Source organism: Phytophthora infestans, genomic scaffold, assembly GCF_000142945.1.
Source record: "Phytophthora infestans T30-4 supercont1.32 genomic scaffold, whole genome shotgun sequence".
In the NCBI taxonomy this organism is placed as follows: domain Eukaryota; phylum Oomycota; class Peronosporomycetes; order Peronosporales; family Peronosporaceae; genus Phytophthora; species Phytophthora infestans.
The window spans coordinates 582663-643610 of record NW_003303727.1 but is presented as its reverse complement, the minus strand read 5'-3'; the positions used below and the strand labels follow the sequence as shown (position 1 = coordinate 643610).

Sequence of the window (60948 nt, the reverse complement as noted above, 5' to 3'; positions counted from 1 at the left end):
TACCTTGTACCAAATATCCCGGAGTATGACATGTCATACTCCTGAAGTGTGAAGTGTCACACTTCATGTAACCAGGGTACACTTAGTGCTACGTACCCCGTTACACTCCTTGTGTCGATGTGGTCTGTTGCGTTGCTATAAGAGCTGTTGTCTTGTCGTTGACGAGTTGCAGTAACGCCGTTCGTCGCGGAGTCGGACGTGGAAACGCCAGCGACAAAAACAACAACAATCTTTCGTATGATCTCGAGGAAACCTGAGTAACACGATATATTGTTATATCTGATACCCACCGGTCATATCAGGTAGGAGAGGTTTTACTGTACGTACTTCCCTCAAAGTGTACTTCGAAGTACATGTATTCAAATTTCCGAATAAGGATCGTATTTACAAGCACCGCGGTCCGCAATGCCAATTATTTACATGAATCGACCAGCTTCAGGCAGTGTCTCCAGCCAGCGCAATACGTGAAACTGATTTTCCTCACGCGCGGTTTCCACAGCAGCCTCAAAGCCAAAACGTCTCCGATCGTGATCGTAAAGCCATTGCAGTAGCTGCAGGTCTCCTTTTGCTGAAGCGTCCACTGTCCTGGGCAGTCTAGAGCGAAGCCGCTTGTGGTCTTTCAAGAACTGCAGCACCTTGACGCAGCGCGATTCCCCCGCCATCGCTGTACAGTACTCACTCCTGTTCTTGTAGAGGAACTTAACCACTTCGACGTGGCCATTTCGCGCAGCCTCGTCCATTGCTGCAGTCGTGCAGCCTTCTTTGCGGTTCACGTGAAGGAACTCCACGACACCCAAAAAGCCGTTAGCTGCCGCACGATCCATCGCAGCAGCAGTGCACTCCGAGTTCTCCACGTGTCCGTGTAGCCAACACACAATAGACAGAGACCCCCCTGCAGCTGCGTCATCTATCGCGTGGGCCGTGAACCGATATCCCTGAAAATGTAGCCATTGGACGAGCTGGAGATCTCCAAACGCTGCAGCTCCGTCCACTCGAATCCGATGACGTTGACGTGTCAGCGATTCAAAGGTCTGTTCCATCCACTCGACAATTTCCTTGTGTCCTCCTGCAGCAGCTCCACGCACAACATGAGCGCGTCGACAATGAACAGGGTATTTGTGATCGTGGAGCCACTGCAGCACATCTAGATGGCCCTGTCTTGCTACTTTGTACAGCTGGTTGGTGTAAATCTCAAATCTAAAGCGTCGGTTATGCATCGCTGCCTCGGCCGCCGCTCGATCGTGTAGCCATTGCAGAATCTGTCGCCGTCCGTGGGTCACGGCAGCTGTCAACGCCGCTTGCATCCACGACGTGTAGGCCACTTCTACCGTCTGCATCACGTACTGGACAATAGCCAAGTGGCCACCTGCAATGGCGTTCTCCAGTGACTGGAACGTCCTGATCTCGTAGTACCGAGATTCATTCAGCCACTTGACGACGTTCAGATGGCCATTCAACGCGGCTCGGTCGAGTCCACGTCTCGTGCATCGATTTCCTACGACACTGTCCAGATACTGGACGACGTCCATGTGATTCTGGGCGACTGCCGCGTCCATGACGTTCCATCCGAAGGCGTATGGGCCTTTCATCTCGCAATACCAGTGCACCAGGTCCAGACGTCCATTGGCTGCGGCGTGGGCGATCGCGTCTTGGCTATCGACGGCTGCGTCGTCCACCATCTTGTTGCTGAATTCGTCGTGGAGATAGTGCAACATTTGCAGATTGCCACTGTACAGCGCCGCTCTCTCGGCGCCGTGGAAATTTCCTTGGGGTAGTATTTGGAGCGTAGCCATCTCACGCCTGTGAAGAAGCCTCGCGCTGCTGCGTTGTTTAGCGCTGTTTCGAACTGGTATTGTTTGTAGCTGCGCTTCAGCTCTGAGGACCAATGGAGCAGCTTCTTCTTCTCCCGCGACGCGGCATGTTCGAACAGCGTTAAGGATTGGCTGTTTAGAGGCTGGTTCTGCGCGGCCACCGCGACGGACAAGACCCTGGACACGTCCAAGAGTGCCTTGATCTGGATGGCTACATGATCAAGGCCTTCGACTTGAGGGTACTCGCGCACTACGACGTCTACGCAGAGGAACATCGGGCGGTAAGAGGAAGTACCATTTGTCATGGGTTTTGGCAGGGTTCCCAGTGGTTTTTTTGTGGGTTGGACTACCCCGGGGTTACCCACCCACCCACCCACCCCTTGACTCCGATGTCTGGTTATGGGTTATTAACTGTGCGGAGTATGATTTATCTCAGGAAAGTAACTATGTATTATTAAAGGCTATTAATTTTTACCAGTAAAACTATTAGATGCTATAGGTTAAAGCGGTAAGGGTAAGAAAAACCCTTTGCCCAACCACCCCACAGCACTCTTCTACCGTCCACTTTTCCGGGTTTCCAGAACCCTGGGTTTTGGTGATGTCTGGCAGAATGAGTGATGATGTTGACATTAAACCTAATTCGCTGTAAACCTGTGATAATCATAAGACCTATCCCTCGGACACTCATTTGAGTACGTAGAGTTTGGGGTTGAGATAGAACGTTTTTATGCAATATCAAAACTGGTATTTTAACCCCTTTGGTTCCCGGAATTTGGCCCCAGTTACGGTACTACTATGTCGTAACTTACGACGTACGTAGTCACTTATTTATTGTAAATTATCCATAGACATGCGCGGGAAGCACTATCAGGTCTCAGCAGGTTTTCTTTTTAATGTCGTAAGCTATACGCCTTTTCAGCACCTTCCAGACATACAATGTCGTCACTGACACCTTCGCCAGATGAAAAAGACACGTACCGTGACACAAAGAATCCAGTCAATGGAAAAAGACGAAGCAAAAATCAACAAAACGTGCATTACGATTTAACAAAAGCCACCACTCATTAAAGATGTCACCTAGTACCTCATCCTACGGCGTGCACAGACAAAATTAGCTCCTGATCGCTTTCATTTCAGTTTTCCTCTCCCTTGTCATCTGCACCCCCATCGTGAAGCTGCAACTCTTGTCAGTTCTTCTACCGCTGCCCAACTGCCTGCCCCGGACGCCGTAGCACAACTTTCTTTCCTAGTGTAGCAGAGATCGGCTGACCACAGTCAAATTCTTCATGCCAGATCGCAAAACAGGTTTTTGCTTTGCCCCCGTAGGTATGCCTAATTTTGTTGCAGACCTAACACTTTGCGTTGTCCACCGAGCACCGCTGGCAGAAGGAAATAGCGAATGACTTCTTTTTCTTGTTTGTCCTTAGAAGCGCGCATACTTTGCACGATCTCTGGCGACGCTTCTGCACACCGTTAACCGTCACCCAATCCTCCGACTGCTCAACTTTATGGGCGAGGCGCACTGGAGCTCGTTTGCGCTTTTGACAATGGGATGGAGGCGTCACCAAAACACTAGCAAAATCTTCAGCCTTCAGCTAAAGCTATTCGATCCGGAGAACATAATACCACTCACCACGTTTCTTCTCATCAGTCCCCGCAAGCCGTACTGTCTCCATGTAAGCGTTTACCAGTACCTGATCCACTAGGCCCAGGAACAGACTCATGAAATACTTCTGGAACTTTGTCGACGCTTGCAATGAGAACTTCTGAAGGCGGAGCTGATCGTGAACCGTCCATCCAGGCTGATAGTCAGTTACCACAGCCGATTATGGCACAGCTATAGGCCGCACACGCTTCACATTTCTCTTGAAGGTAGACATCGACATCACATCACCGACCCCGTGCACAAGTAGTGCAAAGGTTTGCTGTCCCACCAGTGGTACGCTACCGTGGTTGGTACAGCAATACGACGGGAGCAGGTGAATGTGCCACGAGGGGTGCCAACAGACCGTGTCTTGCGAGTCGATGTGACGTTCTTGTCAACGTCAAGCCTGTCCGTCATGATAGTACCCAGCACGTACACACCCGTTCAGAGAATCTCGATAACGAGGAGGACAGAGGCATAAAGGCGATCAATTACGACCAAGTGCCACGCATGGCGACAGTCCGCGTTGAGAACGATCTTCAGGTTCCGGACGACGGCAGCAGCACCCATCTTATGATCAAATGAAACGTCTCCGATGTCACCTGCATTTCGTTTTCCTGTGTGCATTTCGACTCTAGCAGGTTACAACGTAGGATATTAGTAAAGCGTCTCCTCTTCAGTTTGGTCGTCAGCCAACAATCCATACTCTAGTGCATTCGCGACGACCGCATCCTCCCCGACGAACACATCAGAGCCACCTGGAGTCACGTACCTCCACTCAAGTCTTATCCCGACGAGGCGCTTTGCCGTCCAGCCGACACCTCGTAGTTGCCTCCACAGGAGCCAAAAATTGATATCCCTTGCGGCATCATCGACAGCGGCCGTCTTCCCGTGCTTGGTCGATCGGGTGCGCGCCATCCGTCAAACTCGAATGAAACACAAACAGCTCCCAATGTATCCTGTCCTACATGTCACATTCACCGTACCTCCTTCCCGCATCCTACCCCTGCTGGGGTTTTGTGTATTGTTCATTTGGTCTATCACATCTTATACAGCTGCAAACATCTCGAATAAAGTATTTAAAATAGAGTTTTCTAGTGTCGCACCCGCAATGTCGTAACTTACGGCATAGATGATTTTGCTAGGGCGTAAGTTACGACGTCCGGTACCAGGGTATTAAATCGTTTCGAAGCTCTTTTTGCTTTCAATTTCACTTTCAGAAAGCTATCTAGATAGTCCAACCGATAGTTGGTGTCCAACAGAAGCTTCAATTAGAAGCATGGCGACCTTCCTGCCCCGCTCGAGAGGTTATAGCACAATGGGAAGGAGTGGATCTCTAAGGAATACTTCTCAATTATTAGGGTGCCAGGGAAGTAAACCATCAGTCACCAATAGGCAGGCATCTCTAAATTTGGTATTTGCGGGTAGTTCTGGCACTCGCGCCAAATCCAATCTTTCAAAAATGCCAAAAATAGATGGCCCCGGTAAGGGGATCTGAAACTCCTTCTTCCGCCCATTCGCTATTATTGCGCTTCATTTTAGCTCATAGCAGTCGTGGCAAGAGGTTACAGTACCTCGAGCTTGTCTCATGGGCACGAAAAAGTGGGGACAAGTGTCTCCACGCCATATACCGCGATCCAACAAAGTGGATCAAGCTCCAAGCTATCACGTTCCACGCCGTTTTAAGACCGTCACTTATTAGAGTTTGGCCTGAAGATTTCTGAGCGCAATTTTGAAAGTGGGGTTGTTCTTGCTGTCGCTTGCCGGTTCTGTATTTCATTTGGGCGCGAGGAGAAAGTTGGCTCGAAATGTAAACAAACTGCAAGCACGAAGTACTTCAAGCTGCCATTTCGACCAGAACAATACCGGCCGCACCTTACCGGTCAACATTTAAGTAGATGGGAGCACTACCAGCAGCTTTCTACCGATGCCCAGAAAGTTTACTTCGACGAAGTGCAGTCTTTTTGTTCCAGTATTCACTCTTTTGTAAATGAAAACCAAGCACCGATAGTCGTTTGTATCGACCGTGATATTGTGGACAATTTTGTGGGACAGAGTTTACTCGATAAGGAGGAGGACGACTCAGCCTGGATGCGAGCTAAGCGGTCTAACATGGATCTGGATGAATCGGGCTCTCACTACGTGCTGACAATTAAGAATTCCGCTCGATTTCATTTGATTGTTGACTACCTCAGCTTCGGTATGTCATTTCGAATGGCAATTTCGGTCTTGGCAAAACCTAAAACCCACAGGATTGGCATCATTAGGCTCCTGCTCAACCGAACTCCCTTCAAAGTATGCCTGCTTTGTTTGTATAATGAATTTGGACAAAATAAAGCAGATCATTACAAGCTCGTGGACTTTCTCAATCGCTTTGGACATGTCGACACATTTGTCGATATCGTACTTGTATACACGTATTCGAGTCTACTACAACGACAATATCGAACAAAGGACTGGCTACTCGATTTCAAAAGGTGTGCAGAAGTGGCTTCACGCGTGTTTGGTGCGGCGCGCATCAGATAGATTTGGCTCTCCAGAATGCCTTCAAGGCCGCGATGAATGGCCCGTTTTTCGGCTACATGGCGCAAACAATTGCGTATCTACGACGCCAAGGAACTCTGATACGTCAGATGGATCCCACCACTCCTCTTCTTCAGGACAAACGCTGGGAGTCTATGCAACGATGCTGTACTTGGTTTAAGAAACACCGAGTGCCATTGACGGCACATTTGAATGCATAAACACCACCGCCACTTCAGTGGTGGTTGATATTGAGTTTGATTGAGATGTTACCAACCTGGGCAGTAATCACTTTTAGAAGCCTAGAAGGAAGCACAACCCTTGTGACGGAGCAAATGGCTCAGATGAAGAGGTTGTCTAGTGACATGTAGATCATGTTTGGTGTTCGAGCTGTGACGGATGAAGACCACTGTGACCTAGACACCCGACCTACTACATTATCACTGGCTGAGAACGATACATTTGTTTGTGACCAAGCGAAAATATTGGATCTGCTTCAAGACAACGTTTCTTTTGCAATTTAAAATCCTGGATACTATTGGAACGGATACTGCAACTCTATTAGCTTCGGATGTCGCACGTGTAATTGCAAAATCTGGTTGAACGAGTGAATTCAATCGTGCCCGAACGCAACGAGAAAAATGAACCTTTGGAAGGAGCGCTTCCACCAGCTCTTCCTCGGGAGTTTATAAAGTTACAAGGCCGGGATTTATCCGCTTTGATAGTAAAACATCGCGATCGAATGGCTTCGCACTGGACTGACGAAGAAATGGATGTCATTGAGCAAAGCATTTAGCCTTATGCGACCCGTACCGCAGTCATGAACAGTTCCGCCGCAGTATTGACAATGAAGTTGCATTTCATGAGAAAATATGCTCCTTTGAAGGCCTGGAATAATGTCGACGGGAAATTCGCAACGCTAAAACGTTTTGCAGGTGGATTTGGTACAGCGTTTCCTGGTACACCGACCGTAGAAAGTGATTTCTCGATTTTAAAATGGGAGAAGCCACCGTCGAAAAGCAAACTTACAAACGTTTCCTTTGAAGGAGTGTTGCACGCGAAGCAATTCAATCTTCTCAACAGCATTAATGTCTCCTCAGATGGCAAGCCGGGCGTTCAACACACTAAGGGGCTGTTTCATTTGAGATTAAAAATAATAAAAATAAAAAAGATAATCTAACCTAGCTTTTTATGACAAATGCTTTAATTTCATTGGGTTAGAAGCTATTCTCGGATTATCTTTATTCTGACTTTCAAAGTCAGAATAGCTTTAATCCCGGGAATAAAATTGTACAAGCTTATACGTATTAGTGGCTAGCCATGGACCATGGCTATAGGCGTACGCTGGCATCAATCGCTCGAGTAGACGTGCGAGGCGACGTTTGGTCTAGGTAGGGATGCGTGGAATGCTTAAACAACAGACAAACGAAGCAAACATGACCTAAATTTCCTCGGGTGGCGATGCGCCCAAGGCACTCGAATTTGTACCGCCTTGTCCGCGGAATTTTCGTAGATGGCGACACGTTCTTAATCAATTTACACCCGTAGGAAAGCGATGGATGCAGTGTGGTGCGCAACGATATCCCAGATGAGGCTGAAGTGAGCGCGCAGCACGCTCCATTGGCGGCACGTAGTAGATGTAGATCTTCGGTAGGGAATCGTATACCTTCAAAAGTTGATATCACTTTTCCAGGAGATCAAATTATTCCAAATCTGTTTCGTTTGATTCGCTATTCCTGCGAAGTTATTCCGCTACTTATTCTCAAATGAAACAGAGCCTAACTGGCACTTCCATGATCCTCTTATCTCATAGTTGAATGATGCCAAATCAATACCAAATCCTATTTCTTTAAAATGCCAAATACTATCTATTTTGGTACAAATTGATATATGCCAAGTTTGCAGATGCCTGCCAATAGGCCATTTGGATTACTATCGATGCACTAGAGGACGACCGACGTATTTGATTGTTCACGCGCTACTATGAGCACTAATTAGTGCAAGCCAAATATGCAGGCTAATTTCAAGGTCGGCTGCACAACACGCTACTCCTTCTGGCACTCCGCTCACAAAGGTTGGTGGTGCTAGCAAAAATGGGTACGCATGATCGTGTGCTAGCATGCCGAACTTGATATCCAGCGCGACAAACTCGACGTGGCGTCGACGACGTCCGTGACCTTATTCTGACGAGCTCAGTCTGAAATCGGAGCTCTGTTTGTAGTAACAGCCCCCATGGCGGAATATCTAGTCATCAAACGGCCATCACGATGCCGCGCTTGGCTCAGCGTCTACGAAGCCTGCAGGAACATATCGTAGCTAGACGCTCAAAACAGACTGAAAGTGAAATCGTCGGCGGTTAAGCTTGAGCTAACAGCCATGATAGCTGAAACCTACCCGCAATTGAGTTGAGGTAGGCGCAGACCTCGAAAAAAATAATTGCGGAACTGCAATTATTGTGTTTTGTTTATTAGAATAGGTATTATTGCCATCAACAGAATCCAGTATAATAATATATTCCAGAAATTATTGCAATACAATAATGGGTCAGAAGAAAAATCACTCCAACCAACTCTCGGTTCAACGGCTCAAGCAAACCCGGAACTGCACGACGGTTCAAAGACGGTTTATATACAGCAGACACTTACTACTCACTTTAAAACTTGAACCACGGTGGCGAGCCATGACCTCAGCGCCTTCTTCTTCGAGCCTCAAAGCGAAGGGCTTCATCGGTGCAAGCTCTGCGGCACGAATCGAAAGCATCTTCCCGGCACAGGGTACGCTAGCCTCTCTCACACCTGAGGAGCCGCCACGAGGACTTTCGTGCTCAGTACGACACCCACCATCGCAATCCTGAGCGCCCGTTTGAAGCTTTCGGCTTCGTGTCCGAGGAGACATCCCACCGCTACCACTGGTTGCGGTGGGTTGTCGAGAGGAGCATGCCGCTGAGCGAGGTGGACGACGAGCAAATCAGGGCCATGGCCAAGTGGAGTGCAACCAACTCCAAGGCGGTCAAGGCCGACATGATTACGGTGGCGTCAAAACTGGGCTCTGTAATCGAGGAAGAGATGGAAAACGAGATCGGTATAATGTACGACGGCTGGACGCATGGCACCTTGCACTACGTTGCGGTTTTCGGGCTATATGTCGTCGGCGATCGGCTTCGGCGCTCGCTACTGGCGATTTCGCCGCTCGACGAGGGGAGTCAAGATGCAAACGCTCACATTGATCTTTTCCGGAACGTGCTGGCCGTTTATAACAATCCGTTGATATGATCGTGTTCATGGTTGCTGATAACTGCAACACCAACCGCAGTATCGCTACCAAACTCGGCGTCCCATTGGTCGGCTGTGCATCCCATCAATTTAACCTGGCGGTTAAAAGTTCTTAACAGAACACGGATCACTGTCTTGCAAAAGGTTAACAACCTCATGCAACAGTTACGTTACCCAAATAACGCCGCGCAACTTCCCAAGCTCACCCCCCTTCTCGCCAAGACGCGCAATGTGACGCGCTGGCCTTCTACCTACGACATGCTGAAGCGCCACGTCAAGCTCAGAGCGCACGTCCGCCAGATTGAAGCTGTCGAAGACTACCAGCGAGCACAAGAAATTGTGCGCTTTGTTGGTGCACTTGACCAAGCTGGACAGTGTGTGCAAGCGTCTGCAGAGCGACACGACCAGTATGGGCGAGGTACGTCTTCTTTTTGATACGGTTCTTTTGGACTACCCTATTATGGGATAATACCTAAAAACCAACTAAAAAAATTGTCCATTCGTCCATTCGCCCATTTTTGAAAATGGTCTGGTGAAGGTCGGCGCTGGGGAGAAGCTGTCGGCTGCCGAAACCGCGGCACTCAAGCGGTTCGAGGACCAGCAATCGACGCAGCGTCCATCCGAGACTGGACGCAAGCGCAAGCAGTGCGAGGAAAACTACGCTGCGCAAATCATACAGCAAAACGGCCCGAAGAGACGCGCAGGTGGTGCAGTGTACACTGCTCTAGCTGCGCAGGTACCGCCGACATCGAATGCGTGTGAGCGCTTGTTTTCCGAGACCAAGTACGTCCTTACGCCGCAGCGCAGAAGCGCGCTTCCAGCCCACTTCGAAATGCTCGCCTTTCTACGTGCCAACAAGGACATGTGGAGTGTCACACGTCTTCTTTAGGTAAGTTGAAATGGTGTCTTCATTAATGCCTGTAATGAAGATATTGCCAATAATTGCACCGTACTTATTATTGTTTTCTTGTGTATTGCCGTGATTATTATGGTAACGCCGGAGCGCCAATTTAATATGTTACTGTATTGTCCGAGGTCTGGTTAGGCGCCCTAAACCACGCGTAGCTGAAACAAAAATGTGGGCTCTCTTTTGAGAAAACTGGCCAGCTAGCTCAAATGCGTTTCAGTTTCACAGAGCCTATCAGATACCTAGGAACCTGATCACGTATTTAGAAATACTTAAGCTCCGTCTCCCTTACCACAAGAGTCGTGATTTTGATGCACTGACAATGAGAACGTTGTAAGTTATGCTAACGTTTTCTTTATGTGTAGTAATCAATATAGTAGCGCTAGAACCTCACGATATACAAGATGCATTAGTCTCCATGGGCGCTCTATCATTACGACTTTTGAGGTAGATGACAAGCTGGTTAACAAAGCAAAACTCGCCATCATACTTTTTCTTTTCTCGATTTTGAAGGTTTTTACAGTGTTGCAGTGAGCTCGCGTTGAGACCGTAAATTACGGTACCGCGTCAGCTTGATGGTACTGTATCGATGCAGTCAGGTTGATGCTGAAGGCAAAGGAAATCTTTCACGAAGTCGGGCTTTTCTCTACGGCCCCCTAGTTAATTTAAATGGGTGCTGTCGAGAAAAATCGGTCACGCAGGCCATGCATATTTTCAGGACAGACACAAAAATCTGACAGACAAAGCTGTGCTAATTACACCGCAAAAGAGATGGTAATCAATATCTACCTTCAGACTTAAAAAAGGCCGATGCTCCTGTCCATGCGCCGAGTGTATGTTTTGAGCATGCGGCCACTCCAAGTATTGTCCATAAATTACCTACTGCGTAATTTATTTTTATAATGAAATCAACTCATTACCGCTGCTCAGTCCTCTTCTGCACAAAGTTGTGCTGAATAGCGATGCTACTTTTGTAGTCCATGTATTGAGTACATGTATAATCCATAAATCGCCCGTGCATTAGGCATGAGCACATGTAACGTTGGTGTTATAGTCCATATATCGAGTCCATGTATTGACCAAACACCATCCGTGGATTGACTCATATCAGATGTGCTAGTTAGAACTGCCGTGGAGAACTAACTGAAGGATGCGAAAGCGCAATATCGTGAGTCCGTTTGGAGTTACATCCAGACCAATGCTGCTGTCCACCATTCGCCATAATCGTAGCATTACGTAGAAACCACAATTGTGGCCGTTCGTCGGAATTGGCGCGTTGATACATACAACTTCGAATTTGTCGCTCAAGGCTTCTGCCAGATCCCAGGACAGTCGATCCAGCACAGTCTTGTAAATCTTCAGGTTCATGGAGTCGTAATAAAGGACTCGAGTTCGCTTCACATCTACCGCAATCCCGCACCAGTGCGAATTTCCAAAGTTAACCGGGATCAAAAAGAGGTCTGTGTCCCCCACCAGCTCTTGCGCCTTTGTCTTGAGATATTCTTTCATGCTCTTCGTATGTCGTCCCGTCACCGCGTTCTCGATGCCAGCAACACGAGCGGAAGTATTTCCACATTTTGTCCATGGTTCTCCAGGTTTTGTGCAGGCAATTGCGTATCAGCTTTATCGTCTTGTGTGGGCTGACTCTGGGTAAAGACCTCGATTGCGATCTCTCTCGTGTTCATCGCAGGAAGGACGGCGACGCACTTGTTCAGTAGCTTCGTCGGCAGAAGATAAAACGCGTTGTCGCTCAGCACAGGACCACGTTACCATCCACTGCTGCGAATTCGGTAAGTGCTTGTGCGCAGGCATCGTCGTCGTTTAGTCCGCCTCGAAATTCGCTCTTGAAGCGCTGGACAATGTTATCCACGTCTTTCTTAACAAGACATTCCCCTCTATCGATCAGGTATTCGTAAATACGAGCACGCTTGCGGCCGTGTTTTACCATTTCGTGCATGGTGGACCTGGTCTCCAAATCCTTCACCTTTCGGTTCTCGGCGTATGGTGTGAAGTGATCGGTACCAACAACGTGGTTGTGGTGGTAAATACTGTTCTTAACACGGAGGAGCCACTGGCCTTCCTCATCGACAACTTGAGCCACGAACCGAAAAGGACAACCAGTGCCACGAACAAACTGCTTCGGCCGCACACCTGTACTCCGATCCTTCGGCCTCCATCCGTGGGTACAAATGTAGGTGCGCTGGTACGTTGACCATTCTGTCGGCACATATGGTACGTCAAGACCTTCTCGTGCGGCCACAGTTTTTGCCAAACGCTTGTTCCGCAAGGCGCAGCTTAAAGTCATGGAAGCTTGAATGATCTGTCGTGTTGAAGACGCGTACTTCTTCAAATACATCGCCCAATCATTCCAACTTGAGTGAATGGCTTCCGGGGAACAGGACGCTCTGAAAGCTGGACGTTGCACGGACGTTCCTCATTGTCCATACCTGAGTCGTCGGAGTCCTCAGAGCTTCCTGCAGAGCTCGTAGGAGCGGGAGGAGCAGCATTTGACGCCTCTTCGCTTGAGCTAGCCTGTTCAAGACACGTAGTTAGCAACACGGACATACGGAAAGACAGTTGCTTACGCGACGCACCTCTGGCTGACTAATAGCGGTTTGTGAGGCCGGCGAGGGCGGCATCGGCAGTGAATCGGGCGCTGGAGGGTCCGGTGCGGGTGCTTCAGACTTGTTATCCGACATGTCGGAGCGGAAGGGGGGGGGCGTAAGGCGGCAAAGGTGTCAGATGGTCCGCGTCTGATCAAAAGTAAAGTGAGTGGCTGCGATAGCATTAAAAATACCGGTAAATCGGTTAAAATAAGTACAGAGTGGAACATGGACATTAAATGTATAATAATGGATATTACTCGATCCGTAATTTATAAATTACGGATCGGTTATTTTACAACCTGGACAATACCTGGATGGCCGCCTGGATAGACGACCGCTTAAAAAAAGTCCATAATTTGCAGCATTTTATAACTGTTTACAGGAGGAAGGCCGTAAATCACGGTACTCGATACATTTCTGGCACAACGTTTTGTTTTGTTATTGCAACCAAAAGACCTGAGTTTAAGTGACCTGATCTCCCTGTGAAATAATGAGTGGCATCCTCTCCATTGCACACAAAGCAACCGAGGCACGCGAATTTGTTGACATCAATATATGACCAAACCACATTCATACTTCCTGCTTTAACCGCTCCCCCATTTTAGATTAAGGCTTATACTAATCAAATAGTGCTACGAAAAGAATGGAAACTGCTACGACATTTGTGTTTTTTAAGCCCAATTCAAGTTACAGCCACAGCGCTAAAAATCACATATTCTTGGCGTTGGCAGCGTTTTCCACAATCAATTTCAGAACCTTTTTACGGTCACCAGTAGAAAGCGTAACAAGGTGCTGGATGGCCTCACGCTTCTCCCAAGACAGGTGCGTCGCCTGCAAGTGCTGGATGGTTTGCGTCAGGGTTTTGTTTTGCACTTTCTTGAGAGTCGATAACACGTCGTCAAGCTTGGCAGCGAGGTCAGCAGCGCTCCTTTCTTCATTGACAGTGTCGATCTCGTGGCCTCTCAGCTTTCTTTTCGCTTCAGAACGTTCAATTGCGTGCTCACCGTCTACCGAGAGCTTCTGGGACGGGATCACATCCGAGGTTGCTGAAGTCCCACTAATGATGGCAAGAGCAACAAAGAGGATCACGCTAGTCCGGAGCATCTTTGATATCTTGGTATGGCAAACGTTGGCTAGGGTGAGAAGCTGGGGAGCCTGGAGCAGATTGCAATATGAGGTGAAAAGGATCCAGCCTTCTGAAATGCAAAGCGGAAGTACTGTACGAAAAATCAAATCCCATGATATCTCGGGGAGTGTGCCACTGATAGTACAGTACCACTGTACCACTCTGGTACGGGGGCATTGAACTTCTGGCTGCCAGGGGCCATACAGCGGGGAAGATACACTCGCCGCCTGTAAACTTGCATAAGACACATGTAAGTTTACCTCTCCAGTCTCTCATTGACAGACCGGAGTAAGTTTTGCTGGTGCTCGACCCTGTGATTCAGCTCTGTTTCATAATCAATTTCTCGAAGGAGTAGGACGATAACTCTTACCAATATTCGTGGCTCAGGCTACGTGTATTAATACTTACTTCGCTGCCAGTCAATGGATGTTTCGAGTGTCGGAAGTCCCTTAAAAACGCTGATTTTCAAATCAATCTGCGTTTTTGAAGTTGGACGATGCAATCCAGAATAATTGTTGTATAGACTCTTATTATAACAGATAAGAATCTAAACTTTGAAGTTTCCGCCTTAAAAACAATCGATCCCGTAGCTCGAGGTTTTTAGCTCTAAGGACAAGCTCATCTCTTCAACAATACCTGCAATAATATTGTTTAAACGTGTGGACCTCATATATATCAAGCTGCACATGTCCATCACTAATTCATGTATATAAATATCCGAAGAATGACACGTCGTACATATGTAGTATTAATACTGTATAAGTACTTGCTCATGTACATTACAAGTATTAGCACATATACACCATTTCCAGATCAAATTGAAAATCTCTCCGCTCAAAATGAGAAAAGCTCAGTTCAAATTTGGAAAACACGCAATCACTTTGGAGATCTGTATCATCACATCACCTTCGGTCATTATTTCAAATAATTTATTTGTCTGTGCGACCTGTCGACTCTCCCGTTCTTCACATCCTCCCCCAGACGGGGCATTTCGTCCGTCTCTTGGATTTTCTTGCTGTTTTTAAGTTCAAAATTTGAGCCTCAATTCGATATGGAAATGGTGTACAGTACTGCACCTCGTTTTCGCGGGGATGGACCATAAAGGCTTTGCAAATAAATCAGACTTTAGCTTACAAATCATTGGTAATTTGAATTTAGAGTCATTACATCCGGAAGTTTATCAAAAGACCAAGGGCGTGAAAACGGGGTTCAGTACTGATATGTACTTCGAAACTGTACAGTATCAACGTATTCGTAAATTTAATATTCCAATAGCACATGGAAAAGCAAATCTCGATGCATTGATCACGCCTGTTTTGAGATATTATCAGTGATGTCATGACATCACTGAAGTCTAAGAGCACTGGCGATCGTCTTTCAAATTTTGCCGGTTGTTGAGTTTTTTCTACATATTTGACGCTAGTTCTTACCGATATTCGACTTTACTCAATTCGTTAGGTAGTAACCGAAATTTGGTAAGGTTCATTCTTAAAGCCTGAATGGCATGTGTAACTATTGACAGAATTTAAATTGTCTACCTAAAATATTCGCTACGTGGAATCCCGGTCAACGGTTTGCTCAGTCATTTTAGCGCCGATTCGTCGGTAAACAATCCAATTTTACGAAGCTTCAACAAAGATACAATAGCTTATAAAACAAGTCTTGTTCCGTGTTCAGAGACCGACCAGCTACGGCCTCTTTGATGGACCTTCGCCTCGATCGTAAAATTTGCTAGCGCCTGCAGGTCGGCCATCAGCAGATTATAGTAGAAACACACGCTCACCGCTGGGATAACACACACGAGGCTGGGCGACGTGGTTGCCATAGCCGCGGCGCCAGCTAAGGTGAGCGGGTGCGAGGCGGGCCCAGCGCTGAGCTCACCAGCGAGCCGAGCACTACACTTTCCAGTACATTCTACAGTATCTCCATATTGCGAGCGACAGCGAACCGCGGGGGCGCCGAACGGGCGCCCAGCCAAGCGAAGCGCGGCTGGTCTCTTTTATGCTGTGAGCTCTAATCGTCGATTATGTCTTATTGCGACATTCAGAAGGTCAAAACAATACAGAAGTCAGGTCAAATGATTTGCTGTGTGTTGAAGCCGTAAATGCATGTGTTTAGCATGTTCTGTCGGTCATCAAAGCATCTCCAGCGGTAACTCCTAATAGGATAGGAGCCTACTATCCAAGTCGGCATTTTTAAGACCCACGTTTCCCAACAGATCAGAGTGTTAAATCGTCAGCAGCGAGAATCAAGCTTTAATGGGATAGCCCGAAAGGCTGGGACAGCTTAAATCATGCTACATGTAATTTGTTGAAGCCGGCATGGTAGTCTACTTGTACCATTGGTAGCAGTATCGGTACCGGCGATATTTAGAGAGCAGGTTTTGATGAAAAATTTCTTCATTAAATTTTCTAAAACCTAAAAGAAAGACCATGAATATTGACTTTCTCAAGAACCACGGTTGCTTTCACTAAACCCGTACCAGTCACGAAGACTCAAAGTCTCCTTGATCGCGCGCTGTTTAGTTCTCGTGCTTTTTGTTTGTTGCGAGTACGTACTCAATAGACAACTTTGGGGGCACCTCAAGAAGAAGTGGTGGCAATCGGAGGTGTAGGGTAATGTCGCCGGCAGCCGATGTACATCCCCAGAGATATCTTTCGCAGATTACTGGCGTGTGGCCATCAACACTGGACGTTATTCTACCGTCCTTTACACGCATACATGTATGAAGCTGATGCTGGCAGCATCGGCTGCGAAGCAGACGCAGAAAATGCTGTCTTGCGGTGTATACCAGACCAGTATATAACGAGTAAAGATTGGTCGACATTCTAAAGTACTGTACCTTCTTCAAAGAATATGTATTTCATAACGGCAAGGGCAAGAATTTGTGTGCTAATAATAAATTAAATAAATAGTCATCGCAAAGGCAAGAATCAGATTCCCTATGAGCTGGCAACCTATAAATAATGCAATAGATTACCAGTCCGTGATCAATTCTCTCCGTTTAGTGTAAGAATTGTGTTGCGGACTTTGTACAGCCACAAACTTGATTTTATTTAGTTAGTAAGTATGCTGCGTCAGTCGAAGTTACTTTATTTAAAAGTAGCTAAAATACCTAACGTACAATGAAGTGCACTTGTTATTAATACTTGTACGACAGGAAATCATGGTGCAGCCCACGAACATGACCGCGTTATGTCTCCACTTTATAATTATTTTATACAGTCAACGTGGTAGGTAGTATCGCAATATTTTATTAAAAAAAATACACACACACAGTACATGTACTACAATACAACCACACGCCCAGTATTATAATTTTTATGGACGATTGTGTTACTCTGGCTCTTTGCTCATCCCAACTACAACTTTACATGCGCTTTGCTCACGTTCGCGACGCCACCTGCCCATTCTCAGACACACCACTTGACCGTTTTTAAATGTGCGTGTGACCCTGCGGCGCAGTGCACAGCGACGAACTGATGCATTCGAATCCCATTCGACTGTTTGTCCTTAAATTGTTTGAGGAAACTACTGACTTCTTGTCGCTGTCGAGTATTAAAGCGTTCCAGTTGCCGTACAATCTGTGGCGTTGCACAGTGATACAACACCGAGTCGAGACCACGGGTGCTCCATTTGGTCACGAAAGAGCGGTCGTTTCGCTCGCGTGACAAGATCTCAGTCCATACGGTACTGGAAGTTCTCCGAACCATTCCTCGCAGCCGCGTTGAGTCCGTTGTTGCAATATGAAGCAACAGAAATCCCGACGAGATGATGAGAGCCACTGCCAAGCCACCGAAGATGGCGTATAGATGCGGATCGGAGTGTAGTTTTGTATTTCGAAGCACCAGATCGGCTCCAACTTTGCACGTAAAATGGATCGCCAGTACTGCAGCAGCGTTCAACGCCCAGAAGCGGACGAAGTCACTGCGTGCAGCATGATCCAGACGCATCGCAAGGGATCGCGTATGCAGGGTGATGCGAATGACCCAATAGCTGCTGCTCAGCGTCGTGAACACGAGCGTAAGACTCTGTAGTGGGATAGCTGGGGCGCACTGGATAACGATACTCCCCTCTGCAGTCGAGAGTTGCGCCGAGCATCCAAGCGAGAAAATATTACTGAGCGCTCCAATAGCGCCAAGGTACAGTAATACCATCGTGCCCGGATGTTGCAGTGCGCCGTCTGCTGGGTCGCACTGCAGCAGCTCGAGTAGTCCAAGTCGTATGAGGCGGGGAGCGTCTTTTTCGTAAGGTTCAGTTGCAGGTCGATAGACGCTGTTAAAGATGAAAACCCAGACGCTTTTGAGTATAAAGAGGTACTCGACAGCGTAGTAGGAGGCCCCAATTAAGTTGAGAATCAGAAGGAATGTTCGGATCTGTCGACTCGTGTTGTCCTGGATTCGTCGGTCGATTAGGGTGGTATCGACCATGAACCACTCGATCTGACGCAAGTTGTCTTGCTCTACACCTTTGCCAATCCAAACTGGTGGTAGTGTAAACCAAAACGAAGTGTCCCTTATTTAGAAATTTATTTTTTTAAAAAATTAGAAATCCCCAAAATTAATCCAGACCAATACGGATTTAGTGTAAAGCAAAATGATAAAGTATATCTTGTTCAATGGTCGCCTCGATAAGAGTATCTTGTCTTCCTGTAGAAGACAAGATACTCTTATCGAGGCGACCTTCGAACAAGAAATACTTTATCATTTTACAGTACTGCACATGCACCACGTACATTACATTAGTGCATTGGCTATAGCCACGAGCGCCCCGCACCGGACGCCGTTATCAGTGTACGAACTCCTCTTAACGCTGACCGTCCAGGCAAGGAGCCCCAACACGAGCGCTTGATGGCACGTCAATCGCTGATGCGCCGTTTTTGAGACGCAAACTCAGAGCTGCAACCCCTCTCCTTCCATTCCCCACGGCCGGTTAACATCTGCAAGCGCAGCCCAAAGCTCTCATCCTTGATGTACTCTGTCTATGTAATCGGGTTGCTGGCCGTCTTGGTCCTTCTATCGATAATTATGCAGGCTGTACAAGCTGAGAGGTCACTGTGTGCACCCACACTCTCGTGTCTGGCGCCCATACGCAGGTTCACGCCCCCTTACATCTTTGTGTGTACCCCAGTCCGCAGCGCGCCCGTAGTTCGTATTGCTGGATGTGTCGTTCTTGCCAGTTTGCACTACACTAAATCTACATTGCTCTAAAAACTAATTTTGTAAAATTATTCCTCAAATTTAGATGTTACTTCGGTTACTTCACTCCGTTTTGGTTTACACTATTGGCAAAGGTGGTAATTAAAGGTAGTAATTGGTTCTCGGGTGTACTACTGGGCGAGATCAGAGCTGCACACGCTGGAAGGTCGATAAGACTTCCGTTGAGAGTTCGGAATACCACCTCGTTGCTCGTCATGAAGAGTCGACAGAGCGTCTGAAGCTCAGTCTCCTGCGAATCTCGGAACGCGCAATTACCGAGACCGTCTCCTATGTAGGCTTGGTATTTCTGCACGTTTCGACCGCCCTGTTGCATCACTGAGTCGGCAAGACCTCGACAATCTGGCGTGTACAGGTATCCATACGGCGTCCAAACTGGCTGAGATGGCGTGGACATTCGATCTTTGGTCCACCCATTGCCATTCATTAAGAGAAGTGGCGCGTCTGTTAGCCTTTCAGGAATATCTAGCGCCACATACCCCGCAGTAGTCTCGCGACGTCGACCAAGAGTGTACACGGTGGTATTATCTAGCTTTGTATAGTCTCGATCGTCTTTCTGGAATAGAAACATCAAGTTCACAGCGAACGTAGGGACGATCACCGATACGTCACGCCCGCACTGTTTGATAGCGGCAGCATCGACGTCGTCGACTGTAATGGACTTGGCCATTGTAGTATGTTTGATGGCACAATGCCAGAACGCCGCCAAGTGCATCGTCGAGACTAGATGCATCCCAGCGGTATTGATCAGAAAATCCGACGTGAAGAACGACGCAGTGGCGTGCGTCACTTCCGCCAGAATCGCAGCCTCTCCGTTCACGTTAAGGCCCATGGTAAGTTGCTGGGTGTCCAGATAATATTCGAGAAGAGCACGAACACCCAGCACGTCCACCAAAGCCACATGCTCCGCGTCGAATGAACCGATTAGCAACTTAATCACATCCCTCAACGACATCCCTCTACTATAACGATCAACTATTGCCTCTGCAACAGAGTTAGTGTACTCTGGCAACTCCAAGCCCATGTATCCTTCTTGCACGTTTTTCATTATCTTACGGACCACAATCTCGTCGTTAAAGTGACGTAAGTAAATCTCCGACATGTTGACCACAGCAATCAAGCCAAGTGTAGCTTTTCCAACAGACGACACATTAGTATCAAGAGGAGCTTTGTTCCCGTGATTAAAGAATCGATCGAGAGGGAATTTGGCGTGGAAATCCTGACAAAATTCGTGACGAATAGCAGGAAACCATTTGCCAACAATAATTGCGGTTCGGTGTCCCACGACTCTTTGGGTCCACACAGCGGCGCCAGAACGTCAACCATGAGATCTACCGGTTGTTCCAAGGTTTCTTCCGGCAAACCAGCAAGTAGATTGTCTCTCCGGACATTGGCGCGGACCAGGAGATCTGTAAGAGAGAGGCTGGACGCAGTAGAACGCGCGAGGTTTGTCCTGGTGTTCGAGTCGACGAGAGGGAAGAGAGCTCGCTCGAACGTGTCGAAATAGTGCACGCCACTGATGACGACGCCCAGTTGGTTGAGTTCCCGTGCTGCAACTTCATTTCGGATCTCGTCGAACGGTTTATTAATAGTGACGTAGCTGCCGAGGTAGTACTCCTTGAACGGAATTAAACTAATACATAGAAACACCAGCAGGAAGATGACGCACACGTTCTGTACGAGATCTCGTAGTCGCGAAACAGACGGTGTGGCCCGGTTGTTTCTACTTTGTCGCCTTGCTTCGAGGGGATTTCCGGCTTTAAAGGCCCTACCATTGGCGTCGGCCTCACCTCGAACTTCGCCCTGTTGCCCCACCTCATTCTACGCCACAGTACGTGACACGAGCTTTCGTTATGCCAAGTGAGTGAGAGAGTTATGCTTGGCATTGAGCAAACATCAATGAACGCTTTAATTACACGAACGGATAAGAGGCCGCCTAACAGCTATTAAAAAAAAAGCGGAATGTAAATAGATTAGTTTTGTGTAAACTGGTTTACAAGCTGCTCTTTGACACTGCTATTTAATAAAATGACGCGAAGCTTTTGTAAATTTCTGTCCTTGCAAATCGAAATTGTTATTTGCTTAAGTGTTGATAATTCCTTCTCTTCGTAGATGATTACGCGATGAAGGACTCGTACTTAGCCGGGTTCCAGTCTGGGAAGAACTTGGCCACGCTCTCGTGCACCTCCTGCTCCGTGCCGGCCACACCGCGCCCTTCCTCGAAGAGGGTCGTGAGGAAGGCCGCAAAGTCCGTGTCGAACTTTTTCTTGTTCTCCTCGTAGTCGGCGTGGCGGATCTTGATCTTCTTGTTCAGTTTCTTCTCCACCAGGTCGCGGATCTGCAGAGGCGACAGACGCTCGGCCTCGAACGGGATCTTGGCGCCTTCCAGTGCGCTCTTGGGGGCCGTGGACAGCACGTGAGCCAAGAAGCGACCCACATCCGTGCGCGCCGTGATGCTGAAGGCCGTCTCGCCCTTGCCCACCACGTTCATGTAGCCTTCGTCGTAGTGGAAGTCCAGGAAGAAGGGCAGGAACTCGGCAAAGAGACCCGTGTAGAAGATAGTGAAGGGGATCTGGTGCTGTGTCAGCAGGTCCTGCACCTCCTTCTTGGTCACGTTCGGGCCCTCCGTCACCTTGACGCCGTACTCGGCAGGCACGAACAGCTGGATTGGCTGCAGGGACGATGTCCTTCTGCACTGCCATGTTGAAGGGCGACACGGTGCTGACAGCCACTTCACTGCCGCTGAGCGCCTTCTTGACGGCGTCCTCGTCCTCGTACGAAACCTGGTGCAGCGTGGCACCACGAGCCTTCAAGGCCTGCAGCTCCGGCTTGGACGCGTCACGCGTGAGGATAGCGACGGACACTGCGTCGCCCTTCCTGAGCAGCTCATCCGCGACTGTACCGCCGACGCCACCGGCTCCGATAATAGCGAACTTGGTGTAGTTTGTAGTATTGTGGTGCTGGTGAGGACTTGAGTCTTGCTGCGACTTTTGAGTTATGAGGCTGCAGACACGCGGCTACAGTCCGTCATCGTGAAGAGCGTAGCGGTCGAGGTGTGATTGCGTCTCCCCTTGACACGTGCGCAGTAGATGACACCTCGTCACTTTTGACTTGGAGTTGCTGACGTACTTGATGATGGCTTGGCCATGGTGAGTACCATAACGAAGCGGTCCGAAAATAAGAAGTGAATAATAACCTCGAAAATAGACGACGTACAGCGACGGGGTGATTTATTGCGAGATTACCATATCCTGGAAGCGCGTTCGGCTTCAACATCCGTAAGGAAGACTATACGTGGATGGTGTGCCCGTATTATAAGCTCTACTCGGAGCCCATGGATTTGTCTAGTCAGAGATTGGTGCTGATATTACGCGAGGCTAACAGCTCATTCGATACTGCCAGGCTGGCAGTGCCAGCACCATAATAACCTCTACTTATACGTTAATTGGTAGTTGGAACGTGGAAGGACAAAGAAATGTCGGAATATTGTTAATTTTTACAATAATAGCATCGGGTGCACTTCTCTCTGCACAGCCTCGCTACTTAAGGACGGGTGATCACAGCCCAGCAGTGTCAGCACTGGTGTTTTTGATACTAATACTCTTATTAATAGTAGCGGAAGTTAGAAGATCGTTTCTAACACATTGGCTAGTGGTTAGAGTCAGTGACTCTGAGTCACACATCGCAATTGTTAGAGTAGCTCAGTAACCCAGTCAGCCCTCCAGCCGGACGCGTGTGGGACTGTCTGGCCTCGAATATACGTGTATATGTGTGCTCCTTCGTTGCCTGCTGTTACTACGTAATAATAAGGCTTAAGCTAGGAGTCCGGTGGAGTACTTACTAACTAGACGGCTATCTATAAAAAAACTCTGGGATCTGGAAGGGAGGGGGGGCGACAGGGTTTCCTAATAACTATAGAGCCAAACTGAACACGGCAGGCAATAGAGTCTCCCAGACACGTAATTAGGCTTAGGACTATTCAGATTCAGGTATTATACATGTATTGCCCCATTATTTTTTAGCAATTCAACTCCAGTTCGTCCTCAAATCCCACCTTTAGCCCTACCCACCCTTGCTTAGGACCAGCCTTTAACGGTCAGATTGGCCAAAAGACACAATACAGCCTAAATCGAGCATGGTCGGAGCATAAAACCACGCGTAAAATTGAGATGGGAAGAGGCAAGCATCGATTTATTTTATCTGTGATCGAATTACCGTTTCAAAGCGGCAAAAAGGGTCGATTCACGAATATTGATGCGGAGTTGTTGGCGGATTGATCCCTATAAATAGCGGTCGATTTGGCTGTCGTAGCTCGATTTATCAGGCAGCCTAGTTACTAGTAGATTGAATTGTATTTTTTATAGACCTCGATTTAATAAAACGACCTTAATTTATTATAAATCGAGCACCAGGCTAAGTGAAAAGGACACAAGCATTGAAATACGCAATAACTTGTCCCGGCATAAATGGTATAACTGGGCCAGGCCACTAAATAAAATGATATTTGACCAATAAAACTGTTTGATTTTGCCGACTTTGATCCAATAATACTTGATTGCGGAGGCCCTACGTAAGGTATCCGACTTGGTCTAAAGGGTACCTTTTAACAAATAAGGGTTGAATGGACAGTATTTGCCGGCCATTTACCCTTACGTAAGGTATCCACAACAGATTGATTTTAAATCAAATATGGGCTACTCATCAGACATACGCTGGCGAGGCAAGAGTATGTGAACAGGCTATTGCCTTTCCAGATCAAATCGTGATTGTCGGTGAAACTTCAAAGGATGGAAGCTATTGTACAATATCATTTTTGTGACTGCTACATCTTACCTTGTTAATTTGTTGTAAGGTATTGCTATGGTTTAGGTCCTCCCTGAGAAAACACGCGTGGTCTGGCCAGATATGTCTTTGGTTGGCATTGTCTTTTTTTTCGCCAAAGCGTTCGGCTAAATTTTAGTCGGATGCACCCGATCAGATAGGAGGCCTTCCGTTAGGGCCATCCCCTTACGTAGGATCATAAAACTGAAGGCGTTTTGGCAGAAAGGCACAATAAAACGATTGAAAGTCAAAGTGACGAAAGACGTGCATTGCTGGCATTCGAGATTACTGCTAGAGAGATGTATGAAAACATTTAAAAAAGGTTTTATCCAGGTAAATACCAGGTACTATTGGCCAATCTCCAGTATACATCCTTTTCTTTAACCTCAAGCGGCGCTTAGCCTTTAAAATCGCTTGCAAAAGTTTTCAACGCAGCTTGGTTATACCAGACTTAGACACGTCCATTGGCACCTCGACCGGTATCGTCTTCCATTGCTGGAAATACACAATTAAACCGCAGCTATCGCCATACTGCCGCAGGGGTCCTTAGACTGTGATCTTGTAATACGTTTCCGGAAGTGCAGCTACATTCTCAGCCCCAATGGTCGTCGAGTGCTTCCGGTACATGGTGGAGTCCATGCTGTCATACAGATGAATCTTCTTAGACGTTCCGTTGGTCACAAAACACACCCAGAGGGTGCCACTCAAGTTGATTGGCATCAACACAAACTGGCCTAACTGTTGCGAACATGCTGTCGCTGCTGCTCCGCGAGCACCGGCTCCGCCGTGGATGGCTTCTTTAGCGATTTCTCCTTAACGGCGGTATCGTCACCGTCGAGTTGCTCTTGTACGATTTAAAAAAATGCAAAAGTTACGCATGGTGGCGTCATTTAACCACGTCGAGCCTTGGATGCAGAAGCGATCAGCGTCGCGATGTCGAATATATTCATGCATGACCAAGTTTTCAAGAAGACGTCAAATGTCACACTAACAACCACAGGTGCATCCACCAGGATCTTCACGTTGTTGCTCAGCCAAGTGTACAGCAGCACACCATGATGACGTGTATCCTGCAGATTTTACAGCCACTTCATTTGCTCCACATGCTCTTTTGTGTAAATGCTGGTCTTTTCACAACGGCACTAGCAACTAAATCCTCTTCACAATTGCTGACCAGCAGAAAGTGCTTCTTTCCGGTCACCGAGTCACGCAGCAGCTTAAGTGCGTAGTCAAACGTTTGGTCAGGCAGTCGGTTGCTACCATTGTCCAAAACGATAGCCTTTATATGGGGCGCCCACTGCGCAGGTCTAAATTGAGTCAACGTTGTTTTGGGTCGAATTGCGATCGAAATGGAATATTGACCATTTTAGTGGTCAATTTTGAGTAAAACATCATCACTTTAATCAGGTGAGTATTTATGCAGTAAAGAAACATATAAACCACCTCTTACCTCGTATCCTGGTGTCGTTTTTGTTTGTGGACCGCCTTTCGAAAGTTCTGTGCGTCATTTCGTGTTCCCATCGTACATACGCCAAGTCCTGTGCTTGCTCGCTAATACGTGTCATACTATCGTAGCTGCAGAGCCGTTAATGTAGCCGATACCTTTAGCGTGCCAAAGGCGGCACTTTGGGATAAACCAAGTTCGAAGGACATCAACAACACCCATAGTACCAAGCACCATGGACTCTTCCTACGCCTCCGACAATCCGATAACCAACCCTTTCCAGTTCGACGGATCTGACCTTTGTGACGCACCGTCGGATGACTCCGAGCCAACCATCAGACTCCGAGAATGAAGCGAATGATGGCCATCGATTTGAAGTGACATCTCAAGCCGAAGCCATACCTGACAATCGTCCCGTTGCTACTTTGGGAACGAAAAGTGTCCATTTCCGCGGCTATTCCTACGCTCGGTACCATTTCCACAATGATATTACTCATTATTGATGCAGTGCCTATCGCCGCACCAAATGCAAAGGAAAGCTGTATGTGAGTGACCTCGGTGCTGTTAAAGCTGGAGCGCACATGTCCAATTGTGTTCCTCAATTCCGTCGGGCTCCCGTTGGGCCAGCTCCAACAATCACGGATCGTATGGAAGAGATGGTGGCAACGGATTAAGTTTGTGTCCGTGGTGTCACGCTGACTCCCACCGAAGTATGGCGCATGGTCCGGGACAAATTCGACGGAGGTGACAACGAAATAGTCCGAAGTGCAACTCAAAAGTAATTGTTGGGTCGACTATATCGTTCCAGAGCGAAACAATTTGGAAGGGAGAGTTTTGGTCGGCTGGAGCAAGAATCGCTTTGTGACGTTGAAGAGAGTGGTGGATTCAAGTCTTTCCAATTTAATGTGACTTACTACGAAGACGAAGTACGGCATCGACTGGTCGGCTGGTTCCACCTCCATCTCATGGACCGTATGAAGCAGCGCCAGAGCTCAATTTTTGTCAATGCAACCTACCGATGTGTGCCAGCACCTTTTAACCAACTGGTAATTGTGATGATCGATGACTCCATCTCCGAGCTATATTTGCCAGTTTGGTATATACTAACGACTGGAAAACGTCCCAAGTGTACAATCGGTTGTTCAGCAACATTTGCGTCTCCTCAAAGCAAAAATTGACCCCGGCGCTCGTTTGTGACTTTGCAGCTGCAGTGATTAAGGCTGTACAGTATCAATTTCCAGAGGCAAGAATTGTGGAATGCCCTTTTCACTTCGAGCAAGCGCTCCGTCGCAAAATGTTGCAGTTAAGAATTACGGGAAATGAAGTGGACTTGGTGATGCGAAAAGGCTGTATTGACAGATTGACAATCATTCGCCGCAGGAACATTTCACCTCCAAGTGTCGACGAGATCCGCTCTATGATTAAGCGTGACTACAGCGAGAGGGGAATCAGCTACTCGAGAGACAACTGGAAGCAATTCTGGAAATATTTCAAGAGAATATGGATTCACAAATCTAAGCCGGAGTGGTGGAACATTAACAGCGTGCGCAAGGACGTCTTTAATCGGACCAACAACCCGCTCGAGCGCTACAACCGCACCTTAAACTCGACTTTTCCTGGCTCTTACCCCGACCTCATTCGGTTTATCAGTGTCATTGAGAAGCAAAGTCGAGCGAATGCCCGGCTATTGAGTGATATTTAAAATCGTAGAGCCCAAGTCTCGATACATGCTGACCCGCAGCGTGCTCCAGCATTCGAGTCAGACTCGGAGCTGGAAATAGACTCGGTTCTGATCTTGAGACCGATGGACTTGACTCCGACGACTCGGACAGTGACAATGATTCAATTAGGTCTATGACTCCAGTTTACTAGGATTTATGAAGCTCATATAACTGGCTATTGTAATTAGCTGTTCCCAAATGTGTTTGTGTGTTATCCATTCGCAATTTCAAATCTACAAAAAAAGAGATCTTGCTTTTTTTGTCGATATGCAAAAAAACTAACTTGGTTTTATTAAAGAACGGTAAGTATTATTTAAATGATAAAAGTAGATGCTCTAGCCAATCGAGAGCGTTTGTGGCCAGGGAATTGTCCCATTTACCATCCGCCAAACGACTTAGCGACCAAACCCCCACGGTGGATTATCATTCCGTGAACATTCAGTCAGCCTGATCCATAGGAGACTCACTCCGAAGAGCCCGACGACCCGAATCCTTGGCTATGTCTCAGATCTGACGGAGGACTTCCACACGACAGTTACCTCAAGCTGTCGAGCTCCTCTACAGGTGTGGGATTTGAGCCCACGCCACCTGGTAGACACCTGCCTATATAGGTGCACGCCCTACGGGCATATTAATGTTTTGCTGCAAAGCTAACGATACTCATACAATTTGACTGCTAAAATAAATACCTTATTATCTTGTATATTTATTATTTGTACTGTTTTTGGGTTAGCCGTTGCGCAAGTTGATCCTTGATTGGCCCAAAAACACCGCTGACAAGATCTTGACCTGCGCAGCCAAAAACAATCTTTCGGTATATATATACGTTCTTATCAGCGGTTGATTAGTTTTTAAATTGGACATCTTTGTTGAGTTTCACAATACCGGCTCTTATTTTTGGTGGCGATGGATCAGCGACCAGCCCGTTCAGTACTCGTTATTGGAGACAAAGGCGGACTGGCATATGAAACAGCTGGCGGTGACCCGGGTCACCCCCCACTCCCAGTACCAAATTTGAATTAATTATCGTTATCGGGAGTTGCATCATAAGTGTAGGACGATTTGTTCAAGACGTACAGCTCTATATCCAAAGCGCTCACCTTTGCTCAATGAGCGACCCTCACCAAAACGTAGACCGCCGTATTGGCGGTACAGGTGGCTCCAGCCAGCCAGCACCGGGTCCAACAGAGCTCTCAGCCACCACACACACAGCAAAGGCTTACACAAACGACTGCAACGCGATCAAGTAGCAGCAAGACAGCTACGAACAGCCCATTCTCAACGTGAGTTCGACAACACGTCCGAATACAACAGCGACCACTTTTGGATGAAGGACTTGGACGTTAGTGGCCGCGTGGGTGCGACAGACGTGGATTCGACCGCCTTTACCATATTAATCACTGACTTGACTATTTTACAAACACTCTAATAATACATATGCATTACGACAGTATAATTGATGTCCGGGTCGTTGTGGTAGCCCGGGTCACCGCCAACTGTTTCATATGGCGAAGTGTCTTGGTCATTCACGTGCGCGAACGAGAACTGGTAATTTGTGCGGATAGTGGTCGTGGAAATAGACCTGCGTGAAGTGGAGGCCATTCGGCAGAAGTTGCCAGAAGCCCGCGTTCTTTGTACGCCTCCATGTCATCAAATGACTGCAAGAAACTATTCGAAAGTCCAGCAAGTACGGGGTGCACGAGGCTGATGTATTGACAAAAAATAAATGAGAGGAGGTAGACAAGATCTGTGGAACTACTTTGAGAAGGACTGGGATGCCTACAAAGTCATGTGGGTGATGGTGTAACGAAAAAGTCTGCCTCACTTCATGAATCACACGAGCAACCGTTAGAAAGGCCTGTTCAACAAAGCGAAGCAGTCGGTAAAGGGCTAGCTCAGTATGAACGCTAGTTTGGAGGCTCTCCTGTCTTTTCAGAGAATCAATACTACTCCAAGGTCAAGATGCCTAGCGCATTGAGGGATACTACTAATCGGAGGAGATGACCATCGTGCTCGGTATGACGATGCGATGGATAGCTGCCATCATCAACACTCAGTAGGACATTGCCAAAGACCCCGAGATTGCAAACTCGTATACACTAGTGGACAATGAAGCGACAGTCATCCTTTACAGAGATGATCACCAGTACATAGACATTTAATTGTAATTGCGAGCTCACGTCTATTATGCAGCTTCGGTGTTGTCATGCAATGCTGTGGGGAAAGGCGAGCGGAAGTCCATTTGGTATTCCATTTGGTGCTAACGGATCCAGGTATGTCTACAATTTTCCATGTTTTCACCCGATGGACCAGTTATTGACCATTAATTTAATCTGTCATATATAGGTGGTACGGGAAGTGTCGTATATCTACGCAGGTATTTGCTGAGATTGAAATACCTTTTGTTACCAAGACCTTTAAAAGAGACGCTTATAGCATACTCGCCAAACCAAACTGAGCACGACAAATATCGCCGGGCTCAGCAAGCCTTGAATCGTATCAGTGGAGACCTCGCTACGACGAGGCCATGGATCGATTCGAGAAGCGGTAACATAACCTTCGGTAAGGCTAGACCTCAATGACACCACAGCAACAGATGAACCGCTCTGAGCATGGTGACCCCAATGATGGAGACAGTGAAAGTGGGGTCATACAGGGGGACAAGTAGCGATGGAGCTGTAGACGAGGCCAGGTTTAGCTCCGGCGGTGGATTTCACTGGTCTGCTGATGCTCCAAGGTCTGGTGAGTTGGAAGATATCTCTTTAGACCAGAAGCCTGTGGTGGCTGCGCAATAAGCGAGCCGATCCAGCGTACTTATCACTATCAAACTTATTAGCATAATTGTTCCTGTGGGGCGGTCTAAAATTATCTGTAAGGAGCAGTAAACCAAGGTAAAGGCCGATTTGATGAAATACAACCAATGAATGAAACAGCGTAGTCTACTTCGAGGTCGGGATGTGCGTGGAGCTGCTAGCGCTTTCAAAGCGATTCAGCCGGGCTTCCACGATGTGGGAATTTCTATCGACGTTTCGAGTGCTTGGCAAGGCTACAAAAAAACTTTCGATGTTATGGCAGCTCTTCGCAAACTACGTTTTGGACAATGGTAGCAACCGACTACCTGAACAAGCGTTTGACTACGCACTTAGGTTGCTGCGTGACTCGGTGACCGGAAAGAAGCACTTTCTGCTGGTCAGCAATTGTAAAGAGGATTTAGTTGCTAGTGCCGTTGTGAAAAGACCAGCATTTACACAAAAGAGCATGTGGAGCAAATGAAGTGGCTGTAAAATCTGCAGGATACACGTCATCATGGTGTGCTGCTGTACACTTGGCTGAGCAGCAACGTGAAGATCCTGGTGGATGCACCTGTGGTTGTTAGTGTGACATTTGACGTCTTCTTGAAAACTTGGCCATGCATGAATATATTCGACATCACGACGCTTATCGCTTCTGCATCCAAGGCTCGACGTGGTTAAATGACGCCACCATGCGTGACTTTTGCATTTTTTTAAATCGTACAAGAACAACTCGACGGTGACGATACCGCCGCCGTTAGGGAGAAATCGCTGAAGAAGCCATCCACGGCGGAGCCGGTGCTCGCGGGGCAGCAGCTACAACATGCTCGCAGCAGTTAGACCAGTTTGTGTTGATGCCAATCAACTTGAGTGGCACCCTCTGGGTGTGTTTTGTGGCCAACGGAACGTCTAAGAAGATTCATCTGTATGACAGGATGGACCCCACCATGTACCCGAAGCACTCGACGACCATTGGGGTTGAGAATGTAGCTGCACTTCCGGAAACGTATTACAAGATCACAGTCTAAGGAGTATGGCGATAGCTGCGGTTTAATTGTGCATTTCCAGCAATGGAAGACGATGCCGGTCGAGGCGCCAATGGACGTGTCTAAGTCTGGTATAACCAAGCTGCGCTGAAAACTTTTGCAAGCGATTTTAAAGGCTAAGCGCCGCTTGAGGTTAAAGAGAAGGATATATACTGGAGATTGGCCAATAATACCTGGTATTTACCTGGATAAAACCTTTTTTTTAAATGTTTTCATACATCTCTCTAGCAGTAATCTCGAATGTCAGCAATGCACGTCTTTCGTCACTTTGACTTTCAATCGTTTTAAAGCATAAATCGAGCATGGTCGGAGCATAAAACCACGCGTAAAATTGAGATGGGAGGAGGTAGGTATTGATTTGTTTTATCTGTGATCGAATTACCGTTTCAAAGCGGCAAAAAGGGTCGATTCACAGAATATTGATGCGGAGTTGTTGGCTGAGCCTTACGTGTTCAGTTTGGCTCCATAGTTATTAGGAAACCCTGACGCCCCCCCCTTCCTTCCAGATCCCAGAGTTTTTATAGATAGTCGTCTAGTTAGTAAGTGGCCAGAATCATTCTCATTCGCCATTTAAGGATAAATTTGCAAATATCGTAAGTACTCCACCGGACTCCTAGCTGAAGCCTTATTATTACGTAGTAACAGCAGGCAACGAAGGAGCACACATATACACGTATATTCGAGGCCAGACAGTCCCACACGCGTCCGGCTGGAGGGCTGACTGGGTTACTGAGCTACTCTAACAATTGCGATGTGTGACTCTCAGGGGTCTGAATAATTTTTTTAGTATCACTAAAATCAGTTTTATAAAATATAAAAACGGATTACTGCAACCTTCTTAAAAATATGAATATGATATTGCTCCAATATTTCCAGTATAATTTACAAAAGTAGGCTCATAGAAACTTTAGATACGAAGCAATTGGACGTCTCAGCACCGTATCTTGATGTCTGTTTAGCCCATACTAGCTCTTTGTTATGAATCTGATAGCCAATCATTATCTCAGAGTAGCAACTTGCAATGATCAACGGAGGTGTCCATTCAGCTGCAGAAGCTGCAGCGGTCAAGTGATTCGAGACCTGAAGCAGTTGTAGCAAGATGAAGACATGCAAGGAAGATTACGCGACGCATATTCTTTGTGCTGGTCCAAGCAAGAGCGCTAAGCATGGAGGAGATAGTGGTGATATTATCAACAGTGAGTTGTAGAAGCAGCTACCCCCAACATCAAATGCATGCGAGCGGTTATTCTCGCAGTGTAAGCTGGTGCTTACACCTTAGCGAACATGCATGTTACCTGCCAATTTTGAGCTGATTATGTTTTTGCATGCAAACAGGGATTTATTGGATGTGACGAGGTTAGCTTCAGTTGGAAGTGACGCAGAGCTGTAGGCAATACTGCAATACTTACTGCAGTTTTTTTATTGGTAATTGTGGAATTTCACTTTTTATTATTGCGCGGGCCCACCGTCAATTCTGTATAATACTGTATTGGAGAACCCCTGGTGACTCTAGCCACTAGCCAATGTGTTAGAAACGATCTTCTAACTTCCGCTACTATTAATAAGAGTATTAGTATCAAAAACACCAGTGCTGACACTGCTGGGCTGTGATCACCCGTCCTTAAGTAGCGAGGCTGTGCAGAGAGAAGTGCACCCGATGCTATTATTGTAAAAATTAACAATATTCCGACATTTCTTTGTCCTTCCACGTTCCAACTACCAATTAACCTATAAGTAGAGGTTATTATGGTGCTGGCAGTATCGAATGAGCTGTTAGCATCGCGTAATATCAGCACCAATCTCTGACTAGACAAATCCATGGGCTCCGACAGGGTGGCAGTAAGGTAAAATGCCAGTTTAAGTCAGTGACAGATGACCAACTTTAAAAGCTCATAATTTTCAACGGACATTGAAGACGAGAATAAAACAACCACGACTGGAATTAGCAGAATCTCGTCTTTCTTATTGTTAGCCCAACACATTAATTGAGTACTATTCGGCCATCAGTGGCGGTTTGAAATTACCATCTTTTTTCGTCGTGTGCCAGTTTAAGGCAATTTTAAACTTGACTTGAGTATGGAAAAGAGGCTTTTATGTACGATCGTGCACGTCCTGTTACATTTCTGTAAATTCCGATTAGAACCCACGTAAAATTATAACCTTGACTTGGATGAAAATAGATGGTGTATTAAAATCCGGAGTATTTAGAAGCTCACCTCGAACAGAACCGTATCACTGCTAGCAACTTCTGAGTGCTGCTGCACTAGCACCAATTCGCTCTCCATGCCTTGTTCCTCTTCGTGAATGTGCTCGTTCTCGTGGTTGTGATAGTGGTATTGCTTTTGATGAAGCTCCTGGTCCTGGTGGTGCATACCACTCGCTGTCATTTTTGTAGAAATTCTGTCTCTCTGCGATTTTCTTGTTCGCTTCGGCGCGTTTCGTTGGGAGGGCTGGTCAGGTTGCTGAAGCATCTCACGCGTTAACAATCTACCAGCCACTGTCTTGGTTTTTCTTTTCCTACTCTGCTTGTGTTGGCGAGCAGGCAGAAGCAAGATATCGTGCTGTACTGTCTCCTTGTATCGCAGCCAAGAAGTCTTTTTGACGGTGGCGGAAACTCCGTTGTGTTGGAAATTGTGTAGCTTCTCGTGCATTTTTACAAGATTTAGCGGGAAAATGCCGCAGCTCTGAAATCCAGATGAGATATTGCTGTTGAAATTGCAACTTGTCCACGCTAGTGCGGTCATTTGAAGAGCCTTTTCCTTGCTGATAGTATTAATCCCGTTAGCTCGAATGATAGCATCAATAAGATCTTGGAGCGTATTTTTGAACGAAGAAAACACGGCAGTATCCAATGGCTGCAGTAAGTGTGTGCCGTTGGCAGGTAGGCACACCAATCTGGTCTGCATCCGATCAGCGGTCTCAACTATTTCGGCTGCAATATGAGAAGAACAGCCATTCATGACGAGAAGTAGCGGTCGCTTGACAGGTGTGGGCACCGACAAAGCGATAAAAACAATCCATTTTGCGAATAGCGTCGCTGTCATAAATGCCTTTGGAGTAGCTGTCACTGCTGCTCCATGAATACTGCATTGCTCTAAGAGTTCGGTCTCACACGCTCACCGGGTAGAATGAATAACGGAGGAACGACGAAACCACTAGCGCTACCGCACGCTACAATCGAGATGAAAGCTGGTAGTAGGATCCGTATGCCATACGCTCTTGGATCCTTTAAGTGCTATGACCCGTGTGATTTTACGAGAGCTTTCAAATGCAGTTTCGTCCATGTTGAAAATGCGGCTCCCATCCATGTTCTCCTCCACGATAGCCTTAGCCAAAGAACTGAAAAGTGTAGCCACCTCCACTTCAGTCACATTATTGCGCACCTTTGACACCGACTGAGAAGCACGAGAGCTCAAGTCATGAAATCTTCCTTTAAACCGACGGTACCATCCCATGCCTACTGGTTCGCCTGTAACTAGCTTGGAAATCTGTTGAGCTTTTCTGACGATATCCTTCCTTCCAACCGGAGCTCCCTCAACTTGTTGACCCACAACCCATTCGTAAATATTTTTTCGGCTTCCTTGGGCAGAGTGGGAAGGTGTACGGGCCAGTATTCCCGTTCTCACGCCAATTAACGTCCTCTCCAACCCACCGGAACAAGTTTCGAACTGGAACACCGCTCTCCTCGCCAATAGCTTCAATGTTGCCTCCCTCGCGAATAGACCTCACCAATTCCATCTTCTTCTTGCTGATATACGTTGTGCGACGCTCCATGGTTGGAAGCCAGATCAAAACTGACAGGTATTCGTGGAGGCGAGCGCCGCTCTAAAAATAACCAATCAGATGCATCTACGACTGCTATTGGTGCGCCTTAAACTGATCCAAATGACTTAAACCGGCATTTTACCTTAGAGCTTATAATACGGGCACACCATCCACGTATAGTCTTCCTTACAGATGTTGAAGTTCCAGGATATGGTAATCTCGCAATAAATCATCCCGTCGCTGTACGTCGTCTATTTTCGCGGTTATTATTCACTTCTTATTTTCGGACCGCTTCGTTATGGTACTCACCATGGCCAAGCCATCATCAAGTACGTCAGCAACTCCAAGTCAAAAGTGACGAGGCGTCATCTACTGCGCACGTGTCAAGGGGAGACGCAATCACACCTCGACCGCTACGCTCTCCACGATGACGGACTGTAGCCGTGTCTGCAGCCTCATAACTCAAAAGTCGCAGCAAGACTCAAGTCCTCACCAGCACCACTATACTACAAACCATGTCTGTCTACACCAAGTTCGCTATTATCGGAGCCGGTGGCGTCGGCGGTACAGTCGCGGATGAGCTGCTCAGGAAGGGCGACGCAGTGTCCGTCGCTATCCTCACGCGTGACGCGTCCAAGCCGGAGCTGCAGGCCTTGAAGGCTCGTGGTGCCACGCTGCACCAGGTTTCGTACGAGGACGAGGACGCCGTCAAGAAGGTGCTCAGCGGCAGTGAAGTGGCTGTCAGCACCGTGTCGCCCTTCAACATGGCAGTGCAGAAGGCCATCGTCCCTGCAGCCAATCCAGCTGCTCGTGCTTGCCGAGTACGGCGTCAAGGTGACGGAGGGCCCGAACGTGACCAAGAAGGAGGTGCAGGACCTGCTGACACAGCACCAGATCCCCTTCACCATCTTCTACACGGGTCTCTTTGCCGAGTTCCTGCCCTTCTTCCTGGACTTCCACTACGACGAAGGCTACATGAACGTGGTGGGCAAGGGCGAGACGGCCTTCAGCATCACGGCGCGCACGGATGTGCGTCGCTTCGTGGCTCACGTGCTGTCGACGGCCCCCAAGAGCGCACTGGAAGGCGCCAAGATCCCGTTCGAGGCCGAGCGTCTGTCGCCTCTGCAGATCCGCGACCTGGTGGAGAAGAAACTGAACAAGAAGATCGAGATCCGCCACGTCGACTACGAGGAGAACAAGAAAAAGTTCGACACGGACTTTGCGGCCTTCCTCACGACCCTCTTCGAGGAAGGGCGCGGTGTGGCCGGCACGGAGCAGGAGGTGCACGAGAGCGTGGCCAAGTTCTTCCCAGACTGGAACCCGGCTAAGTACGAGTCCTTCATCGCGTAATCGAGAACCTCGAGTTAACGAGCTACAGTACTAATCCAGTATACGTATGTTAACTGCTCGCATCGAAGTTGTCTTAAAATCAAGGGATTTACAGCTACTATTACAGTAACGCTTTGCTCAAGACTTCTTGTTGTAACATCCGTTTGATGATGTTGTTTTCTTCTCCGTCTTCTACGTTCAGAGCCTTGTTAGTCTTCTAACTTGAGGAGGAATCTCTGATGAATGTTGGTCTCTCCATTGAAGTGAGCTGTTAGCTTTTACCCAACTTCGTGGCTTCCGATGCACTCGTGGCCAGCAGAGTGATGAAAAGTAAGTGCGAGTATTGCTATAGCCGGAGTAAAAAAAAACGTGTTCGAAGCATCAATGGCAGATGAGAATTGTCGACGAGGACAAAAGAAGACAACTGTCTGACTTCATTAGCGTTCTCATCACGCGTGACTCATCACTCCGCCAGTTTAAAACGTCATTTCAAGTGCTTAGAAAGCTGGACGTGATGGGCTGCAAAGGCGACTCCTGATCCAAGTTGCCTTCCGCCGTCTCTCCACCTGCAGCGCTTGAATTGTACGAGTCACTTCATGCTGAATGTCACGAGCAACTCGTCTGCGTCTGTTTTGCTGCATTTTAGACGGCAATCGATCGTTTCGTGGGTATTTGCTTTCTTTGACTGGAGCTCGCGTCTTGTGAGACGATTTGATCAATCCTGGGGAAGGACATGACATAGACGGAGAGCCGCTCTTGCGATGGTCCATACGTTGTCCGTCGCTCTCTGATCCGCTACCATCCTCGACTTCACTGTCACTGGAGCAGTTCGCAACTTGTATCCACCCTCGGGTATTGACCTCTTGCACCCTTTTGGTGCTAATTGGATGTCGTTCTGGTCTCTCCCACCCTCGCTCAGGATAGTTGCGTTGACGAACGCTCCCCTTGTCGACATGGAGACTAGGAACTTGCCCTCCCAGAGGTCCCATCCGACGATCAAATCGACCCTCGGTCTCAGTCTGTGTCATATTGTTATAGCACGTTTCGTCACCGTCCTCTATCTCCGTTCGGTTCTCCATCGTCGCCATCAAACGGTTCAGCGACTGGCTGCACCAGAGTCGATCCTGCAGCCTTCGTCCTTCGTCGAGCCAACCTTCGACGTCGTCAAGGGATGAAAGCCCCATCACTCGTCGTCTCGCTGTCTCCGCGTCTTCCGTTGCGCGCTGCTTCTCCTCGTTTTCTTTCTGTAGTTGCGCTTGCTGTTGCTCTTGCTCCGCTTGCTCCCGTTGTTGCGTCTCCTTCATCTCATCAGCTTCTTTCGTGTCAATAGCGAGGACGTGCCTGAGTTTGAGCATAGTCAGGTCCAGCTTCTCTAACACCTGCCGCTGTAGTACTTCCTCGAAAGACGATTCCGTTTCTGATGACTCAACGTTTACAGTGGGATCTTCGGGCTCTTCAGATAAAGATACGTTGTCCTGTACAGGGTCCACCTTGAGGTTGTCTTGAACCCAGTCGACGTTACGCCACGAGATGCCAACACCCGGTTCCTGATTGGACGCTGCTGTCGCGGTCATTCTTGCTTCGATCTCTTGGATTCTGCGCTCTGTGACGCTCCGTAGTGCTCTGATCTCGGCATCAACCTTCAATTCATTGTGTGATATGTCAGCACTGTCGAGTTGTTGTAGCACGTTTTCAATGTCAGTTGAGCACGTGAGGAGTTTGCCCTGCATGGGGATCAGTCGGAGTATCTCCATCTCGCTCTCCTTTGCCTCGTTCTCCTCTGTCTTCTTCTCCTCTTCAGCTGCTTCTTTCTCTCGCTTCTCCGCGTCTTTCGCAGCTGCTGCGGCGTCTTCGTCGGCCTTCAAATCGGCCTTACGACGCTCCGTCATGTCGGCGAACGTCAGATCCAGCTGCGACACGATCGTCTGAGTGGCACATTGCAGCTCAGCACTCGCTGCGTCCCGTATTGCCGCGTCACCTTTACTCGTCTCCTCTTTGAGTGTTTTGGCTTCCTCGTCTGCCCCCACTTTGCCCTCAAATGGCTTCAAGGCCTCTAGAAGCAGTTCACTGATGGTGTTCGAAGCGTTCCGGACGCGCAACGCAGTCACGGAACAAAAGTCGGAACTTTCCTCTTTTTCGGACTCTTTCTCGGCTGTTTTAGTGGCCATTGAGCTCAGCCGACGACTCTCTCGGAGCTTCCGGATCTCCTCAGCGAATGAGTCTTCCTCATCGTCTTCGGAATCTTCCGGAGGTGGAGGTGGTGGAGGCGACTCCGGCGTGGATGCTCTAATTTTTCTCTCTCTGGGGATTCGAAGTCGAAGCGAGGAACGGAGATTCTTTGGCGATGTCTTCCCGAAGCGCGTACTTTGTCGAATCACGTTCGAAACATCGTCGGTTGCTGATGATTTTGCCTTGACTCGACTGCCAGTAGAGATCAAATCATTGAGATCGCGGATCTCTTTCCCAATCAACGCGTCGATGGAGTCTTCATCGGGCGTTCCAGACGTGTAGATGTCATTCGATACAGATAGCGGAGAAGATGTGGTCGAGGAAGACGTGACTGGAGAGAGCGAAGGTGGAGTAAGTGATGGTGAGGACAAGACAGGCGACTTATCTTGACGTTTGCGCATTTGAGTCGACCTCGTTGGTTTGGCTTGCGTTGATACAGAAGAGCAGGCGCTGCAGCGTTTACTCGCGAATGAAGGTCGATTCCTAAGTACGTGCTCGATTCGAGGCATAGGGGACACTGCGGCTTCGTCGTCACTGGAGTCGTCACGTTTCATGGTCTTAAAAGTTGGACTAGTTGCTTTTATCTTCGTGGACTGTGGTCTCAACGCGCGCTGACGATTAGTGTCTGCTTTTGCTTTTGAGTTCTTTGAAGGTGGCGTTTTTGATTGTGACGGGGCGTTGGAGCTTCGTTTACTTTGGCTCAACCTTGATCGACTTCTTGTGGCACTCTGCTGGAAGTCGGAGATGAGTTCATCAAGCGACATTTCGTCCTTGTCTTCGTAATCGTTTTGCCAGCTTCTTAAAGCCTTGGACGCAGACATCTTCTTGTCCTCGGTCGAAGATGCGAAGGACAACTCGAGAAACATCGGCGGAGAGATGGAACTACGTTATAATGAAGGAGCTGGCTTTGCCTGCCAGGCAACGCGGTCCGTTGCGGACAGTATCCCATTCCGTTTCGACTGAGCTATTCTAGGCATTTTGTCATACATTTCGAAATGAACGACTAGGTTGCATTGCTAAATGTCCTGCATCGTGCCCTGCTGAGGACCAACCTGCGCATTGTTATTAGCGGGCGATTATCTTGCTTGGGGCCAAGATCCATCTTAGATGGGTTGATGGAGGGTGATGCTAATTGATTGTGAAGTAATGATTATCGGAAGTTAGAAAATACGCTAATTAGGTAAAGTAGCGTATTTATTATTACAGTACCTCCGCTCGGAAAATAAATCACCTTACCAGTAAGATTACAGACTGCTTAAACTCCATACCCTTGTAAAAGTGTTTTAGCAGTGTGCCATGTAGCTAAACTGATTCCCGCGGTACCCCGTCTAAGGCGATGTATTTCCTGCAAGGCTGTTGGCTGTTTGAATCTCCCGCCCATTTGCCATCGCTCACTTCGTTCGTGCGGTGGCCCCCTACAGCTAAAGGTGGAATGCGAGAGGACAGGTGAGTCAGCAAGGGCATCGCTTTCGCTATTAATGATCCTAATCATGTGTCCATCGTGACAGACGTTGGTGTGCGCTGGGCTGGCTGCTGAAGGCAACGTTAGCTGCTAGACACCTTGCAACGGCCCCCGCTTATTGCATGTGATAGTGAAGGTATGGACACCTAACATGTCCACTTTGCTGATGCCGGTCAAGGCCTGTGTATCGAGCGGATGATTGCGACGAAGTTTTCACGCTTGTCGCTCAACGACATCCGCTGTCGTGAATCAAGTCTAGCGCATGCTCGAGGCAAAACGTCTCTGCAGTGGCTTACGGATTCAGTAGTCTTTACGAACTTGCTGCTGAAATGGCGAACAAGAACGCCTGCAGCTACACTGATGTGGTGGAACAAGCACACCCGCAGTTGAGCAATCTGAACGGGTCTATTATCGTTTCAAAGGTCAAAGCTCCTTGAATGCAGTCTTGCTTGGCACAGCTAAGGTGGCAGCACAGTACCGGATCAGTAGCCCTCCGCAAACTTTATAATCATGGTAAAGAACGAGGCGGAGCGCTGCGAAATATTTTTTTGAAAGGTGATTTATTTTCTGAGCGGAGGTGGTATCTTAGCAAGGATTACGGTAACGAAGCGAAATTTCTTTTGAGTCGAGAGTGTACGTATACTTGTAGTACAGACAAACGCAAACTCATTTCCAGTTTTGCTCATCAAGCGTCAAGACCCCGCACGCACACAACTGCCAAAGGATTCCAAGCATGCGCACACGCTTCGCCTTCCTAGTGGCTACATTTTTTATTTCCGCGTGTACAGCAAATGGGCTGGAAGCTACGGAGTCGACTGATACTCAGACCTCGAAACAAGTTTTGCCAAAAGCCGCTCACTCTATCAAAGCAATTGGTGGAAGCTTCAATAGATTCCTTAGGAGTCCCGGAGGTGAAGAAGACGAAGAGAGAACCCCATTTTCATTTGGGCAAGTGAAAAACATCATGGAAAAATTGAAGGGAAAGACCATGGAAGAGGCCTTGCACCATTTGCAATATCTGCGCCTCCCCTCGGACCAACGCGAAGCACTTTTGACGGTGCATCTCGCAAATGCTGCCAAACCGGCACGCAACGCGTAAATGACCCGGATGGCCGACTATCACATAATTCGTGACTAAAACATTGTCGTAAAAGTCCTACAGTGTTGACATCTCGAGCGATTAGCTAAGCTGTATAGCTGAAGTCGGTATTAACCCCCCCAAAGCGACGGCCTGTATTATACACGTTTCGTAGGGAGGGCTTATCCTGTATAATACACGATAAATGGTGCATGACTGATCTGCTAGTTTTTCACCTTGTTTTTGTATACGGTCATACAAACGCTAAGCCAAAGAGGGATAGGTATGTGAAGCCTGATCCCCATCCTTCCTGGTGCGATGTGCGCAGGCGGTGCATTGCACAATTTTTCATAAAATAAAATTTTTGAGGAAACTCAGCGATATGTGGTTCACGCCAAATCAATATAAGAAACTGCAGGGATTTTCAACGCCACTCATTTTGGCGCTCATTTCAAAAAACTCCCGCTCCCAGTCAGATGTCGGGTTTTCGGGCCCGGTGGAAGGAACTACGGCAAGAAGGCTGGTCTTCCAAGCCTCCTACAGGCCTCTCAAATGACCACACCTATCTGAAGCCCGGTAAAAGCAAGACAGACGTCCGCGGAATAGACTTCTTTGTAGGGGAGAAGGAGCTGATGTCGTATTTGGATCGACTAGACCTTGGTAAGTTGTTTATTCTAACGATGTATTGAAAACTTGAGCCTAACCGTTGACGCGTGTATAGATGAGCTTGCAAGGCAAAAGGAAGATGAACGACAGACCGACGACGCCACACACGCATCCTCGAGGCAAGACGATGGAGCCACTCCACCTGATGACGCTACTACACCTCCAACAGGTATATTTTACAACGCCTGTACATTACACCGTACCTGTCTAACACTATCGTGTATTGTGCAGTTAGTACAGTGCGTGAAGAGCCGCTCTCAACCACCCCAGTACGACAACAGACGCACCCCAGCTCTCCAATGCAATCTCACTCCAGTGCACCGCTAATTACTACTTCGCCGCATGAAGCTGACGACGATATCGATGCTTTATTTTCGTCAAGTCCAGACACACCCGGTACATTTACTGTGCCATCCATACAATTCGAAGGTGTTGTAGCTAACTCTTTTCAACGTTGTATTTTTCCAGTTGTGCCAACCACTTCAAGGCGCAATCTGTATGAACTGTTTGGGTGATGAGTCAGATGACTCTAACGACTCTCCGCAAAGCCCCACAAATGTGCAACAGTCCGCAGACGGCGATCGCGTGGACGCGGCATCGAGCGGTGCGTTTTCCTGTTCGGCTTTATCTGGTAGGTTCAAACGTGTATGTACACGATATACAATTCCTTTGTATACATGATACACATACATGATAATAACAACTATCATGTATATTTTTAACAGACGATCCTAACATTGTAACGCCCGGCGATGACAAGTATGTCTTTGCAAGTCTTGATTCGGACGAGGAGGGGGGAGGATTCTCTGTGTACGACGATGATGAAGAGCTGGAGCTCGCTGAGCCTGATCCCAGCATTGAAGATGAAGATGTCGTTCCACCTGAGCTTCCATTTGATGCGTCTCTACTTGAAGCAGTAGGTGGTGTTCACGAGATTGCACGTGGCAACCTCAAGGCTGATGTTTTAGCCGACATGAAGGAGAACGGGTGGTCTCCAGTACACAATCAGACGCCTTACCCATACATGGATGAACCCTACGACATGCGTCGCGATGATTGGGCAAATATTGACTATCCGGATCTATTTCGCGGTGAACATGGACCAACTGCTGCAGCGTTGAGCGCTGCCGAGACCCCAATTGGTGCATTTTTTCAGTTCGTCCCGCCGTACTTACTAGAAAGAATTGCGGGTGCTAGTAACGACTACTTTATGGAGAACCTGGACGCGCGAGTGGAGAGTCTACACGCCAAGCAGCTAGATAGGAAGCTGAAAAGGCCTGATTTCCATGTCTCACCTCCGGATATCATAAAGACTAAGCTGCTGAACACGAAGGACATTTCAGGACGAGAAATTGCTATTTTTCTTGGATTACGTATTGCAAGAACCATAGCTCCCAACAAAGAGAGGTTTGATAACCTACAGATGAAGGTGCTATTCCTCGTGGCTGTTTTAACGCATTTATGACTAGAGATCGCTTCTATCATATCTCGCGGAATCTCCACTTTAGCAGCAATGCTGACGCAAGAGCGCATACCGATCGAGCTTGGAAACTCCGCCCGGTGATTGACGTGCTGCAAGAAACATTTCAGGCCAGTTTCATCCCACCTCCAATAATGGCGTTTGACGAAGCGATGCTTCCGTGCACGTCTCCGTTCAACAAGATGAGAATCTTCATGAAGGACAAGCCCCATCGCTGGGGCACAAAGCTTTTTATGCTGTGCTGTTCCAAGTCTGCATACTGCATCAGGTAAGGAAAAGAGCGTGCCTTCGGGCACGCTCTTTTTTTTTTTGGTTTCAAAGTTACCTTATCGTGTCTTCGGCGTGCTAAAACCTTTTGAACTATTGTGTATATTACAGGTTTGAAGTCTATTGTGGAAAGCAACAAATGCAAGACAGTAGCACACCCAGTGATGAAAAATCGGGACCTGCCGCAGTCGTACGGAGCTTACGTCAAGTCTTTGGCGTCAACGGACCAACTGAGCGACGTCTCATAGTCACCGACAGGTTTTACACCTCTGTCGTGCTGGCTATGCAGCTGCTGACCATGAACTTTTACAGTTTGGGCACAATAATGACGAACAGAAAGGGGCTGTGCAAAGCAATTCTACCAAAGAAGACTAAAAACGGCAGGAAGGAATCAAAGAAGCGACCAGCACAGATCGTCAAAGGAACGTATGACGTAGCCACCCTCCAAAAGGTGCCATCGATCAAGGCCGTCCGTTGGTGGGATGATCAAGCGGTGTATCTGCTTGCTGCTGGAGGAAGTGCAGTACCAGACCGTATCGTGCGTAGGAATCCAGTAGCTGGAGATCCGACAGAGTTGATGTGTCCACGGATCGTTAAAGACTATCAGACTTTCATGGGCGGAGTCGACGTTCACGACCAGTTACGTCTACAACGGCAAGTATTCATATCCTGTATAAACACGTTGAAGTCATCGTTTTAACATGTATTGTACGTATTATTAGGTATTCACTGCAATTGGCTCGGCGCTACAAGAAGTACTACAAATCTCTCTTTCTGGGACTAATAGACATGGCTATCATTAATGCTTTCATCGTGCACAATTACCATCGAGCGGCAACCGGGAAGCCAAGGGTTTCCCACGTGACGTTTCTGAAGACGCTTCATCTAGAGCTCTGTCAGTTGCTACTGGAAGATTGGGTGCAGCTTCTTCGCCACCGCGGGCATCACGCGACGCCAACGCGGGCACGACAAGCTCGGGCGGCGCACATGCCTGTACAGGCCGACGAGTGGCGCAAAGGAAACTCCGATAAGACGAGAAAGCGTAGGCAGCGTGCGTGCAAGGTTTGTTCGGTGCTAAAAGGCGCTGCCACGTCTCGAGGAGGGGAAACGACATTCTACTGTGCTGAATGTAAGCTGAAAACAACATCAAGACACGAGTTAGCCGCACGCGTATTCCGCTGCAACAAGGTGAAGCATTGCAGCAAAGGCGAACCTACTTCGTGCTGGGATATCTGGCATAAACACTGGAAAAATGGAACTATGATCCCTCAATCAGGACGCAAGCGCAAAATTCGAGCCCGGAAGCCCGCACGCGCTGCAAGTGACGGTGGCTCTGATGCCAGCGACTCGGAGTCGCAGTCTAGAGCTGAAATCGGAAGTGTTTCCTCTCAGGGTCGTTCGGGATGGCGGCCACACACCAACGATGACGGCATCTAGTGAGATCGTCGTCAGAGCACATATTCCGGCTTCAAAAATAACTTGATTTGAATATATGTTTTTTGTGCAGATCGCCATGTGGAATCCTTCTCTAAATATCGACAAAAATATGACCCGTCACTCCCCGCTAGATGTGTTTTTGTACAAATGTTGTGTTGTCTTTGTTCACTCAGGACACGATATCAGCGTTATCGCGTACAGTGCAGACATGTTAGTATACCTGATACACGATATCGAGAAATGAAGACCCTAGGGGTGGGGCGCTGTACCGACTCTGCTAAATACACGATAAAATATAGCTGGGTCTTACTATTGTAACCCACTATCCATAACGTGTATGGGGTTTCGGTAAATAGGCGCAACGAAATCCGCTCGCTTTGGGGGGGGTTAATAAAACACACGGTTCGGACCTGATTGACGTGTCCTTCTGATTGGAAATTGGCTGGCGTTTGACCTTCAAACATTTGCACATTTCCAGAACCGTATAATTCGCTAAGCTATCTTTAACTTTACTACTGTTGTGTTATTAAAAATAGTAGTACACACTTCAAATATTTTGATATCTGCCTGTCGTTCCGGCTAGACATCTCTGATGAAAACAAAAGCTTACTTTTCCCAACAGAATCTGTTACAGCGAGGCACAGAATCCCTGAATTTCCATAGCACATTTTTCACACCTCTATATTATCAAGTGTTCGTGCAAAACCCAATTTTTTTATTCAACGTCATGATACAAAGCCTGTATACGAACTTAGTCACAAGTGTTCTGTGTCGATGGTACCGTAGCCTGAAGTGTATGATAGGGCAGCTACTGAATGATTGACGAGCTGAGTTGCAGGCCGGTGCGTCGACTAAGGCAGTTGGCAGCGCCAAATATAAAAACAGCATCAAGAGTGATCTTCCTTTAAAAGCGAGCAGAATCCACGGCGATTGGCAGCTTTTCTAAAACCGATGCAGGTGCCGCTTCTGCAGCCCAAGTTGTTAAATATATAAATTATGTACTAATGTTTAATATTGTTTAGAGCAATAATGACATTCACATATATTCTATGCAGTATCCAGTCATTGCCACCGCCGACTCCGAGTGGTGAGTGGTTTCAGTCTGGCTGCGACAGTGGCAGTGGTCGGATGTAAATGCTGGATGCATTTGTCGGAGCCGTCCAGAGTCGGGGTCGCGGTAGGGCTACACTGGCAGCTGCCAACCCGCTATTAGCACTAAGCAAGGAACGAAGCATGCCATTTTATCGTTTATCCAGATCGTTTGCCTGTTGAAGTCAATAAATTTATTTTACTAAAAACATGCTTCGAGCCCCACACAGATTTGTAATCTCAACACATTAAGGCCGTGTTCGATCTAAGCTAAAACCAGCTGTAATTGTTATTAAAGAGCTGGAATGTCTCAACCAGCTTTATTCCGCTAAGAAACACAAAAAATGACATCCAACAGGATAGCTCCAAACGACTGGTTTCAAAATTCAGCTCTGGGTTGAATTTTGATTCGTCCTCCTTTGCCCCTTAAAACAGTGACAGTAGTTCTAAAACCAACGGATGGAGCAGCAGACGAAGAAACAAAGGGTGGTCTGGAGGCGTGTGGATGAAAAGGCGCTGCATAAGTGCTACCTTGCAGCGCGCAGCAATGCTTCCTTAAAAAGCGACAAAGGTGTCAAGTCAAAGGGCTGGGCGCTTATCGTAACGCGCCTAGCGAAAGAGGGAATCCCTGCTGACAAAGGTTAGTGGTTTCAGTTATCCGACACTATTGTACTGACCGTATTATTGTATTTGGCAGACCAATGCAAAACTAAATATTCAAGACTGATGTACGAATACGATGTATTCAAGAGACTATGTGACGTAAGTGGTGCTGGCTCGGACAGCAAGATCAATGCTCCTACACTCACTGACGAAAACTGCTGTGGATTGACTGAAAAAAAATGTGGCTGGGGGGTCTCTGTGCTCAATAGCCGTGGTATGGGCTCCTTGAGTGCTATTTGCTTTTGAGTTGCCGCCTCCTGCATTTTACCAAGCGCTTGGAGGAGCCACCGGTCATCGTCATCGTCTTGGCCGCTGTCTACCATTTTTCCCTGGTGATTGGTCTTTTTTTCTTTGTCTACCTGAGTATAATGGTTGGCGGTCGCAGACGCCTTCAAATCCAGCCTTTTTCTGATGGAACACGATCACTTATTTTTATCTTTATTTTACTTAACATAACGACTGTTCCACAGCTTTAGCTTTTTTTTAAACAAGCTGGATTTTCCCCTGCAAACCGAACACGGCCTAAACCTTTAACTACCGTGCCAATTAGAGGTCCCTACAGACCTCTAACAGATCAAATAAGCGACTCTCATTGGACAAATCACCTCGTCGCTCATTAACAGATGAAGCCGTGACGTCGATAGAGGTCTCTAGAGACCTCCAATAGAGCATGCCCCATGTTGGCCTCGTGATATAAGCAGGTTAGAGGTTTTCTCCATATCCACAACAGATCATAACACGCAACGACAATGACGGAACAAGCTGGAGAGTCGATCGGAGTTGTTGACTCCTTGGTAGGAGATTGAGAGCTTGCCAGCCCTGCTGCAATCGACATGGCCGACGTAGATACGGCTAATAAAGACATAGCTTCGGATGCTTAGGAAGAAAGGGACGAGTGTGGCGGTGGAGACCAAGAGCAAGACCCAGGCAGCTTTTTACCTATACCGGAAAGTATCGCCGAGGCGTAAATGGATACAATGCGTGAGCAAAGCGGGCTTCACGTGACAATCCGGAGACAAGTGCGTTCAGCTTACGACAAAAACGCCGAGTATGTTTTTTTTTTTTTACTGGTGTTTTCAAGAAGAGACTGCGGAGATGGATGTCTGCTGTGCTAGTGAAGGCAGAACGTACAGTAATTACAGAATCTGAATTTAACGCATATTTGGGTCTGGAGCTGGCCATGAGCATCTGTCCACTGAATGATATTGCCGACTACTAGTCTGATAGTCACGTTTTGGGTAGAGTGCATTTAATTTGAAACAATGTCGAGGACGAGACTTCAGCAGATCAGTGGTGCTTGAGCGTGTTGATGCTGGAAATCGTGAAAGCTCGGTGATGGTAGCGGCTGTGAGCCCGGAGCCTGGTTGGGAAGCCAAACATAAAGATCACCGAAAAGCGTCAACGTCGCGTTGCAAAAGCGAATCGAACAGCGTATGAACCAACGATTATTTAGGCGAAAACGCAGGCTACATCATCTATAAGGACCGAAACGGTGTAGATTTCTACACGAATGGTCTGAAGGCGACACCATTGAAGCGTTCACTCCCGTCAACCTCACCTGAAGCTGTTTATTGCTGTCACGGTACTTACCCTCTTAAAAAAGGACAGAGGGTCGCATGTTACATCGCAAAAATTTTATGTCTCCGACAGTAATATCAGCCTACAATCTTTGTATGAATGCTGTTGATCGCGTGGATCAGCTGCGCAGTACCCAGGCCCACTCGGAGACGTGAAAAACGTCTGAGCATAACTATATTTACATGGATTATGAGCCTTACGATGATCAACGCTCACACGCTGCTAACAACAATACGACCTACAGCGACGCATGGGTTAGCATTGCGAGAATTCAAACGCCGAGTTGCTGAGGTCCTTACCAGAAGCGAGCGTCAAAATAAAACCAGACGTGCTTCGCGAAAAAAAAGCGTTCTCAAGAAATACTGGAACAAATTGTGGGAATTGATTTCTGCATTCACATGATCACTCCAAATTCTACTGCTCATAGCAGCGGAAAACTGCTTTGTCATCTCTGCAGCCTGCGCAACATAAAAACGTTGAGATACGGATGTACAGAATGTGAGCTTGGCTTTTGCGTCGAGTTCTTTACTGCTTTTCACAACCAAGCGGTGCTTCAACATTCACCTCAATTGAGAGGCACGCTGGAAGTACTTTGCAGAGAGGCGACAGAGGAATCAGAGACCTTCACACAAAAAAAGCGTAGCAGAGCCATCACACCAGTTGAGCAGCTTAACCTCCCAGAGCGCTAATTGAATAGACATACTTACGCTTCGCGGAGGGTCTGGCCAGTATTGTTTGAGCTTCTTTGCAGCACGCTTAGGAACAGCGCCACATAGACTACCTGTCTTCTTGTAGATATAGATCCGTCCTAAGGTTTGTCGCAAGGCTCGATTCTGGTGCTTCTTTCCCCGACGTTTGCGCTTTATTCTCCCTACCGTCAGCCAAAGCTCCGCTTCGTAGAGTTTTCACTCGCAAGGGGCGATTTCACACCAGCGGCAGAGCGTGTCTGCTGTGGGCTCCATGTGTGACGGGGTTACACAGCACCTTGCACAGAGGAAGCGCTTAACAGTATTCACGACCCGAGTGAGCGTTAGTCCACGTGTTCCCGGCCTCAGTGGAAACGGTTAGCTACTTGATAGAGTAGATGTAAGACTGATGTATTTATAAGTTATATTAGCTTGGGTTTCATACAAACTAGAGACTATCTATAGTGGAGCTAAGTAGTCATGCCCTGACTGGCTCCGAGAGCAATTGGTACCGTCTACCAGGTGTTTACAAGAGTGACGTGTCACGCTTTATGTAACATGGGGCACACTGGATTTACCCCATTACATCCTCCCCCACTTAACTGAGAATCACCTGATTCTCCAATCACAACTGATTCTCCTATCAGAAGTGAGAGAATTAAACACCCAAAGGTGAATTCTCATACTGAGCAGCCATGAGACTCAGTCACACCCACAGTGACTTGTGCTTCTAAATCTCACTGAGATTTGCATACCTATGCTCACAACTGTGTTGACCGCAAAGCCTACACTCAGAGCTGCCTTAGCTCCTGCGCTAGCGCGCGTACAATGCTTTGGCACAGGGTGCAATAACATCCGAACGTGTGACATTCGCCCACAGTTCGCACCAGAGGACGCGACAGTCCTCGCGAACGCGTCCGGAGCATGATGTATCCCGCGAGGGACGACACCGAGAAGGGCAACACCTGCCCCAGCATTAGAGGAAGCTCTCAGCTCACCTCGGACCATGCCTTTGGCTCCTGCAAGGATTCATCCTTGTGGGTAGAGCTTCTGCCACGCTCTCTGCGCGTTTTGGTCGTCATTCCAACGGCGCGTAGGTGTTCTTCATCGACACCGTGTACCGTGACGGTACACAACCGTGGTGCAGGTGTCTCCCATCGACACGATGTACCGTCCAGTGCTAACCTATGGTACGGACAAGGTTGCCATGTCTGGCGACAACAGCTTCTGCTGTGCTGTCGCCTTAATGGATTTATGGCCAGTGCTCGCATCATGCACGACGCATGTGCAAGAACAGTGTACAGGTCCATGGGCCCGTAAACGAGGTACACTGTGTACGACACGTACCACAGCTACCATAAGTGCTCTGTGCACTTCATGTGTGTCATGCACGACGAGTTCATTACATGGAACGTTTGGCAGGCTGCTCGACAGCAGCCAGTGCCGATGCACGGTACATGCGCTGACTCATAGCGTATACGACCAGAGCGCATCGGGACGTGGTATGGTACATATCCTTTGCACCCATACCAGTGTCCATCACAGACACCATGTACCTTGATGGTACTCGACCGTGGTGGGGCATATCTCACCACCATGCCACTGCCGCGTTGGTGTCAGGTATTGAAATTGAGCTATGTTAGCCGCCTTGAGTGTGGAACGCTGTCACCAACACCGGAAGCGCATACAACGACATCCTTATCAGTTATGGTCTGTGGAGCTTTGTTACTCACGCTCGGAGCACCGAATGTCGGTCTCCTTAAGCAGCTTCGCTGCTTGCGGAACTTGTTACCCGCAATGTGGACCTACGTTACCCACCTGTTGAATGCCCTTCGGCACCACCCCTATCGAAGCGCATACGGCGCGACGACCTTCGGTGTTGGGATCAGCTGGCGGGACAGACCCGCACACACACCGGACAGAGCTGGTGTCCGCCGACCGAGTCAGAGAAGTCCGGGCCCTGGACTCCGAGTCGCTTAAAGCGTTCATACCCGACTTGTGGCGGCTGACGCGACGTGGCACTTCGTCACCCACGTCGTGATGTCTCGTTGACGACATCAGCGGTACTCGAGACCTCGTGTGGCACTGTGTTTCCCACGCAGGAAGCATGGTCATGCCTTCCTCTTCAGCTATAGTCTGGACGACAGCGTGAGATACTGTGTTATCCACAGAGGAAGCGCATTTAGCGTCTTCCACTTCAGTTAAGGACTGGGCGACCGGGTGGTTCTAAGTTACCCACCTGGCTAGCTCTTAAAGGCATAGCCACTGTCGAAGCCCGTACGGCGCAACGACCTTCGGCGTTGGACGCTGCTGGTGTGGCAGGCTCACACGCCGGGCAAAACCCCATTATCGCAGCGGAGCATGGTCTTGCTGTACGCAGAGCTGTCAGCGCGTTGGCAGATCCGTGACGCTTCTGCGTCCTGGAGGTCTGTATCAGACGCCTAAACCATGACGGAGGTGGGAACAAGACTCACCAATGCTCCGCCATAGACCTGGACTGGCAGGCTCTTCTCAGCCTTGCCACACCAAAGTTCGGGCTGTCCTTATGTTCGGCACAGCCATGTTGTTCATGGCGAGAACTGCAAGCGACACCGCGGTGCGCGAGTCCATCGGAGCCAAGCGCCTAGGTCCGTTGAGGACCATTGGTACTTTCTTCACGGTACCAAAGGCTAGACCAGTAAGGACCATCCCACGACCGCCACTCTGACATAGAGTGCAGTCGGGTGTCGCTATGCTAAGCGACGTTCAGGCGGTGTATCAACACCCCAGAACTTATCAAACGTTCAAGGGGTACCGTACTACCGTACACCGAGTGTACTACCAGCAGCCCATCACTGCCCTTCACCGGTTTGAGAGAACCACGTCTCTCTGGGCTAAATCCCGTAATACGCACAGTCTGCACACCCATCACGAAGGCTTAGCGCTCTTCAGTTGGGCATACCGCCTCTACTGGTGGAAAAGGAGCCTTCGTCGACCTGGTCGTGGCCTGCGCCACCGGACCTGGGGTCCACGAGCTGTCTTCTTACTGGTGAGGGACACACACGCGGGTAGTGTCCATGTCCGCCGCATCCATAGCAGCGGACCAAGCTCTCGGCTGAGCTTAAGTCCATGCGTTTGGGCTCGCTGTACGCACCGGTATCAACGGGCTGCGTGACAGCGGGAGCACCAGCGTCATTGCTGCAATGATCCGTTTCCCGAGGAACGCCATCCTCATTGTGGCGATGTTCCTCTTCCCAAGGAGTACCAGCCTGCTTGTGGTTGTACTCTTCTTGGAGGGCGTTTCAAATTGCCTCCTCCATAGTTGTCGCTTGCACCTGGAATAGCCGGATGCGAGCGGGACCGACCTTCAGGCTGTCCATGAAGACTGTAGTCTTGATGTCTTCAGGCAGAGGATTCCCTGCCAGCGATGCCACCAGCGTGCGCATCTCTGGCACGTACTCCTGTAGCTCACGTTTACCTCGTTAGCACGCGAGAAAGCGTGAACGCTGGCGGAACTCGTTGTTCGCCGGTAGGAACGCGGCTCTAAGATATTCACACAGCTGAGTCCAGGATGCAAAGCATCCAGGAGATGTGGTGTATGCCCAGTGCTTGGAACGTCCACCAAGGTTGGACAGGGCAAATGCCACCCAAGTGGTTCGTCCGAGATGAGACCCGCCTTCATGGCGATCTCCACCTCACGGACCCAGAAGTGAAGGATCTCTCCTTCCTTCCCCTCAAACGCGGGGACCGTAAGCCATACGGACTAAGGCCTGGTTGTCTAGGGAGCGGCCATCGATGCCTCCAAACTCCCACGGACGTGAGCGATGAGATCACGCTCGTAGGTCTCAAACGCAGCCACACGCTCGAGTTGCTCGGCAGGCGCCGCCGCCGCCAAGCTGCGAAGGACATCTTGTCCAAATATGCCTCCCATCTTCCGAGCAGACTCGTACTGTGAGTCGTTCAAGCGAGGAAACTCGCTTCGGATCATCGTGGCTCAAACGTTGAGCGCACATAAGATTCAGGTAGTTCAATCTACCCGCGATGGGGTAGGATCGACTACGAGTGCTACCAAGTGTGACGGGGTCACACAGCACCTTGCACAGAGGAAGTGCTTAAGGGTATTTACTACCCGAGTGAACGTTAGTGCACGTGTTCCCTGCCTCAGTGGGAACGGTTAGCTACTTGATAGCGTAAATGTAAGACTGATGTACTTGTAAGTAAGATTATCTTATGCTCTATACAAACTAGAGGTTACCTATAGTGGAGCTAAGTAGCCATGCCCTGACTAGCTCCGAGAGCAATTGGTACCGTGTACCAGGTGTCCACAAGAGTGACGTGTCACTCTTTATGTAACATGGGGCACACTGGATTGTACCCCGTTACACCATGAGACCCTTTGTAACACCACCAGAACTTCTGAGAATGACCACACAAAATTATGGAGGGCTGACAATGCCCCAGATTGGCTGTTATGCCTTTCAAAATTTGAATGAAAGAGATCTGATTTGGCCAGGTAGAGGCCCAAGCAGACCCGTAAAACCTGTGTGGGTTAACTTACAGGACAGCCTGTAAATAAATGTTTTGAGACTATATTTCAATAAATGAAAGGAGTCAGACTGCAAGGTAAGCTGCGGATTTTTAGCTCGAAAAAGAAAACGGAGAACTTTCTGTGCAAATCTAATCTAATGCACCGTAAAATTCGGATATTGTAGTCATGTAAACTAATTAAATCTACAAATAAAACCGGATCATCTATGTAGGTGGTAAAAAAGGTAATTAGGCTCATTTCTGTAAACTATTTGTCCTTACTTTTAAAATTTGAAAGCTGCGTCATAACTTTGTGGTTCTAAGTCATCACATAAAGCCGGTCCTTCATAAACGTACCCACCTTCGGTAAACAAACTAATTTTTTTTTAGTTTAGCTTTCATGAGTGTTTTCCAGTGTCTCCAAACGACCAATGCCACTTTTGCACGAGCACTTTTAGAATACAAACTTGACGGTCGTGACGCATTCGACAAGTTTAGAAATGACCTGGTTTATGACATCGACGACCTTTTCACAAAAATAGCAAGCAGCTGATAGGCGGACTCTGGGCTGTAAGATGTCTTAATCGGCTTATTAATTGCAACAAGCCTCGTTTGAGGTAAGACGGCTCGTATACGAGCTACTTCGCTTCTTCAGATACGGCTATTCACTCTTTCTTTTCTTCTCACCTCTGGGTCTTTTTCACTCCTGGATGTCCACAGCGTTTAGTACTTTTAGCAGCCAAAACGGTGGCTCCTCACCGTAGCTGCAGCTGCGAATATCCTCTGATCTTGACCGTTTCGTTGGTCAAACGGCCGGTGCATTAAATTGTATCACTTCCACGGTGTGGCAATCGGTATGGTGCACATCTACAGAGCGACTTTTGCCACCTGTCACAGTGTCGGAGTACTTGTCTACTCTTGCCACTCCCTTAGAGTGACCTGGATAAATTGGGCAATTTGCTCGTTGCTGCAGTTGATATTATTCGCTTCTCTGCTGCCACACAGGTCTTCGAATATTTCCAAACACATCTCCTAGAAGGTAAAAGATTTCAGGCATACAAATCGATTCATACCGTTTATTTGCTGTATTCCTCATGTGAGGAGCCTCATAATCGTGTACGCACTCCACATCGCTGGAAGTCGTCAATTTGAGGCCGGTGTGTAGGTGCAATTTTCGGAAGGGCACTACTTCGGACTGAAGTCTCGGAAGTCGTAAGTTTTGACAGTTCTGGAAACCTCCGGAATCCCTCGTTTTTTAAGGTGGTGATTGGCACATAATATGACAGTGTTGGTCGCTTTATTGTTACTTAAAGAAACCACTGGAATTGTGGCGGAGGCTCAATTAAAGGCCGGAATTAGACTTGTCTTGAGTAAGTTCATTGGTACACCAGCATCAGTGGTAGGTCTACTAGAACGGTGCATATCGTTCGTACTTAAGGCATTATCATAGGCTACTAGGTTTGAGAGGCGATGCCATTTTGGAAAAGACTGCATTTCCAGAAGACACAGGCAGCGATCGAAATGTCGAGCGGGGCGCCGGCTCTGCTCGATCCCCCGGAGCTCCGCTGCCACCCGAAGAACCTCGTACGGCTGCTCATGCGTCATGGCTAGCCACACCCACCTTTTGCTGAGGCCAATACCTCCTGTGTGATGTGGAGCTGCCCGGCAGGGTGGGGGTAACGCTGCCGGATTGACAGACGCACAGATTCAACCAATTTGGTACGGCAATCTTTTAGCTCCACATACTTATGAGGTCGTACTGACAGTTGCTGTGTCTAAACTACTGTAGAATCTACAATATCACTATCAGTGTCAACGCTTGGCGACATTGATGTCGTCTTCTTGCAAGGCTTAGCCCCTGAACTACTCGTGTTCACGTGTTTGCGACCTCCGCTAGTGCCTGTAGCCACTTTCGAATAGTTCTCTCATGAACGCCAGTAACAGCGGCGACGTCAACCACTGTACTGCCGGCTTGACCCTGAGCGATTGTTGCTTGTTTTAAGTCCACCATGTAGGTAGGTGCCATTGACCTGGTTTGGAAACGAAAGCTGCTAAGAGTAACGCTGCTTTCTGGCAGTGATCGCTCTCTCGTCAGCAGTTTGGATTTCGCACCATATCTGTATAAATTTCTGTGAGTTTCGTACTTAGTTGTATATCTACAAATGACATGCTGGAAATCGTAATACAGCGTATGCATTGGCTAATAATACACCGGCCTCGAATAGATCAACCGGCCTCGAATAGGAAGTTTCTCTTTGTGCCAACTCTCACGGAAGAACTTCAAAAACGGATGTTCGGGCTCTGGGATGAGTTCGGCCATCTTCGTTTCCTAACCCTCCAGAACGTAGTACAGGTATTTGTGCCCCGTGTCGTATTCGTTATCCATTGATGCATGAATCATTACGTGAGCAAAATCCTCTGCAGTTTCTCGATCAAATCTCCATTCTTGTTCACCACTCCCCGAAGATATAAAACACAAATAGCGAGCAGTTGCTCCAAGAAATTCATGTCGAAGAAGGACGATTTCACTGAAGTCCTTCTCCACAATAACCACGATCTGTATTTCAAGTCGAATTAGCCGACATAAGCGAAACGGTAGTGTCGAATAAACACTCCGGGCTTTCGTTCTCGTCAGAACGTGATGAACATTCTGTGCACACCGACGTACACCCATGTCGTAAAGGCACATATACACTTTCCGACACATCCACCCACAACCAGATACAAAGAGATAAGCGCAATTGCTAGATTAAATATGTACGTGCCTGAAGACGTCGTGTATCACCAAGCTAAAAGCTTGTACCGTGCGTCATTAGTATTATAGGTCGCGTATGCCACCATTACCTCCGGCAACGCCTAAAACCCTGCGCGTTTGATGGGTTTGTAACGGACCGTGCCGTGGTGTAGACCACAGCACAGCGGGTTCAGATGATGATGATGGAGCGCGACAGAAGTGGCACGTGGCGTGCCAGAAGATCACCGCGTACGGAGTCGTCGGGCTCTGTGAGGCAGCGCATGGCGCTGGAGGATGTCCAAATGAAGACCGTGGCATTGAAGTGCGGTGCTTGCCTGCGCATCACGTTGGATTCAGTGCGCCAGGTGCTGAGAGGCGGTCTTGGTCGCTCACAAGCAAATCTGCGCAGAGGAGATCAAGTGGCTCTACTCAGTGAAGAACAAAGAGAATCAGCTTGGTAGAGAGCAAGTAGATCTGCACAGAGGAGAGCAAGTGGCCCTACTCGGTGGGGAGTACCGTATTTCGCATGTAGAGAGATGCACCTAATGTTCACATAGCAAATCAAACCCGGATAAATATATATTCAAAAGACACAATCAAATTATGCAGGAACCTTTTTTCCTTTACAAAAAGTGTATTTACACGACGGCTACGTCAGCACTCACGTTGCCATCCTCCTCTGCGGTGAGCCATCTATCAAAATCGTGATCTTCGTCAGTACTTAACCCTACTAGCGATAGTCGCTGCAACTCCTCCACCAAAGACGCAGCCGCAAGGCAGTCGGTGTCGAGACGCAAGTCGCACTTCTTGTACCCGTAGCTTCTTCTGCACCGTGATGCCCTCGACCGTGTGTTTGGTCTGGTGGCGTCCCTTACCACCGACACGAGGTCTGCCCACTGGGCGAGGCTTTGTGCGTGACATGGCAAATGACCGACTGCCGGCGCAAATTTTGCCGCAAAGACTTGGTTGGCTTAGGAATGGTGCATCTCTTTACATGCGATTTCCTCAATTCAAGATAGCCGAATGTGATTGGTCAATATCTAGGTGCATCTCATATGAGGGTGCAGCTCTCTACATGCGAAATACGGTAAACGAATCAGCTCGGTACGGAGCAAGTGTGTGTGGCCTGCGGAAGCAGGCAGTGCGCGATCGAGAGGTCGCAAGAGTTGAGGCGAAGCAACGTGTGCTGACGAGGAGTCCAGCCCGTCGTTGAGCTTGTTGGTGATGGTGTGCACTGACGGGGAATCCAGTGTGCACTGCTTGAGTGCTGGGGCGAGTACAAAGGCGGCGTGTGCACTGACGGGGAATCCAGCGTGCGCATCGTCCAAGGACGAGTCCTGGTTGAGTGTGTAGGTTGCGTTAGCAGGTGGCCCAAGCAGCTTATTGCTGATTAATAAAGTAGGAGCGGGCACAAGTGGTGAACGCTCCGGCACAGGGTCAAGTGGATCCTGTCAGTCAGTGGTGTCTATTATTAAGTAAAGTTACGGAGTGCGGACGCCGTAGCGCAGAACTGTGGAGCAACGACCCGCCCCACGGCCGGACGAGATAATTGGCCCGTTACAGGTTTAAAATGTGACGGTATGGACCGCTTGTTTTCGTCCACATACACAGTCGCAGAGTTGTAGTATTTCCTTTCTGAGAGCAGAACGAACAATAACAGCACTCCGATCTGGATTCCACGGTTGTAGCACTACGGCGATTATCTTTCAGCTTCGATTTGAGGCTGTGCATGTTGGGCAACATGACTTGTTTTCCGGAAACCCACACAAACCTTAAGCGAATGGACTTGAACATTGCAAATCGAGGTAATGTAGATGTCCTACGTCTCAATATTCTATAATGATCTTGTTTTTCGCCCCGGCAGCTTGTAGCTCGACAACAAAATCGACGACGTCGGGATTGTCAATCCGTCGATTGGATGGATGATTTTATGCATACGCTGGTCCAAAGTGGGTCTGCCATCACTAACCTGCTGCGTGAGTTTTGATCGCCTCACACGGTGGTAAGTAATAGCTGTACTTTACACAGCGTTGTTCTTCTTAATAGGCGTCGCGTTTGCGGATCGAGCGGCTTGGCCAAAACCACACCTGTAGCCGTTGAGACTACTTGCAAAAAAAAAAACTGAAATTTCTGATGTACATGTTATTCCTAAGATCGTTCTTCCTCGCGTCCACACTCGGAAAGATTCTCTTGGTGAACTTCTTTCTCGTACAGAGGCAATTACTCGTAAAAACTAACTCAACCTTTGAAATAGCGCTGTTGAATTGCTGGTGCAATAAACCTTGTAGCAGAAGACGTGATGCAACAGACGCCATGACAGCGAAGCTCAACAGCGATCTCGAAGCGTGGTCTCAAAAATAAAAGACTCAGAATCATTTAGGATGGACACAAAGACAGATATTGTCTTATTAAAATAAGACATTATCTGTCATCGTGCCCTTTAATTAGATTTGTTCTAATAGTTTATGACAAATTAAATTGTCATAAAAATGACTTTATGACATTTAAGGACAGAAAATCCGACACCGATTTGAATTTGACGCCTTTTGTCCTAATTTTAAGGGACAAAACACTTCCGGGGAATCATTCCAGACACCTTACGGCACAACAGCTCATGCAATAACGCGTATGTTTAGCGAAGAGTTGCTAGTGTGCTTGTAGAGAGCTAATACAGAGATGCAACTCTATTTACATTCACAGGAGCATCTACCAACCAAGCAAGGTCATCAACTTTTGGTCCTCTTTTTTGTCCTCAAATTTTTTTCTTGTTAGTGCTACAGTACTAAAAGGATTAGAGCGTGTGCTGACTTCAGGCAGAATACAACAGCACATACCAGTCGTCGCAGAGCTTGATAAAACGCGCTGCGATACAATGAATTAATAACTTCTAGCTTATCGTGAGGGTGCGTTCAGTTTCCTCCCGTTGCAGCCCCTAATAATACATCTTCCTTAAGCAACTTATTATTTGAGAACACGTACTGGCCCAATCTTTTTTCTCCCCACTTTTGGATTCCTCACCCAATTAGAATGCCGCCTCGAGTCGCCACCACCAAGCCCGGACCTCCTCCTTACGACGAGCTCGTGCGCATGTAACGTGCTCGGGGCGAGTGAGTATCTGCGCTAGCTAGCTCGTGTCTAACTTGCTATTGTGGCTGCGCAGTGGCGAGAAGTGTCTGGCTTTCGTTCACGAAAACGCCAAAGAAGGCGACCCCAAGTCCGTTCTGGAAGCGATTGACACATTCGGCTATGAGCATCACTGGATGATGAACGTCGGAGACGTCAAAGGAGCGCTCATCGACGAGGAGTTAGAGAAAGCAAAGCCAAAGGTTTGGACCTTATCTAATTTATGTTGCCATTTTTGAAATTAATTATCTTTGTGGAAATAGATTTTGGTGGAACTTGGCGGACATCTCGGATATAGCGCCGTGCGCTTTGCGAGCAAGATGCGTGAGGTGTCTGGCCCCTCTGCCCATGTTTACTCCTTCGAGATCTCATCGGACTTTGCGGCCATTGCCACCAAGGTGCTTAGATGCTGTACTGTACTTGTGTGTGGTACTTCGATGGCAACTGTAGCATGACGACCACGTCGAATACTCTACAGATGATTACGTTCGCTGGACTGTCGGACATGGTGACGATCATTCTTGGCACGTATGGAAACAACTACAAGAAGCTCAAGGAGAAAGGTGTCGAGCACGTTGATGTACGCTATGGAGAATGACAAAATTGCTCTATCTTCTTGTCTTTAGTTAACGCTCCTTGTGTATTGTGCAGGTGTTTTTCATCGACCACGACAAGAAACTCTACAAGAGCGACTTGATCGTCATCGAGCAGAGTGGTATGCTTCGATCGGTACGGGGCTTACATGCTAGTTTAACACATTATAGCCGAGCATTGTGCTGATGCTTGTTATTTGTAAAGGGATCCGTCGTGGTGGCCGACAACGTCGTCTACGCCCACATCAGCGACTACGTTGACTACGTCCGTGGACACCCTCACTTCAAGTCCGTACTCCGCGAGTCGTTGCTCGAGTACTCTGACCTCAAGGACGCGATCGAAGTCTCCACGTACGTCGAGTAAACCTGCCGACGCCAAACATCCGTCTTCCTAGTGTAGACTGAATGTTTTCACTTTAAAAAAAATAACAGAACTTTCCGTTAACATAAGTACGATTTGCATTATCAATGGCTGCATTTTATTATCTTTTTTTTCTGATATTCGACTGATAAAATGTCTGCGCTTCAGTATGAATCTACTGCTTGGGGGTGGGTGCAGAACGAGCTGGTTCGGGGGACAGCACGATCTTGTCCTTGATCATTCCCCACGGGGCCATCGTCACGAGCTCCTCGGCAGCCGTCGGGTGAATGGCCACGATGTTGTCGAAGTCAGCCTTGGTGGCGTTCATCTTGACGGCCACTCCGAAGCCCTGGATCATCTCGTCGGCGCCTTCTCCGGCCACATGGACACCCACGACCGTCTCCTTGTCTCCGACCGTCACCAGCTTCATGGCCGTCTTGCCCTTACGCTCCGGGTCGGCCATCGAGTGGATCAAGTTGACAAACTTACTCGAGTACACCTTGACGTTCTCCTCGCCGTACTTGGCGATGGCCTCAGGCTCAGTGTAGCCAATCGTGCCAATAGGAGGATGGCTGAAGATGACTGTAGGGATCTGGTGGTAGTTCAAACACGCGTCCTTCTCGCCGCCAAAGAGACGATCAGACAGACGACGGCCGGCCGCGATGGCCACGGGCGTCAGCTCCCAGCCGGTCACCGTAGCGTCACCGATCGCGTACACACCGGCCACCGACGTGTTCTCCTGGGCGTCCACCTCGATGAATCCTCCCTCCGCGAGCTTCACGCCGACCTCTTCCAGGCCCAAATCCTTGGTACGTGGCGAGCGGCCGATCGCATACACGATCGAGTCAAAGTCCGTGAACTTCTGCTCCTCTCCGTCCACTGTCACGACGTACGTGAGCTTGCCGTTGTCCTGTTTCTCCACGCGGACTGCGCGGGAGTTGCGTACAAAGTTAACGCCAGCCTTCTCCATCT

General features: G+C 48.2%; 10 protein-coding genes across 10 annotated transcripts in view; 3 read left to right on the top strand and 7 right to left on the bottom strand.

Annotated features, from left to right (window-relative positions):
• Positions 1–416: 416 nt before the first annotated feature.
• PITG_14094 (uncharacterized protein) lies at positions 417–2116 on the bottom strand (the record flags this gene model as incomplete). The annotated part of the gene is made up of 2 exons (XM_002899176.1): positions 417–1745; positions 1799–2116. The coding sequence occupies 2 exons, from the start codon at positions 2114–2116 to the stop codon at positions 417–419; spliced, it is 1647 nt and encodes a 548-aa protein (XP_002899222.1).
• Positions 2117–13472: 11356 nt separating this feature from the next.
• Positions 13473–13868, bottom strand: PITG_14093 (secreted RxLR effector peptide protein, putative; the record flags this gene model as incomplete). Its single annotated transcript, XM_002899175.1, has 1 exon — positions 13473–13868. One exon carries the CDS (start codon positions 13866–13868, stop codon positions 13473–13475), a length of 396 nt encoding a protein of 131 aa, XP_002899221.1.
• A 5553-nt stretch (positions 13869–19421) lies between these two features.
• Positions 19422–20668, bottom strand: PITG_14092 (uncharacterized protein; the record flags this gene model as incomplete). The annotated part of the gene is made up of 4 exons (XM_002899174.1): positions 19422–19508; positions 19582–20393; positions 20471–20559; positions 20619–20668. 4 exons carry the CDS (start codon positions 20666–20668, stop codon positions 19422–19424), a joined length of 1038 nt encoding a protein of 345 aa, XP_002899220.1.
• A 554-nt stretch (positions 20669–21222) lies between these two features.
• PITG_14091 (uncharacterized protein) lies at positions 21223–21808 on the bottom strand (the record flags this gene model as incomplete). The annotated part of the gene is made up of 2 exons (XM_002899173.1): positions 21223–21750; positions 21803–21808. 2 exons carry the CDS (start codon positions 21806–21808, stop codon positions 21223–21225), a joined length of 534 nt encoding a protein of 177 aa, XP_002899219.1.
• An 11213-nt stretch (positions 21809–33021) lies between these two features.
• PITG_14089 (uncharacterized protein) lies at positions 33022–34704 on the bottom strand (the record flags this gene model as incomplete). Its single annotated transcript, XM_002899172.1, has 4 exons — positions 33022–33042; positions 33147–33614; positions 34146–34269; positions 34583–34704. The coding sequence occupies 4 exons, from the start codon at positions 34702–34704 to the stop codon at positions 33022–33024; spliced, it is 735 nt and encodes a 244-aa protein (XP_002899218.1).
• A 506-nt stretch (positions 34705–35210) lies between these two features.
• On the top strand, positions 35211–36045 carry PITG_14088 (uncharacterized protein; the record flags this gene model as incomplete). Its single annotated transcript, XM_002899171.1, has 2 exons — positions 35211–35465; positions 35518–36045. 2 exons carry the CDS (start codon positions 35211–35213, stop codon positions 36043–36045), a joined length of 783 nt encoding a protein of 260 aa, XP_002899217.1.
• Positions 36046–36613: 568 nt separating this feature from the next.
• On the bottom strand, positions 36614–39119 carry PITG_14087 (uncharacterized protein; the record flags this gene model as incomplete). Its single annotated transcript, XM_002899170.1, has 2 exons — positions 36614–36651; positions 37076–39119. The coding sequence occupies 2 exons, from the start codon at positions 39117–39119 to the stop codon at positions 36614–36616; spliced, it is 2082 nt and encodes a 693-aa protein (XP_002899216.1).
• A 1329-nt stretch (positions 39120–40448) lies between these two features.
• PITG_14086 (secreted RxLR effector peptide protein, putative) lies at positions 40449–40814 on the top strand (the record flags this gene model as incomplete). The annotated part of the gene is made up of 1 exon (XM_002899169.1): positions 40449–40814. One exon carries the CDS (start codon positions 40449–40451, stop codon positions 40812–40814), a length of 366 nt encoding a protein of 121 aa, XP_002899215.1.
• An 18097-nt stretch (positions 40815–58911) lies between these two features.
• On the top strand, positions 58912–60022 carry PITG_14084 (catechol O-methyltransferase, putative; the record flags this gene model as incomplete). Its single annotated transcript, XM_002899168.1, has 6 exons — positions 58912–58988; positions 59060–59225; positions 59286–59420; positions 59501–59602; positions 59674–59751; positions 59821–60022. The coding sequence occupies 6 exons, from the start codon at positions 58927–58929 to the stop codon at positions 59977–59979; spliced, it is 702 nt and encodes a 233-aa protein (XP_002899214.1).
• Positions 60023–60151: 129 nt separating this feature from the next.
• The window catches only part of PITG_14083 (glutathione reductase), a gene marked incomplete at both ends in the record, with an annotated part of 1482 nt that continues 685 nt past the window's right edge, over positions 60152–60948 (bottom strand). Inside the window, one exon of the mRNA XM_002899167.1 lies at positions 60152–60948. This exon is cut by the window's right edge and continues 685 nt beyond it. Coding sequence (XP_002899213.1) covers positions 60152–60948 — 797 coding nt within the window.